Source organism: Dromaius novaehollandiae, chromosome 4, assembly GCF_036370855.1.
Source record: "Dromaius novaehollandiae isolate bDroNov1 chromosome 4, bDroNov1.hap1, whole genome shotgun sequence".
NCBI classification, from domain to species: Eukaryota; Metazoa; Chordata; class Aves; order Casuariiformes; family Dromaiidae; genus Dromaius; species Dromaius novaehollandiae.
Window position 1 is genome coordinate 67,988,721 of NC_088101.1, and position 72,089 is coordinate 68,060,809.

Here is a 72,089-nt window from a genome sequence, read left to right on the forward strand (position 1 = left end):
ACTTGTAAAAACTTTGTGCTGCTGAATTTGATAATAACAGGTACCTTAACACAAATATATGGGTAGTGTAAGAGTTCTCCCAACTTTACATTTCTCACCTAATAAATGAAAACAAGTGGTCTGACATTTTAAAATAGTGGACATTATGTGCATTTGTATTGAAGCTGGGACATAGTGAGATGGTGAAACCAGAATGAGATGTATTGCAGAAAGTCAAGTGCAGTCTTTGAAAACCAATAGACCTATTGTCACAGCAGAGGCACAATGTTGTGCACCAAACTGTACATGGTGTTAGAGTGGTCACCAAAGAAAAAAGCAAAACTATTTGAACACATGTGGCAAATCTTGCATCTAGTAAGCCACACATGTAAAACTTTTCTTACTGTGTGCGCCATAATCCATGCAAGTGACAGGATCTATTTAAAAAAGGGCAATTTCTTTAAGAGAAAGCACAAGTGAGATATTAAGCCCATGAAATGTTATCTGTGGTGGTGTGATTGCAGCCTATCATACCCATGTGTTGAAATTAGAGTTCTTGGAGCAGCTGTATTTTAGATTTTGTACACATAGGTCAAGATTAAGTGTTAGCAGTCAGTGTGACTGCAGTTTCCTATCCAAAGGGGATTCATGTTCTCAGCTTTAGTACTGAACTAATTGGAGGAGGTTTGCCAGAAATGCAATTTCACATCTGTATCTCAAAAGACAATTGCCAAAGCTGCAATATACTTCCTGACGCCAACAGTTAATAATTAGATCTTTGTTTATTGTTAGCTATTACGTCAGAAGTCCCACCAAGAATAATTAACATCAAAGCATGTAAAAGATAAGCAACACTCCACAATAAGTTGGCAATACTTAAGGCTGAAATAATAATCATTTAGTTATTATTCATCATTTACGATAAGATCTGATTTCTAGGAGGCTATCTGAAAACCTAGAGGATTATGTACAATTCCCAGAGAGGACGGTTAGCTACAGCTACATAGTTCTACTGCATCTGCAAGAAAAAAATATATATATAAGAAAGGAAGTTGCAATAGTCAAACATTATCTTTCCTAAGTTGAAAGAAGACCTTTGAAGTTTATATTATCTGCAGCACCCACTGAGTGCTTAGGATGGGAGTGTGGAAATATTAGAACAAAAGTATAGAGCTAAAATACTGCTTGTTTATATTTCATAGAAGTCCAGCCATCCAAGAAGTGCAGGCTGGAAAATAAAGCTTTTGCAAAATTCAAGCAGTGCTTAAGGCACTTCAAGTGGTGTCCATTTTCCTCTTTCCCTCCCCTGCCTTCTCCTCTTGGTTCAGCTCAGAATTATCTTTAGCAAATGAATTATAGCACAACTTCAAAGAATTTCAGAGTTATTTCCAATAATTGGAATATTATTCTAATAATATTAATAAATATAAACTCTATATTAGAATAAACTCTAATATTGAGTTTACAGCAATTAAATGAACAGATGTGTGTTACTGCTAGTGAATGAAGAGAGAAACATTACACATAATGTATCAAAGTGCTATGAAAAAGGGGAGAATTACATACCAATTACAGATCGAGAAAATAAGGTTCTGTGAAGATTAGCTTCAAAAACAAAGTCAGTGGTGAGTAGTTCTCTGAACACTCAATATCTTTGAAGATTATGCAGTAGCTGTTTCAAACTGGTTATCCAAAATTTGCAGGTATTCTGAGGAGTTTAATTAGCTTTGAACTCCACAGCAAAGCAGTGGCAGGACAGAACCGAATGCAGGCATCCTCATTCGGGCTGATACTCTGACCACAGCATGATGCCGCTTCCCAGTCCATAGTGCTGAGCATTACATACCAATGTGCAAGCATGAATGTATGCTTTAAGTTATACATCTGTGTTTATTAAAAAGTCATACTTTAAAATAGAAATCTATTCAGTGATCAAAAAGGGTCAGTTGCCAGGAATTTATGCCCATACTTTTGCAGTTACATACCACAAATACATTTCATGCTGGGAAAGCATTATAGATGCTCTTTACAAGCATACGGGAAACATGGATTATCCTTGAAGAGATTTGTTTTATAGCACATTCTCAGTCTGTGTAAGCTGTCCCCACTGACTTTAATGGACTATGACATTCAAGAGTGGCAGACTGTTGACCTTGATCCTGGATGAAGTGCCGCACAAGGCTCAGTCTGGGCCTACATCTGTCTGTTAAAAGCAGTCACATACAGATTCATGTAAGTGAGAATCAGAACCCAAAGAAATAAGGAGTAACAAGCGACTGAAATGGAAAGGAAAAGATAACTTACATAATTGCAGCAGGTCCAGCTCATGCTTAAATTACAGTAAGCGTTAGAAGAAAGTTTACTGTAGATTAGATGCTCTGAAGCATTAAGGCTCCAATCCACATAGCGCTGGCAAGATTTCAGTTAATGTGCCCATTAATTTAAGGGGGTTGGGCTGTTCGGTCAGTGCTGTCGGATGCCTGAAGGTGGTATCTTAATATCCCCTGCAAGGAAAACAGGCTTCAATAAGCTTTTATGGCTTTGTCTTCAGTGACCTTTCCTCTTGTTTAATTTATCCCTGGACCTTGCTTCCCCACTCCAATCCCCACTTTCTGGTTCCTGGGTTTTTTCCCCAATTTGTTCTTGTTGACCTCAGTCCTTGATCACCCATCAGCTTTCTAGATAGCCCCTGATACTCAGCATTGCTATTTCTTATCAATTCTACCAGGTGAACAGGAGAAAGTTCAAGTCCACTGGCAGATCCTAGCGCTGTCCAATGACAGCTTGACAGAGTAGGAACCAAGATGTATTCATTATGGCATGGCCTCAATCATTTGCCCAGCAAGTATCTTTAATTTGCCTCCAACTTGCACACTCTCACTCAGTTTGTATTAATACAACAGCATGACTGTAGTTAAACCCTTCCTCAGAACAGGGTTGCCTGCTGGGAACAGCCCCTGGTCCACACAACCCCCCCCAACCATGCCCAGACACTGTCCCAGAGGGTACTACTTGAATGGGCCAAACTTATGCCAGGAAGCACACTACCAAGCAGTATAGATGATTATGAGACAGCATCCAAGCATATCTTTTTGGCCCTGTTTAGATTAATTGTGCAGATGAACTCCAAGACTGCTGGCTTCTTAGTAGTACACTGTAGGACTCCATGGTGGGTTTTTTTTTGTTTTTGTTTTATTTTTTAAAACCTACCCACCCATTCCCCAAAATTACTGTAAAATTAGCCCCTCTGCTTTCACAGACCTATTTGCCAGCATGGGCCTTCCAGCAGTCCAGATGTTCGCGGTTGTTTTGGAGACTTGCTTAGTAGCAATGTCCTCAGCAGGCATTTGTAGACCAGAGGACAGCCTTTCCAGCACAAACCAATACTGACTGATTGCAGTGATAAATCAAAGTTTCCACTCGTGCTTTACCTTCTTCTGCAGTTGCTCCTGGTGAGAGAGGAAGAAGAAATCATTAACATGAACATTATATTCCACCCTGAGAAAGACTCTAGATACTGACAACTCACCATAACACCCCCACCGCTAACACCAGAATGAAACCACCAACCTCAGGGTCCAGAGGAGCAGGGGAAGGGTAAGCACAACACCAGGGAAAGGAGTAGAAACTCAGTGTGTGTCACAATTTTAGTTGTATTACTACTATGATTGCAACTTTTTCCTCTTTAGGTACTCTAACTTAATCTCTCACCAGCATCTACTCAAGGTCATTGTTATACTTGCTAACTTGGTTTCACACCTTTTTTTCTTCTTTGATCTGCTGCTCCAGGTTACATCCAGGTTTACTATATATGGTGCCATTCACTTGTGTTAGATACTGCATTGCCCCTAAAAGCAGGGGCAATGGGTCCCCTCTCCCTCCCCCCCCCCTTTTTTTTTTTTAAAGGGACCATGGGCAAGGTGTCTATAGCCCTGGGGTCTCCAGCACCAGCCTGTGCCTCATCTCTTATCATTAGAGGCCTGTGCTCCTCCATGCCACGTCCTGTGTCTCCACTTCCAGGCCTCCACTGTTGTACCAGCCCTGGATTTCTCTATACTGCATCATCGTGTTACATATCTCATCCTGCACAGAATAACGGCTTGTTACTGCTACCTATATAAACTTCCGGTTGTACCACACAAAGATAAACACAAGTAAAGCAGATTAGCCATAGACACCTAGTCAATTAGAAATTGCTGTCACAGCTAAGGCAAGTAAAGCAAAGCTGCAGGCAGGTCAAGAAAGTATGAAACAGAGCAAGTCTGACAAGCTTCAGTCCTGAGGCCTTGCAAACTCAGTGCAAAGCTTACAGTCTGTTTCTAGCAGCAGCAGTGCTGTATTACAGGGACACATGGTTATACCCTTTCAAGGCAACTTCTGTTGCATGTGGACAGTTCTTATGAGTCTGTTTTCAAGCCCACCACTGTGTGCTAGCCCCAGAAAACAAGTTATCCATTTCAATTCAGTTAGTAACAATACCAGCTGGGGAAACTCAGATAGATCCTCTGATGGAAATAACGCAGAATTTTCCGTATTCTCCACATTTCTCAGTTGTTTAACCAGAAACCTTTCCTCTAGATATTTTCAAACCTTTGCTTGGGATCAGATGTACTTGAGCAGTAATAAGTTTAATATTAAAAATCACTCACAGCCTCTAGAGGGACCAATAGGCCAATATTTAGGAGCTCATTTACTGAACTGAAAAGCTGCAATGGAACAGATGTGGATCCCAGTAAGCCATGGCCTAAAGTAATTATGGCCAAGTTCTTGAGGTACCTAACTCAGTCTGACAGAGTTAGAAGTGGTCACCTATGCACTCTGTTATAAGCATGTAGATGTCTCTAGAAGGACTGAAATCCCCAGCAGAAGCAATGACCCTGCAGAGGTAACAGGGGCAATCCCAGGTGCCTGGAGGTCATCTGGCACCAGCATTGCTGCCCCACCTGCTCTGCATCGTCCTCCAGGGCAAGCCTCACCACTGCCCACAGGTAAACATACCCTCTGGGCCTTTCTCATCAGCAAAAGGGAGAAAAGAACCACTGCTTTTGTATCTTAGATATCCAATGAGGAAAAAAAATACACAGGAGCACCTTGGTGCTCAGATACAATTAGCACCACACAGGTACACACAGTCTGTCATAATGCTGTTTCTCTAAGTCACATTGACGCTGATATCAGAGGTAGAAAAGACCTTGTACAGCATTTTGAGCAATTCCAAGAAAGTTTTATTATCCTGTGTGCAAATTCAGTTAGCAAGCAGCAGGGGGGAAAGACAGGCTCAGCTTATTAATAGCTAACACAACCCCCTGAACATCCACACTTGTACTTTGCGCTCCAATACCACTAACCCAGGAATACTTAGATTCTCATGCAATACACTGGATACTTATTTAGGATTTGTTCATAAAAGAAAATTCCTCTTTCAGTTGGAATGATAATTTTATGGTCACAACTGTGCTCATAAAAATTGTAACAGGTAACTTCCCCAGGTATCCCCCCAGCTGGGACTTTTGCGTGAAAGCAGAAATTTAGATATCTACCTGTTTTATGTACCTGCCTTAAGGAATTCCTCAAGGGCTGAAGGTGGGAGGCTGGATTTAAGAGAGTCCCTATGGCAAAGGTGTAAATTCATATACAAATTATCCTTTCACAGAATCCACTAAGAGCTTTTTTCAAAATATTTAAAAGACTGTGCTAATGTTAACAACTACACTCCTAGGGCATTTGAAGAAGTTTAGTTTAAGCTGGATCTTTTGAAGCAGAGGCACAGTATCAGTGCTACTTTGCTCATGAATTCACCTAAAACTTCAATATACATCTCCCCCTTCCTCTCTTCCACACCCAAAACCACATTGCCAGAATTTGATGCTTTAACTTGAGGCTGGCTGTAGGAAAAAGAGGGAAGAAAAACAAAACAAAAACCCATGACATTTCTGTTTGGCTGTAAATAAACTAACTTTCCACAGAGGAAGTCGGGGCGGGGAAATAAATCTATCCATCACTGGAGTCCTGAGTCTTCTAAAGCCTTTCACAGTCCCCCTCACTCTCCCATCCAGAAAAAGCCATTTCTCTGGTACATTACTGCAACTCACTGAAGTATAGTGACTTTCTTCATGGCAGCACAGAGGTGCTCAGGGTGTAGCACCAGTCAAGACAAAGTAGTTCAAGGACAATTTATCAAGGTAGTTGCTGGCCCACCTATCCCAGGTGCTATCATCAAGTTACCTCTGCAGCCAAGAGCTAGTAGAGGGTGACTGTCCCTGTCCCCACCAGCCCACAGGACTGAGTGAAGACTTAGGCAGCAACAGGACATGAACCCAGCTTGAGTTAGAGCACATTAGACCTTTGACATTGGGTGATAATGCCACAGGGAGCAGTGAAGATTTTGAAGACCCCTTTCTGTCCATAACTGGTCCAGGCAATGGTTGGCCTGTTATCTGGGGACTTCTATGCTGCAGATTTTCACCTACTGCTGGCCTTGCCACAGCTCTTGTTCCACTGTTCCCAACACATATCTCACCTGCTCTAGGCTAGGCTGCGCTAACACACCTTTGCTGGCACATGTAGAATTCACAAGGTGCATAATCAACATTACAAGACAATTTTATTTACCTCAAAGTTAAGCATATTGCTTCTTTTAGCAGGCAGAAGTCCTGGGAAGGGGGATGCTACAAGAACAATGCAAACACGTGAACATGTCCTCAAGATTTATGGCTTGCCAACAGAAAGTAATGAGTCAGATTGTGTACAATATCAGTTGGAAGTCAAATGTCCAAGGGAACATCCAGAAGGGTAGTTTCTGATAGAAATTGATTACTATTGCAGAAAGACTGGACTTTATACTTTATTTAAATAAAACAGAAGGTCCACGGTGACTCTCTGCACCACTGAAAAGTATCACCTGACTGTACTTGTGTTTTGTGAGAGAAATATTAAGTTCATCTGTTAGATCTGTGAACATGAGTGTTCACAGAGAGAGAAACACTTTCCTATTCAAACACCATAGGAGAAAGGGCCACAATCCTTGTCAAATATTATAGTATACAGGAGTTGGAAGGCAAATTCTGGAGCTGAATGTCCAGCTTCATTAAAAAGTTAATATTTTGGCAGATTTCCCCCCCCCCCCAGGAATGTAACACTCAGGTAGTTATTTTAACAATTCATAATTGTACAATTTTCACTCCAGCCTTTCCCTGCCTTACAAATTGGAATTTAGACATCTAACTTTTGTCAATGTCTGCAGTTCTAAGCCCCCAAACACATTTGGAGAAAGAAAAAACAACAACAAAATCTGTCCTTACTTTTGCCTCAGTTGTTTCAGCACCCTTTAAAACTCAGCTAGGAACTAGCAATAAGAACTCATTGAAACTCAAATTTGTGGTACATGCTTTTCTGATTTACTTTTATTATAGCTTTTAGCTGCTCTATATACTCAGAATTGTCTATGATTATGTGCCTAGCATGTCCACAAACCCACTACTCTACTGCTGTTTCTGGATGTGGGTGCATACAAGGAGCATACCTATTACACCAACAGATAAAAAGACAGTAGCATGTTTACCCAGCTCTTTAAGATAAAGAGTGGGACCACAGGACTTCCTCAGAATGGTGCAGCATTCAAAAGCCTCCTTAGTCTGAAGAGGTTCGTATCAACATCTCTCTCATTGCACAAAACTGCCTTAGCCTTTCAAATTGAGTCAGAAAAGGGGGAAGGTCCTGTCAATGTCTGCTACTGTACTTGTGCCACAAGAGATAAAAGGGAGCTTGACTTTATAGCATGCCTGGTCCTTAAGCATCTTCAGAACTTATTTTGCATTCCAGTGTTATGCTGGACTAGAGCCAGTGTTTTGGGCATTGCTGGTATGCACAAATATTTTCTCAGTTGCCACCTAGTCCTGTGAAAACCCCTGTAAGGCTGAAATTTCTACCAGCAGCCATGTGCTTGCTGCTGACACCAAAGGACTGTGTGAGGTGACCCAGGCACAGCATCCACCTCACTCATGGCCCCAGCAGGCTTCTTCCCCGTCTTCCTTCTAGCAGGGCCTGATCTGAGACACATGAACAAGTGCACCTAATGCTTTTTCTGAAAGAGAAGCAGGAAAAAGCATCTGTCATCTGCCTTTTATGCCAATAGCTCGTAGGTCAAAAATTCAAGTTCCTTTTCTACCTGGAGCTTTTGAGCTGGCCCTGTGGTGGAGGTAGCCAGGCTAGCCAACAGTAAGATCAAGTCCCAGTCATCAAATCACCATCATCATGGAGCTAACTACCCACGGATGCAATATTGCCACACAGCATGGGGACTATACCACTTCTGCAACTACTCATTCAGGACTAGACTGGGGACCTCAGCATTGCTCTGCATTATCTTTTGCAGGCACCCCATTATCCTCTCTGAGGGGAGGGCTTCCCAAGCCACATGACAGCTCCTCTCTCTGCTACCTAACTCTCCTTCCTTCACACAAGGGAGCTCGGGTGCCTGAAGACAGATAGTGCAATGCCAAAAATTGGGATCCTTCAGTTCCCTTTCCAGGACAGGAATTCTGTTACTTGAGACAAAGCAGAATAGGTGGAATTTCTAAAATATTGAACCCTATATTGGCTTGCAAACTTGAATTAATCACAGCAGTGTTTAAACCCATTTTATAACTCCAATCAAGTATACTGCATGTATTTTAAAGTGAGAACACTTCCAGGTAATAAATAACATGTTATGATCTTCCAGCATACCAAGACCTTTGTTACCATCTTTTCTGCACATTCATCTTTGTATGACATTTAAGACAGTAGTGTTGTTTAAGGAGTACCAGATTTTCCAGTGATTCAGCCAGGACCTAATCTATCAGCCAGAAACTTTTTTCTATTTACTCTTATCACTGTTGCCCAGCAGTTTTCCTTGTCTGTCTACAAGCTGCTGCAACTGGCTCTATCCTCAGGCAGCCCTGCCAGCAGCAAGTCCTGTGTGGCACAACCAGAGCCCAGTGCATCTTGAGCTCCACCCAAGTAGAGAAGTTATAAACTGTATTTTAAAAATTGCTTTGCAACACCCATTAAGGGCTCTCATATCCATTTGAGATCATTGGAAGATCAAGCACTCCCTGTTAATCATCAACAAAAAATAATAATTTGATGCTGAATAAGCCCATCTGTATTCCTGCAGGCTATAACTATCTTCTTATGCTTTCCTATCACTTTGTGTCACAAAAGGCTGAGAAAAATCACATCCTTTTAAGTGTTTCACCACATGATGTGACTACAAGACTCATTCAATTTCCATTGCTCTTTGTGGTCTTAGAGCTCTAAGTTACACAGGTTTGGTTCAGATCTACTCTTCTGGAATAGCACGATCTGGGCCTGTTGGAAATATGCTGGGCCTCTGCCAGTTTTAGTTGATGGTCCTGAGCAGAGACAACAAGCAGCTAAGGAATGGACACTGCTCTGCTTCCAGGCAATTGTTTGGGTAGAATTTCCTCACAGCTTTCCTCAGGGGCTTTTCCTTCCCATGCTGCCTTGTTCCACAATGGCAAGGGCTGTTGCCAGGTGGATATTGATTTAATGAGCACAAACCTGCAAGGCCAAACAGAATTTCTACTTTGAACTTGAGCTGGCTTTTCTGCAGGATGCTGGTCAGATGGACAGGAGTTGTATTCCCAGCCTGTCTCCTTAACCTGCTCCCTTTTCTTCATGGGGAAGCCTCCTAGCTCAGGGGCTGCCATGGAAAGCTGCACCCTTCACAGGCAGGTGCCCCCACCCTTGGGGGCAGGCATGATCTCCAGCAATGGGACAGCAGAGGTACCCAGGCAGCAGGACCCTCTTGAAAGTTCAGTATTCAACAGACAAGCCACCATGAGCTCACAAACCCTTAGGTAATCTCCTGCTTTACTTGTTACTGAGCTTGGACTTTGAGTGCAGCTGACACAAACTATTGTTCTTGCTATAGAAACAACCCCTCATGAGTCCTAACAACTGCAACTTTTCTCCTGGGTCTGCCATATATAACTTCTCATACTTAGATCCTAACAGGCGGAGAAGTTCAGAAAGATTAATTAAAAAATCCAAACATAAAACCACCAAAACCTTTCTGTGCAGGAAGTAATCCCTGCATTCAAACTCTGGTGTAGCACTTTCTCCTCCAGACTTTTTCCCCCCAGACAGAAGTCAGAAGCTGCTGCTGTTGAATTCCCACATAGCCAGGTCTCTGAACAAGATTTCTGCCCACAGTCTTCTACTGCCAGGTGCTTTCAGGATGAGCAGCCATACTCTGCCTGAGGATTCCCTTCCTCTGCAACAGCAGCTCTGCTCTCACTGATCGCACCCTGTTCCTTACCCTTCCTACCTCTGCTTTCTCTGGTTTCAGAGGGAAGACATAACAAGGATCTGCTCTTGTACTAACTTGTCTTCTTCCTTTCCACAATCCTTCACCTTATCCTGAAAGGAATAAGCTCCTCAGCAAACAAAATGAGCTACTCCCTCTGAGTCACAGCTCTAACTCAGCCCCAGACCTGTCTCCTTGCATCCCAGCAAGGTCTCTCCAGTTCATCTACTTGTGGCAGACCAGCTGTGAGCTCAGGCTGTTACAACCACTGCTCGCTCCTTGCCACTTCTCCTGACCATCCTGGTCTTGTCTTGCTCATCACCCAGGCACTACATTCAATTTATAACTCTTTGCCCAGGTCCTCTACACCTTCTCTAAAAGTATGGCTCTTCCATCCATTTCCAGATAAAACTCTCAGCATCTCAGTTACTGCAACATTATTTTGGTTAAGCACATACCTGCTGATGGCAATCCACATTTTGTGGATCTTTTCCACACCAAAAAAAGGTGTAAGCTTTCTTCAGAGAGACAGTCATTCTGCTCTGTGCTCAGACACACCTGAAGCACAAAGATCTAGTCTGTCACTCCCAAGCACTACAGCAATAACAAGTAATAAGTACAATGTAAGTATCTTCTGCCCTACTTTAAAAAAATGGGGAGGGAGTTCAGGGACAGAATGCAGTCTTAGCTAGTGCTTAATCATTATATCCACTACAGAACTATCTGCTGGCACTATAAGACTTGATCATATATTACTCCTTAACAGAAATTAGTTTGTGAGCTTGGGAGGAAGAGAGGGAAGACAGGGACAAATAACTCTCCTGCAGTAAAACCACAGAGAAGACACTAACAGATGATATCTTTAGAACACTGCTGATATGCCTTAGGAAAAGCACACTCCCTTCTCCCAAAACTCACCTGTCTCAAGGCATGGACATACTCACTTTAGATAGAAACCTCATTCCCTGCTGCTCTAGTACAATAGACTCAGAACAACTAACTGGTGCCAAAAGATTAACATATACACATGTGCACACACACCCCTTACCTCTCAATTAAGCATCCACAGTCCCTAAAACACATCTCTAAAAACTACCCCTACCTATCACTAACTAATCTCAAGGAGCTTAAATACACACCAGTTCCTGGCTCATACCCTTGAAACAGAAGCCTCCCCCCGCTCATTGCAAGTTTTTCTTCTTTTTCAGCTGTTTCCAATCACTCCTTTTTGCTATTAAGGCATCACTAACTGTGCCTCAGGTGTTCAATAGTTTAACCATTTGAGATTTTCTATCTTGCTAGGGCAGTGTTTTTCATCCTTTAAATCTGAAAGACTACTTAAAACTTTTGGGGAAAAAAAATTTCCTCAGCCCACCTGGAGCAGTATTCATTTGTAATCTAATAAATGTTAGGCAAAATTTTGAGTGTTAATTTATTATTTTTCATTTCCACTTCATTTGTTTACTTGCATGTGTGTAAATACACGTGGAGGTTTAAAAAAAGATTTGCAGTGGTTTATGATGTCTTACAGAGCACCAGTTACCCTACTAGTCATTTGCAGACCTAAGATGAAGACATGTCTATCATACAACATGCAAATGTAGGCACAGGCACACTTCCAAAAATGTGTCCTATAAAGCTTTGTCCAATGCCTGTTCCTGAGGTGAGCAATGCACCTGGCCCAGGTGAGGTGGTTTTAAATCCCTCTGGGTTTTGCATCTAGGAGAATTGCCATGACATCGGCAATGGTAGATGGTGCTGGAATGGGCCTTCTGACTGGTCGGATAGGAAATTCATTGGAAGCACTGCGATATTTTCCATTAACCACAGCAGGCGCCTTGTTGAAGACGTTATGTATATGCTGAAGGAATTCTGCTGTCTTGTCTTCCTTATCATTTTTGAATAGGTTTGTAATAGTGCTAAATTTGGTGTGATAATGCTAAGTGTTCAGCCTCTAGTGAGGAGCTAGGCATTCCATAAAACTGCTCTATCTGACATTTCTTGAGGCGAAACAAATCAGCTTTAATTTGTTTTGACCTCTTTCTCTTTTCCAATATGCTTACTCTGGAGAGGAAATTCTTTCCTGAAAAGCAAAATACTGTTATTGTAAAATACAGTTGCTTCCTCACATATCATGTGGTTTTCATGTCACCAGTGGAGAAACCGTTCTAAGCTATTTGTGCTTAAATCTTCTTTAAGGCATTGCTATAAATGAGAGCAGAATCTGGCCCAGTATAACAATATAAGGAGCCTGGAACCAATCTTGCAAACAGCACTTTTGCCAATAATTGCATGTTTACAATGATCAGTAAAGCATTTGGGTATAGTGCCACCTTTTAAAAACAGCAATAGTAAGTTATTTTACACTGATAATACATAGGACCAGAATGTAAACTGCTGTTTGTGTTTCGGTGTCGAAATCCGTGCTGCTGAAGGAAGCAAATCAAAGCATGACACGCGAACGGCGATCCAGACTAAACAGACTAAACCTCCCTTCTGGGACGCAGATCAGCCCTGCTCCCTGTACCCTGCAAAACCCCTTCCGCACGTGGCTCCCACATCCACAACGCTGATAGGAAGGCAAGGTCTCCTGCAAGACCAAGCATTAAAAGTGCGTGGAAGCCACAGCCATTTTAGCAGCTCAGCGAGCGAAAATCCGGGGAGACAAAAACGTGGGATACTGGGCGGCTTTTCCTCTCGAACAGGCAAAGAAGGGGAGGGCGTTGTGCCCCCGGCGCGGCGAGTGGCCCTGGCTGAGCTCGCGGCACTCATCACAGTCAGGATTTCCACTGCTCGCTGGACAGAGAGGGGCACCCCGTTTATTTCACGTACAGTAGCACGCACTGCGTTTATTTTTTGAGGGCACGAGAATTGTGTTTAACCATGCAGCCATCACTGACAGCTCGAGTTCGACCTTGGCGGGCCGTTTCTCCCCTCGATTTCCGCAGCTCCTCGCCGGGCGACGGGGCCCGCAGGCCGCTCCCGGCCCATGTGCTCTCTTGTGCCGGCCGCCCTTCCCGGAGGCCCCACCTGCCCTCTGCCAGCGTGATCAGCTGTGAACAGATATTCTGCCTCTTTGGGAAGCATTTCCCCCAAAATTTCTGGACAGTGGAAAGCCGCCCAGGCCGCTGCCCGCGGCAGGGGCTCCCGCAGCGCAGGCCCGATGCCCCCAGGGCCCGCAGGGCCGGGCTGGGCCTCGCTGCCAGGGCCCGTCCCGCCGCCCCAGCGGGGAGCAGCGCGGCCAGGGCGGCCCCAACTTTAGTGATAAAGAACCGGCTGAGTGTGGGAGAGCCCAGAAGAGGGTGTCTGGCTGACACATTCGGCTGTATCTCCCAATTCCTTGTAACTCTCAGGAATGCCCTCAGGTGTACCAGGAATTATGGTTTGCCTTTGCGGATGCTCCAGCCAGGCGTCCTTCCAGCTCTTCTCAGTCGAGCTTTTCTCCCAGACTGGCTTTTATGATGTTATCTGTAATGTCCTCACAGTATGATTTTTCGCTGACTGAACCTCTCATTAGTTACTTTTATTCGAAAGTTTACCCTGTGGTGTAGTCTCAAACATACTATTAATTAACAGTGCCACTGGCTGAATAAACATAGCTTCAAGCTTTCCTCCAGGTACAGGTTCTTCCCCTGCGAGGTGCTATCACATGATAAGCTGGTTTCTGCAAAGGTTTACATGAAACCAGTGTATGCTTACAAGTCTTTTCTGTCACCTGTTACACATGCCTGAACCATCTTAACAGCTTTAACAGTTACCTCTCAGGGCTTACACCTCTCTGACTCATATCCAGGAGAGGTAGGGGAATATGGCTCAGGAAAAAACTAGTTTTACTAACAGGAGTGTTGGTGCTGCTCTCGGACAACATCCGTATCCACCACAGGACAAATAGCTGACAGCTAGATTTATAACCTCTTCCATAGGTATATCCAGTATGTTTTTCATCCTCCAGAAGCATATTAAGATATTTTACCTGTTAAAGGGTCTTTCAATTAGAGTGCAAAGCCTGTGGGCCCCCAGGGTAGCTACCTAGCCTCAGGTGAATCTCACAGCACCGAGTTTTGCTAGCCAGGTTGAGTCAATAAAATGAATGTGACTCTACCAATGTGCACTGCTTGCAGCCAGCACCAGCAGCACCACTCTGTGTGTCTGTACCTGAGGGGAGAGGGCCCAGCTGCCACCCTGCAGAGGGAGAAGGGCCCCTCCATCACGTCCCAAGCAGTGCCCAAGGCCAAATCCCGTGCTGGGGGCGGGGGGGCCCAAACACCAGGTCGCTTCCTCTTCTCACCGATTTCAGCACATGCTTTAGGCTCAGCTGTCGAGACCATGACTGCACTGCTGGCAGTCTCCTATCTGACCAGAAGGTGTGGACTGGAAGTGCTCCATCACGCCTGTGACCATGAGGTATCTGGAGAAGGATTACCAGCTTCATATGCCAGGGCTTACAATGCCTTACTGTGCTCACTAGGTATTTGTTTTACCCCAAAAGAATTTAAGTGGATTCCCTTCCTTGCATGTCAAGCTAGTGCTGAAATTGCTGGTGAGGAATCCAAAGTGATCTCTGCCTGCTCTGAAATATGTGCAGTCATTTAAACATGAGGTCAGACCTTTAGGTCAAATCGTTGTGGGAAAAGAGGGGGAAGAGCTGTCCCATGCGGACAGGACTGAAGGCAAAGATGGTAGCCCACCTGAGCCACAATGAATGACTTGATTTTTTTTTTTTTTTTTGCTGCTCCTTTCCTCTTTCCCCTTTCTGTGAGGAAGGTGTCAGCTCCCAGGGCAGTGAGAACATGCCCAGCATGGCAGAAGAAAGCAACCAGGCTAAGCAGACTTTCACAGGACACAGACCTCTTGAGTTTCTTCCAAGTGCTAGTACAAAACCCCACAACTTGAGCCCAAGCTAGGGTCCAGGTTGCCTTGCCAGGTTGTGAAGTTTGGAGAGGGCTGAGAACATGTGTCCCTGAACAGCTCCTTTGGCTGCCAAGCCCCACACTGGTGGGTCATGGGCTGAGCCACCTAGCTGTGTCCAACACCTTAGATGGCTCAGCTGGAGATGAGCACAATGTGACTCCTCTAAAAACACTTCAGAGGGGGACCAGCAGGAGAGCATGTGATGAGATCCACCCCGTGAGATTCACACTCAGTGAGAGAGATGTGGCGGGTCTGGACTTAGTGGCTCTAAGTGGTGTTTGGGAGATTTCATTTCTGTCTGCGGCCTTTTGTGATGGGCATTCAGTTGCTGCTGTTTTCATTGGAAATACTCCTTGCACCAAACTTGTCCTCCAGAAAGACCCAAAGGATGCTCTATGCTTAGCTGGCAGGAGTCATTGTGTGCTTCATGCTCTGCTGGCAAGTGTTTGAGATCATGCTCTAGCACCAGCTCAGGATAACAGCCATCTTTGAGGAAGATAAGGAAAGAAATCACTCATGATATTGGTAGGTACATTTAAAAATATTTTTTCAGGCAATGTAACAGCTGGAAGCAACAAGCAAGAGTCGATACCGTATTTCTGTATTATATATCAACACCAAGGCTATTGGTAGTCATTTAAGATCCAGTGCCTAAGGCCATAGCATTAGTCATTTGAAATAGGGCCTAATGCTACCCTACTTTACACGTGCAGAAATTTTCCTAATGTCAATTATGGCTGCATGTTGCCTAACCAACGGCAGCATTTGGTGCATAAATTGTTTGCATGTCCTGTAATTTATGCTTTTTGCATTGTGTAAAAAAGCCAGCCACCTATGTGGTTAGTTGCAAAAGATCTTCTCCTGTAATTACCTTGATTGTTTATGCCACAGTAATGTTTACTTAGACATTAAGCAGTGTAAAAAGATTGTTACGCCCAAAAAGTGTAAATGGCAATTAGGAAATTTCATCAAGTGCTGAGTAAGATGGAATGTTTGTGACATTTTAATAATAGCCTTCGTTCTATTTCTCTGTCTTGTTGAAACACTTAGATGTCATTTGTTGTGGGAAATCTGTTTAGGGATAGCTCAGTAAAATCAGTATAATTACTGTGCAATATATAAAGTAAACAGCTCTCTCAAATGAATGATACATTTCCTTCGTAGTAAAATAAATTAAAAGGAATAAGATCTACAGATTATTCACTATAAAAATATTGTAAGTGTGTTGACACATACAGCACCATGCCTTCTCAATGATGTGGCAACAGCAAGAATAGCCATTAGCTAGAGAAAAACTGTCTGAACACAGATAGAGCACTTGCATGGAAGCACAGCCTATGGAAATTGCACAGCTGATGTGTGGCCTGGCATTCTCTGCTACTTGTATAGTGTGTTTTTTTGTTTGTTTGTTTGTTTGTTTTGAGCAGCTTTTGAAGTAGCAGGTTTTTGCTCTATTCACTACACAGTACTATTCACTATTTATTTTTAATTGATAGGATGAGATTCTTTGCCACTGTGCATTGGTAGAGCTATTACCAGTGGTACCACACCAGCCTGCACCCACAGATAATTTCATGATATATCTGCAGGATGTTGCCTATAATTTGTCCAGACAGTTGTTCCACAATTGGATCCTTTTTCTTGACAAAGTTTGTCTTAGGATCTCTGATCTACTTTACCAAAGGAGCTCTGCAGACCTAGATCCCTGGAACAGCATATATTAATCAGCTTGAAAACAGAACCAAAGCATTGAACTTGTAACAGATGTGGTATGGATGACTAAGAAAAGACCTATACATGGGGCATATCTGCTTATGGTGTCTCAAGCCAGGATTCTTTGTGTTGTTGTCATATTTAGGTGTAGGTATGGTAAGCTGTAGTACTCCCATTTGGAAAAGACAAGTACTCTGCCTGACAAAGAGGAGAGGCTTCTTAAAAAGCCAGAGAATGAAAGAAGTTCATTTATTTGGTGTCATTGACTCTCCATGTTTATCTACATCGCCATGAATAACATGGAGCTAATGGAAGGGACTGGAGAAGAGGGGAACTGTAATGTCTTGGGGACCTGACTGGGTGCTCCCTGCCGCATGTAGCTGAAGTAAGAAACAGTGAAGTATTTAACCAACATTTCTGATTAATAAGAATTCTTGATAGTGGTAGGACTACTATACCTTAAATGCAGTATTATCAAAGGAGTTTGGAACTGAGGGAAGTGAATGTGAAACTTCAGGGGAGGGACAAAAAAACCCAGAAGCTCCAAAAGGAGCTGCAAACAGCACAGTTAAGCTGCAAGCTTAGATGAAGAAGAAGTAAAAAAAGGAGCAATTAGGCAATCAGCTGAAGCATTTTTTTGAAAGTTTTAAAGGCTTCTGATCAGTACAGCACTTTGCACACACGCGTTGCTAAATGCATATAGGCATTGCTGAACTTTGCCCTAGGTAGCTCTTCGAAGGGTTTGGAAATCATGAGACATGTGGCACAATCTGTACATGTTTTCCTGGATGTGCTTTGATTCATGAGGGACAGTGAGTCACAGAGGGTGATGGCACACAGAATTGACATATTTCTGCATGAGTGTAAGGAGCTGTAAGTTTTAAATCATGGGCCTAAGGTGCTTTCTGCTTACATTTTTGGGAAGAAGACAGTTTATACTATATTGCATAAATATTTGTGTTATAAGGAATATTTCTGTTATCTTCATCTCACTAAAATAAGGTGTAGTTTGGAATGACAGTTGCATCAGGGGTTAGGTTCCTCAGCTACCGCTCATCTTAGGGTTAGGTAGTGCAACAACAGCTTTTAATAATCTTAAAGGCATTTAAGGACTACTTTTCTACTTTTTATTTCTCTCAGTCTCTTTTATTTTGAGCCACATACATCACATTCAATCAAACAAGAGCAAAATGGCTATTTTTGCCCAATTATAAGCCAGATGTGACTTACGTCATGAGATATAAGAAGCACTTTGGAAACATTCTGGCCTTTCTCTGCCATCTTTCCCACAGAAAGGAGAATCCGAGCCTGGCACGGTGATACATACCATTTGCTGTAATAGCACGCATCCAGCTGTTACAGCAACCTTTGCTTTGCTCTGCCATGCTTACCTTCCCTGAGGACAGGCTGCAGAGCCCTGCCGGAAAATGTGCTGACCCATACAATTGTACTGAGCTCTAACAGCAATTTCTTTTTTTTTTCCTTTCTACAAAAATCTCTGCTGGACACACAGGTTTCAGATGGTTTTCTTTAGTGGTTAATGCTATCCTTATTTTCTTTACACTGTGTCATCTCAGAATAGAAGTTGTCTGCACACTTATTTTTCCATAAGCTTCCATGTTACGCAAATAAATAGATATTGTGAAAAAATGTTAATTTTTTAAAACTTCTCTTTATTTTTACATTCAATGCACGAGGATGGACAAGAGGAGTATTCCTGACAAAGTATAAAGCCATATACTGTCCTCAAAATAGTTAAAAGATACACTGTTTAAGAGCTTAAAAAAGCATTTTCAGAAACCTTGTATTTCCAAAATTCCTCATTACAGAAAATCCAAATCTTGTTAGAAAAGTAGAGTTCAATGTCCTTGTGCATTAAGCCATATTATGAAAGTATGTAGGTGTTTTTCATCTTTAAGAAATCTGTTCCTGTGTTACTAACAAATCTTTATGTAACCTATCCATGGAGCCAATACCCTCTGTAATATGCAGTATACACAGTTACAAACAATTTTAAAAGTTATGTTACAAAATATACAGTATTTCCTTTTTACATTTTTATAGATAAACATTGCACAGTTTTCAAATATGTAATATATAACACAATCACATGAGCCTTTTTCTGTATAACTTACGAAAAAATCTGTACACTCAAATAATTATAAATAAAGTGTAAATATATTTAAGAGTATGGGGGAAAATACACCAGGACCTGTTGTGCTGTCGAGTGCCAAATAGAAGCCCATGTTGAAGTTTGCCTAAAACAATAGCACAATATGGCCTGAAGTTCATAAGCAGGCAGAGAGGAGAATAAGAACTGAATATAGCATGGGGAAATGTTACAATGAGGAATCACAAAGTACTGATATGTCTGAATGTAATTACTGCCCTGATTCTTTTTAAGACCTGCTTTTTCTCTGATGTTTTGCTGAAAGTTATTATCACTGTGCTTGATGACTTTACTTCAAGATGCAAAATAATGTACGTGTTTGAGAAATGATTAAAAGTGGATGAAAATGTTCTCTATTTCAACGGATGGTTAATGGAAATATGAGATAACTTTGAAAGAATTCTGGATATTTTGGGGGGGTCTGAAGAAACAGAGCATAGGAAATGCAAGCTGGCATTTAAAGAAACACAGATTGTGAAAGCATCCAGAATTGTAAGAATAAAACTAAGAACAGCTATTGAAGATAATAAAATTCCACTTAAAAAATCAGATACTGACAAAATTCTGTTCAAACTATATGAAGGAAAAGGAAATAATTTTTAAAATAACAGTTTGGCATAACTCTGCTCTCTGCTACTAAGCCCATAGAGAGCAGAACCACACCAAAACTAAGTGCTTGTGAAAATTCACTCTGGCTATAAAGCATTTTGTCACTGGCTTGCAACTATAGAAAAAGTCAGAATCTCAGTATGAATACAATTTACAAACAGATTTTAGGCAACTTAGTTTGCCAGTTTAAATGTCAGTTTAAAGAAGTAAAGGAAGCAATTTTCACTTCTAAAATGTACATACTTACCTGACAGCTGAATCCTGCTTACTGAATTCTAGAGCTTTGCAGAAAACAAACAACTATTCAGAAGTAACTATATTCTAGCAGCACTGAGTGGCTATACTAAACTAGGGGTCTTGTCAGCATTTCCATTTTGAATTTCATCTACAACTCAGCCATGCAAACTGTCTCTAAATGAAACTTGGCTTACATCCAGCCACCTGATTTTTTTCCTGGAGTGGTTGGACCCCAGATATTATCCCATACTTACTCATGTCTAAGCTATTGAAGGTCAGCAGAAGTACTAATGCTTCTTTGAAATACTCTTTTTCTGATGCTGAAATGACACATTTTGTCTTTCTGTGATTCAGAGCAGTCTAACAAGCACTTACTAAAACACCGGTAACAGTAAGATTTGAGCGCAGGTGGCTTCCCAGTAAGTTGTATATAATTACGCTACCTATGGATTTTCATTTGGGATTTGGATTGCTACATAAAATTGCTAGTAAAATTCACATTATCCCCAAAGAGGGTGGTTCAGAGCATTCAGTGAAGGTGCAGAGTGAACACTCCTTTCTCTCCAGTAAACATTATCGCGTAGGTCCCGCACTTGCTATAGTGCTGCTCTGCACGTTCCCTCTTCTGCAGCTCCAAAGCCAGTCTCCACCACTACTCTCAAAGACTGTTTTGTGGCTCAGTGAAATGGAGCCACAGCTGCCCACACATCTCTCAGCTTCAGCCCTGCTTTGGGTGGCTTTCTCCTCCCTCACACCAGCCACTGGTCCCCATTCCTGCACCATTCCTCTGTCTGTGCCACAACAGGTCCTTTGGGGTTATGCGGGTGACAAATTGGGGATGCCTATCTAGAGAAAGGAACGGCCACAGAACCACATCCCAAGTCCACCAAGCCCTTCAGCAGCCACCTGGTGTCTGCAAACCCAGTGTGTAACCTTCAGCAGGCAAAGGGAACAGCAATTACATTTAGGCCTTCAGTTTGAGACAAAAGATGACGACTCCCATTCCCAGCATTAAAGGAGACAGGGAGGGCTCAAAAAAATGGGCTTATGCATACCTTTATGCCATAGCAGGACTCCCAGACCTTCTAAAGGATATCCCACCATTTCTTTTTCCTTCACACATAGGGAACAAATTCTGTCCAAACTGGGACCACTATTTTCCTTTTTGACCACTGCAAACAGGCAAATGAAAATATTGGATTCTTTTTGTCTGTTTTTTTTTTTCTTTTCCAGAGCCTTATGGGTAAGATAAAGTGACTTTTGCTGAATAATCCAGCAGGTCAGGGAGGCTGTTTGACAAGCACATTGTTTGTTTTTTTGTTTTTTGTTTTTTGTTTTTAATTAAGTTTGAATTGCTCACCACTCCTTTCATGCCTCTGTTCATGGACTACATAGGGTTTCTTTAGTTTGCTACTGATAGCACTGGATGAATGTACCACACAGTAGCCCTCTATAAGCAGATCTATCCCTAGCTGTTCACCTGATCATAGATTTTGGGGGGACTCTGTCAAGCTTGTTTGACTCCATTCCTTGATGAGTGATATACCACTGGCTGCTGAAACGTAACAAAATGTTCACTCTGTCCTCAGTGCATTGTCCAAGCTGGTTTTCAAGAGCCTTACTGTCCTATGCTCTATCTCTGCTGTCATGCGTTGATCCACTACTATAAGGCTGTATTATTTGTGCCTGTTTTTTCAACACAAGCCACAGGTGGTGCCCTTCTTGCACCTCTTTCTTCATCAGCCATCGCAATGGTGTTTTCATAAACCTCCATAGTTTTTAGCTGCTTGTCTTTGGCACCCTCCTGTTCTGCGTTGACTTTGCAGCACTTGCAGAAGCCACAACAGTGTTTCCCGCAAAAGGAGAGCATAGACATAATCATATTGTCCCAGGGCTCGAGGGAGTGCAGCCAGATGGGTAGGAAATCCCAGTTTTGGAGCTTCTCAGGCAGTGAGTGTGGCTTCCTTGACTGCATAACGTTAATTACAATCACAGCAATACAAAGAGCAAGCAGGGGAAGGCAAACACCCAAAAGGACTGGCCAGCCTGCCAGGGACAGACCAAATATAAACAAAGGCAAAAGAAAGAAGCAGATGAGAAGATAAAATATAGCAAACCATCTGTACTTGGCTGTTACGGTTCCCAAGCTCTTGCTCATGCGGATTGGCAGCCGGGTAAAAGGCAGCGGGTAAAACAGAATAATCCCAGAGACATTGAAGAAAAAGTGGCACAGGGCAATCTGGAAGCAAAAGCATTAGAGAAGCTCAATAGCTAAAATGCCTTTAAAAACTCCTACCCACATAATAATAATTTTCAGTGGTGCTAAGACTCCATCGTTTTCCTTTCCTTGCTCCCCTCTCTGTTTGTTCCCATCCTCAATGCTATTTCACTGCAAGGCCTTTCCTAGTGTGGAGCAAAGACTCAGTAATACATCTTTCATAGTACAGATCTACTTCCTGCAAACAGGACACAGCATTTTGGAAACCTAGAGAGGACAACATACTTCCCAGGACTGGAGAAGTTTTAAAATGCAGCTTTTGACTGCAAGAGGAGTTTGTCAGAAATAAAGCCGACAAACCAAACAATTATGAGGAAACATGCCTGTTGTCAGGAAGGCATGAGAACTACATGAGAACTGTTTGTTAGTGAGTTCTGCATCCATAAGTTTTCCACCAAAAGATGGGAAGTGTCAATGAGATTGCATTCAGGCTATTGAGAAATTGCTAATGATACAAACCTGGGTTATCCAGAAATTAGCTAAAAGTTTATATGGCATTGAGCATAGTCTTGGAATGTGAGTTTTTCTGTGTCTTTTAATAAACACCTGATTAACATACTTCAAAATTCTTTATAAAAAAGTAAGTGTGAAGAGACACCTACTTCCTCAAGCTTTCAGAAGCCATTCAGGAGAAATAAGCATATGTGAACAAAACAGTAAGTTCCCTGCTCCAGTTGTCTTATTTTCCTTCTATAATTGTTATCAGACTAAAGCAAACATGGAAGTATAAAGTTTTGATTTTTAAAGTACATTATAAAAATAGCTACTTAACACAAAATCCAAGCTTGATCGAGATAGTATCTTCTCACGATTACATCTGTTTTATCTTGCCAGAGAACGATAAAATCACTACTGTAATTTTCTTTCTGCTTTTCCATGTTTGTCAATAGCTTTCATTGTGGCTAGTAAAAAAAGTGTGTGTACTATTCATAAAGAACACTAAATTATCCTCACTCTTTGATGTAGAGGGTTCATTCAAACATTGCCTTCTACCTGGAATGTCCTTTAGAGAAGGTAAATGGGCACCCAGGGCCAACCTGCCTACTTTTCTGAGCCAACAAGGAATTCAAAGAAACCTGCTCAGATTAGAAATACAGTGAGAAAGTCCCCATTCTCACTGCAGCATCTTGCCATCTTGTAGGTTTACAATCTTTGCCTAAATGACCAGAGTCCCTGTACACAGCACAAACAGAGTGAGGATACTGAGAAGGGAACTTACAGAAATTAGCAACCCAAATAGGGGATTTACTAAGAGAGTTGCCAGAGATGTGGGCACTGAATTCCAGGTTGCAAAGACCCCATGCTCAGGGGTCAAGTGGCCAACCTTGTCCGATTTCTGAATGAATTCATTCAAATTGAGCCAAATTTATGAAAGTAAGATTTCACTATATATCAACATTCTTGGAAGGTTTGATACAACCTTTTTGCTCTAGCTGTTAGAATCAATGAGCTGTCATTAATAGTACACACAAAATCAAGCACAATATCCATGTTCCAATATGGGATATTTGCACTAGAGCTAATTTTATCAGATTTTTACTCAGAAAGGTCACAATTTCTAAATGAAGTCAAAGAAGCATTGGTTTATACTGACCTGTAATGAATATTTTAATGTACTTCCTGGACTTGCTAAAGCTGCAAGTATAGCTGTTGTGGTTGTACCAATGTTAGCTCCTAAGGTAAGGGGATAAGAACGCTCAATGCTTATAACACCAATGCCTAAGAGAAAAGAAACAAGTTTGAGTAGTTCTGGAATGATGATGAGGATAAAACACAAGTATAAAGACTACAATGTTGATAGACAACTTACCAACAAGAGGTGTAATAGCAGATGTGAAAACAGAACTACTTTGGACAATGAAGGTCATACCAGCCCCTGCAAGCATGGCCAGGTATCCAGCTAGCCAAGTAAATGGAAATGGGAAATCTAAAAAAACAGAAGGAGGACACTATCTTTAGAAGGTATTTAGAAGATATAACATAGCAATGAAAACACTATTAAGCATTTAAAATGTAAATATATTGTTTGTATATTTTCTCATACACCAAGATTTTGGGTCACAGTTGGTTCTACTGCTCTAAATATACCCTGTTCTTTGTAGTCTCTTCCCAGAATTCCACCACTGGACACACTTTGACGTGAATACTAGACTTGGTACACCTTTGTCCTCACCGACTGTAGCATTTATGTTCTAATACAATTAAAAACCAGAAATGTTTCCATGGAGCTCAACACAGTGGCTTCTAAGTGTCTAGAGTGTCTTGGTTTTGGCAGTCAGGCATCCACTACATAAATCTGATTTTCAGAAAACACTGAAGACCCATCCTGCAAAAATCAGGTTATTCGTCCTAACTAGTTTCAGGTTGATCACCTCTAAAAATTCACTTGTTACTCTCGCAAAAAAAAGCTAAGCACGCTGCTTAGAGAAACTTGGTGGCCTGCAGATTTATGAGTGAGCTAAGAAGTCAGAACTTAATCAGCTGGGAAGACAAAGAGGAACACTGAGTAGATCGCAAACAAACAGTAGTGGCAACTAATTACTTTCTACTCCCTTTTTTGATTCAGTCAGTGGTCTTTGCCCAGGACAAGAGAAGACAGAATGGGGACCACTTTGCTGCCTTCCCCATTTCTGTGAGCCCTCTCTTTTACCACAATCAGATATATGCCAGGACTGCTTTTCCCTGCTACAGCTTCTAACCTTTCCCTTCATTCAAGGCAGAATGAAGAAGCAGCAGCTGAGTGAAAAAAAGTGTTTGCACAAAATGATTCCAGTATGGAAAATTACCTGAATAACACAGACACACACAGGAAGTACCACTATTCAGTCAAAAAAGGGCTCTTTTAGCTGCCCTGTCTTACTGAAGAGCATGTTAAAGAATGAAACAGAGCAAGTCAAGAAAATCGGACCATAAATCAGTAAAAACTTTTTTTTCAGCTTACTCTAGAGGAAACATGTAGGCCTTGCGCCAGAGCAGGCAATCACAATCTCAGAACTTCAGCACTATCTTTTGAAGACGTGAACATTACATTTCTAACAGCTAATGATTATACATAAAGAAACAGAGCATGGACTTTGGTCTCTGTTGCTGTTAATCTGCTCCCATTCAGAAGCAAGCTGTTAACTAATAGATTTTAAAAAGAAAGGAAATAACATGCTGAGAAGAAATGTTTGGAGGGGAGGGGTATATTTTGACTTAATACTACTTTCTTCAAACTATGCTATAATATCTGCCAGCATGATGCCAATAAATGTGTTCAGTGTTCTTGTCATTCCTGAACACAATCTTCAGGGAAAGCAGATAATTACCAGTGTTGATTGTCTTCTTGATTACGCTCGCCACCTGTCCTTTAAGCACAGAGTTTAATAGCTTAACGATCATCACCAAACAGGAGCACAGAACAAGCAGGGACAAAGCCAGAAGGATGAGACCAATGGCAAGATCAGGCAGGTTTGCTTCTGCAAAGAGATGCCGGCCTAAAAAAGAAAAGGAAGAGGAATCAGCCTAGCCACAGTCCTCCTTCTGACCGCAAGCCCAGCTACGGTTTTCACATGCTCCCCTAAGAAAATGGGTCCAAAACACACATGGTTTGAGGGGAGGATGAAAGGAGTGAAAATGCTGCCTCTCTGGTTGTATAAAAGCTATGTCTGAGAGGGGCAACACACAAGAGGGGCTCTTGTATAAATATAAAATTATAAAATATGCTTATAAAACATACAGTGGGCAAATGCGTAGGACAGGCTGGGTGACCTTGTGCAGCTTTGTGCAAGAGAGGGGAATAAAGGCTCAAGGAAATCTTGGTGCATTCCCAGCTGGGCTGGTGGATCAGCTCTTCCCCAGAGACGGCTGCGCACCTGCGAATGGCTGCTGGAAGTCCTCAGTGGCACACGTGGGATAGAGATATCCAAGAAACTGCTACAGCAAAGTAACACAAAGTCACCCGAACAGCAAGAGCAACATGATACTGAGGACCTCATTTACTGACACCAGGGAGCATAGAAAGAGATCCATGTACAGCCAGATACAGCGATGGTCTCAGTAACTCCAGCTGTATAACTGTAACAGAGCACAGGCTGCTCTGGCTGCACCCGCGGTTGTCCCACATATAAATGTACAAGCATGCATATACCTGTGAAATGGCCTGTTAACGCCATTAAAAAGTTACATAACTCAGTAAAGACACTACCAAAGGAGAAGCAGTTCTACTACTTACATTTACTAATATATTCTGTTTCAGATACATTTTTGAGGGTCCACGTCCAGTTTCCTTCAGTCCAGCAGAGTTCAGGAGATGTGCAGTTTTCTGAAGGTGGAATTGTGACATTCTGCAGGGTCTAAAGGTTGCCAGACAAAGCAGATAGTTCAATCAGCTACATCCCTTCGCTAAAAGCTCATGCAAAGTTCTCCTAGGTTTTTCCTGCAATCAAGCATTCATCAGCTGAGGACAGATTTGTAAGCAGGAGCCTAACTCGATGGTACCACTTTAATGACAAGACAAAATTTTTTGTGCTAATTACAATTATTATGATTAGCATTAGTATAACTGAGTCAAGCCTGAGTTCCCATTCATACCACAAAACACTCTTGCTAATAAGAGACCTAGCTCACAGCCCAGGCACATGATGTTATGCCGCTGGGTCCATCAGCCCTTTCGCAGATTAAGAAACTAGGGAACAGGTTGCTGGCTGAACTGCACTCCCCTACAACAACGGTTACCAGTCAAATGTACTGTGAAGCACACTGCTGAACAGGAGGTATCTTTAAGAAGAATTTCATTGATTCTCTTTTCCAGAAATGGGGTGAAAGAAATCATATTCTGTTGCTGGGCACTGCCTGTGGAGAGCCACATGCACTTTCCTCCTCTAGCTGATGCAGAATGATCCACAATGGGCAAAGCCAGGAGTGGAACCAGTGTCCCCCACATCTTCATTGAGGAGCCTAATCACTGGCCTACCCAAGCACATCAGCCTTTACAAATAAAACACAGTATTGCTTCTTGCTGTCTTGAAATTCTTCCAGATACTTTAGTTTCAAAGCAGGTCAACAGGTTTATTCCTATACTAACAAAAAAAAAGGGAGGGGGGGAGGACACAAATTTCTCCCTGTCATAAGTCTGTTTAATCACCCCACCAAGTTGAATTCAAAACTGTAGGTGTTTCATGTGTTCTTGTAATTTGACTATGTGCATGGGCAGCAGTTACATAGCCGCAATACAAACACATACAGAAAAACTGTATTGCACCTACCCTTTCTGTGCAGTTGCTTATCTTGTAAGAGTGGGGAGACTAGAGGAGGAGTGGGGAGGAAGGAGTGAGGCTCAGACCTCACTGGGAGTTAGGCTTTGCCTGCCAAAGTGCTAGCTGGGGAACTCCAAGCAGTACACGTGCATAAGCACGCTGCTTCACCCGAGATGAAATACCTCATCTGGGTAACCTGAGCAGAGCTCCATGTTAGTGCAGCTCCGCTCCTGGCACTATCTCCCAAGCTAGCGTTTCCCTGGCCATCCAGCTCGTCATTTCATAGGAGCTGGGCTCCTCTAAAAACCCAAGCACTTAATTTTAATTTCTCAGCTACGTGACCCTAAGTATCTTCTGCCTTGGGACTTTACGAATTACTTTTATTTGTCTAATAACAAGTGGAAGTCTCTTTAGAGATCCAAGGGCTATTTAATGCTCTAATTGTTAGTTAGCAGAAGAACACAAACCAAACACTTACTCCATAGTCTACCAAAATATTCATTAATGTCAATCTGAGCAACAGATGCCTTCAAGCTGCAGTGTTGCTTGGGTGAAGAGCAACAGGATTTAGCCCCACAGAGGCTTTGCCTGAGGGCAGTTTTCCAAGAAAGCTGAAATAACCAAGTGCCAGCAAATCACCCTGTCAGGCGTAAGCCCAAAGCTGGTTAGATCAGATAGATAAGTAGTGGGTGAAAAATGATTTTATTGTGGCCATATTGCAGAATTTTTCCACTTTCAGGGAGTCAGTAGGAGTATCAGGGTTTAAAGGCATTTGGATTTGAAAGGAGTGAAAGGCTTGGTTCCAAACTGCCAGCTCTGATAAGCAAGGGGCTGCATGGTACTAAAAGCAACCAGGTCATGCTCACCACTGGCATGACATGCTTGGTTTAAGTGGAGCAAAAACTACATTAAATTGTTTTCATTCTTTTTCTGCTGCAAAAAAATACTCATTTAAAAATCTAATTTCACAATCCTATAATAAGGAGTGTCAACTACAGATCAGTGATACATTTCCTGAGGAGCCTAACAACTAATTTAACGTACTACTCACCGTGTTAGTTTCCGTTACGCACCAAATCTTTACCAGGCTTTTGTTTTTTGCAGATTCATCATTTGTAGCAATTGCATTTATTACTGATTTATCAAGCTAAAGGGGTTAAAAAAAAATCATTATTCTAACTTGCATCACATATTTCTGCTCACCTCTACTCAGATAACTCCCTTCGGAAGCAAGATGCCTGCTCAAACATGCAAGGTCTACATGACCATCTCTGTTGCTGGGCCTGCTGCCCAACTGGGAGGGGATTTACTCACAGAGAAAGGTACCGCTCTGCACACACAAGCACTCATAATATGCCTCAGTCTCCTCAAATCACCTGCCCCCCCATCTTACCCACCCTGTTGAAACAACTACACTGCCACTTCTGCCTGACTCTAAGTGTTTACTGTCATTTATTTGGAGCTGTGAGCTCCTCTGGTCTCCAGCTGCCCCTCCAGAGTGGTGTGAGTTTCCAAAAATTTCTGTGTCATCTCTTCGAGGCCTGTGCAGATCTTCTTGCTATGCTAGGGTGTCTCAAATATCTGCCAATGTCTAGGCAACAGGTTGCCATCCCATGTGTCTGCCTTCAATCTGCCTTCCCAGTCCTCCTAGTTAGGTTTATTAAGGTGAAATTTGGGGGAAATAGAAACAGGAGATATGGAGCTGTGGCTTTATGAAATGTGAATAAAAGAAAGAATCCATCTGCTAATGAGCTTTAACCCCAAGGACCCAGAGAAGTTTGACTAGTTGTAACAACCAAATAAGCAGTTTCAACTGAAGTGAGAGAGAGCCTACCTCAATGATAAGCTTTGTAAAAGGGTCTGTGATAACTTTTAGTAGCTCAGGGGCATCATCGCCACTTTCAAGATGAAAAGACTCAACTATAACATTGGTGAGATGGTAAAGATAACCAGAAATAACTTCGATGGGCAGCAATGCAAACACAGCAAGCCAGTTAAAGAAATCATGGATTGTAGCTCCAGCAAAGGCCCTGCAAGAGGAAATTAAAACACAGAGCTGCTTTTAATTGAACAACATATGCACAATATTAATTAGATATGAAACCACAGGGGTGAGAAAGAAGCCCATTTCAAGATGGGAATTATTTCATATCTAGGGTCACAGAAGAAGACACTTGCTTTGTTACAGAGCACTAATTTTTCTGCACAAGGTGTCCAAGTGAAAGAACCAGCCAAGGGACTGAAACAAGACGAACTAGAAAAGACAAAACAAAGTAATCCATTACAGAAGACTGCCAAGACTACTTGACTGACGAGTGAAGTCGTTGTACAGCCTCCATCTGTTTTGCCTCTCGCCCCTTCTTCTTGCGTATGTAATGCTTAACCAGCTGTCGCCCCAGGAGCTGTTCTCCCTGCCCCGTGCAGGAAGATGCTCTTTGTAGCCCTCTCACGTGTTCCTCCAAACCCCTACTGTACTTCTCCCTCCCAGATTCCTTTCCATAGCCTGGACAGGCACAGCTGTTGCATCAGGGCAATCTTTCCTTGTTCTTAATAGCTTCTTAGAGTCCTCTTAGTTCTGTGCAATCTGCCTCTATTTGTTTTACAATGTAACTCCTCAAATCAAGTGCTGTGAAGGAAGAGGAAACATTCCTTGAAATGCTAATCCTGTAACTTTGGCTCCCAATGACAAATTGCTTGAGGGGGAACATTCAGAGCAGACCAGCAGAATTGACAGTGCTACCACAGAGAAAATATTTTAATCATTAATGGTCACCGGGTTTTTTTCCTTTTTTGCTGCCCAGATAATAATAAGCTACTTTGACACTGCCATTTAAGTGACAAAGACTAGCAAAATGAAAGATTCAGGACAGTAAAACTCAGAGAAATATGCTTTTGGCTAGGTGCATTTCATATGTCTGGTTTTGTCATGAATAACAAGGTACCAAAGTCTCATATCCCTCCCAAGTTTACTGCCTATCTCCAGTAAGCTATAAGCTCTCTCAGTATTGCTGTCAAGTGACAATCTAAAACTTGTCACGTATATATTTGATAGTGGAAATATTAATTTCCCTATGCTTATCAGATCTTCCTTACTGTGAACTTCAAAAACCTTGAAAGTTCAAGGTCTCTCTTAAGGATAGTAAACAACAGGTCAAAATTAGTGTAATATTAACTTTCTGCACAATCCTCCCATAATAGATAACGAAAGGTAGGTGGAATAGTGGGAGCAGTTTGAAAATTTATCTTTCTGTGAGAGCCTATTAAAAATGGCAGACTTACTTACAAAACACAAACCTTTTAAAGGAACCCAGTATGCTTTTCTTCAATTATATGAAGCCATATATCTATACAGCATTATACTTTGACTATAATGGCACATATGTGAGGAATGATGACAACTTAGAACTTGCTATCCTTTCAAAGCTGATGGTTTATGAAGCAGAATATTACAGAATTGCCATCATTATTTCTGATGGCAAAGCAAAATAGGACCTGTTTTTCACCTTCATTGAGATAAGTGGTAAAATGCTAAATGACTTAAATTTGCTGCATTAATAGGTCATTAAAGCTGCTTTAGAAGTCTGCTTGCAACTTTTCTAACCAGACATTCAAATTTTGGACAACAGAATGGCTGAATGGCTGTAATAGTGACAGGGAATACAGACGAAAATAAGCTTTCAGAGCCAGAGTTTAAGTACAGTACCTTCTAAATTCATTCCTGTCCCCAGCTTGCATAAGTGCCACAATTGTGTTTGTGACCGAAGTGCCAATGTTCGCCCCCATTATGATAGGAATAGCCGATTGAACAGTCAGCACTAGAAAGCAGAAAATGAAGCACTGAATGAAAGAATTAGAGCATCAGCAAACTATTTGGTCTAGTGAAAATTAACATCTATTAATGTCATAGGGACCATGATTTCCCTTGACACCAGTGGGATTAGGCACTCTGATCCAGATATGTTTGCTTTAATACAGCCCTATGGGAAGGTAGTACCAGCCTGGTGACCCTCACTGAACCTGCAGCACATGGTTATCTCCCTTCACTGCATGGTAAGGGACCAGATTAAGAGAAAGTCTCTTCTTTCCCAGGCATTATCCTACTTATTGCAGAATTTTGAAATGATGCCACAAAAACAAATGACGTTCAGTAACTGGTTAACATGAGGAACATATGCAGATACTTCAAAAGCTAATGCATTCAATGCCAAAGGATCCAATGCTTTTCATTACAGTTATGGACACCTTTTTCTGCATGGCATTCATTTTAAAAATTCTTTTATAATTTGATATCAGAGCAACAGCTGTGAAAATCTTTTCCTGCAGTCCTGATTCTCATACCCAAAGTTTCTACAATTTCAAGAAAGGTGGGGGTGCACCCTGCACCATGATTTACGGGTGATCTCTAGTAAGATACTGTAACCGGACTTACACGTGGAGGACACCATGCTGACCACAATAGATGAAGAAGTGCTGGAGCTCTGGACCATAACAGTCACCAGAACCCCAATCACCAATCCTGCAACTGGATTAGACAACACGGAGTCATCTTGAAAAATGTCCCCTGCTGCTTTACCTATGAAAACATATTCTTAGAGTCAGGGAAGTGCCAGGTAAAATTAATAGGAATTAGCAGAGCATTTGATTAAAGAACATTCAACCATTTAAAATGATATGTATGTGGCCATGCTCTCCAGCTGAAAGATGGGACAAGGTGAGGTGGCCCAGCGATCTTAAATTCAGGTCCTGAACTCTCAGCTTCTCAGATATCAGAGAATATTTTATATTCTTTCATTTCAGCAACTGAAAAAGCTCTAGTGAGCTCTGCAGAGAACTGTATATAACCACTGCCATCAAAGGAAAGACTATAGAATTCAAATACAGATTCAAATGCTATTCTATTACTGCCTTAATGTTTTTGGTTACTACCAAAAACTACTTCAATAATTCTGAGTAAGTCAGTGCCCATTTCTGTTTCTATAGTTTTTTGTGGTGCTAAAAATCCAGAATAACTACACAGAAGCCCACATATTTCTCTGATTGCCACCTCTGAATCCATGAGCAAAATTTCACTCTTGGAGATAGGTAAATATAAAAAAATACATTTCAGTAGTTTTTATTTTCAAAGGATTTTTGAGGCATTTCAGTGCTGAATGCTTTGATCAAGGATGCAATTTTCTTATTTCTTCTTGTTGAAATGATTTTCACATGAAGCAGATTTATGCACAGGTGTGTTTGTGTGAACTGTCACTAAAGTATCAGGAACTTCCTAAGAAGTCCAGGCCAATAATCCCTAATGTCAACAGCACTTTGGAATTTGAGAAACAAAGGCCCCTTTCAAGGAAGGTCAATCTTCAATCAGAAATGCTTCTTTCTGAATCTATATCTGCATGTATAAATCTATTAAGTACACTCTTGAAGATGGATGCTTCTAATCTGGTCACGCAGATGAGATTTACTGTCTTGTTCATAGTTTATTCTTGATATTTTAGAAGTATTTTCATACCTCCTACCAGTTGAAAAGCAGAACTCAGCACATCCAGGGAACACACGAATAAGTAGAGTAATCCAAGCAAGATGATAAACTTTCCTATCCCATACAATACACGGATGATTTTCCCTTTTCTATCCAGTTCTGCAAAACAAATAAATTATACATAAAAATGTGTTTGATGTATCCGGTGTTCTCTTTGGAACAGTTTAGCGCTTCAGCAGAGACCAGGGAGTCAAGGACAGTGTTGTGACCCTAGTGTGTGATTAAACACAAAAGAATGTTCTTCTTAATCAAATTTTAACTAACAAACCATCACAGTTAAAAGCTTTTGATACAACACAAAGGCTTTATGAAATCTGAGATTGACACTTGGTTTTACACATCTCTCCTAACTCAGTAAAGAAGAACTAATTGGAACCTGAAAATAAGATCATATTACTTTTGGATCATTTTCCATATATTTCCTCATGCTTTAAGTACAGTCAGCAGCATGATTTCCAGATTCTTTTTATCTGAGCAAATGTAATATTTTACCGGTGGGGAAACTGACACAGGGAATGTAAAGCCTACATCTGGAAACCTGAGCACTCAGATCTGATATTCAGTTCTCCAGAATCTATCACTTCAGAAAAACAATTAGACAAACAGAGTGGAAGTGATGAAAAAAGAAGGTAACTTGTACACTGAGAAATGGCTACCTGACCACTTGACCCCAGTGTCCTGCAGCTCTGGCAGAGCCCATGGGTCGTCTTCTTCTGGCCTTGTCTCATCTATCAAGGCTATTGTGGAAAATGCAGGTTGAATTTCCCCTTTATTTCCAAGTGAAGCTACATTGCCTGATGAAATAGAACATAAAAAAAAGAATTAATTATCTTCAATCTTCCCCAAGAAGCCCCGAACTTGCATATTCCTGTAACTCACAGGTGAGCACACATTACCTTTATGATTTTCTCCTTCTTTTCCAGGCATGTTCTGGTTTTGTTTGGAAGAATCTCCTATATAATTATTGGTTTCAGGCTTTTCCACCTCAGGCCAAGGAGCCATGATCTGTGACTAACAAAGTAGCGCTCATTAAAGTAAGTGTGTGTGCAGCCAAAATATTCAACTCGCAACAAGGTATGCAAGAAACATGATTGTTTCTAAGAGAAAAAGAGATGGAAATGGAGTGGAAACAATTTGTCTTTGAACACAGTTTTTTTTATTACTCTTTACGAATTATTCCTTTATTTGTGAAATTGCTATCTCTATTATTTACAGAATCACACAATTGATTTATTTGTGCAATTTACACAATTTTTAGAAATTATTTCCATCTCATGCTTGTATTTTTGTTTAATTTTAACTGTCATGAAAGCAAAGATTCCACTGCTTTCCAAACCGTATTTTATTAATTAATTTTATCTCCTTTCAGCAAAAACTCAGATGACTCTTCTACTTTTTCCATCCTCTGGTTTTAACTGACCTCTTGTACCAAAGTAGGATTTCAATATACAGACCCTAGCAAAGAAAGTTAGAAAATTCTTCCCTAAAGTCTTGCCTGATCTGGGCTATGCATGCTAAAAATAATCTTCTTGTTGCTTTTACTGGTTCATTTTCATGGTAACATAAAGGGGAATGTGGCCCTAGATAAGTTGAAGGAAGTCCCCAGAATTTCAAGTACCTCTTGCCAGGATCCGTGCTGAACAGCTGGATAAGGGTGTGATTAAAAGAGCAATGGCCCTTTGCGAGTCTGCCGAAAACGCCCATGGTTGATGCTGTAAATGAAGCTGAAATAGCAGTAGCACCAGTGGGAAACTTCTGGCTCACCCATTCATTGCGGGTTCTGTGCCTGAACCTCTTCCTTCCTGAGGTTCTTTGAGCACATTTGGCAGGTTGGGCATTACATGCATCATAATATTATTCAATAACATAAAAATTATAAATCATGTGGCCAAATCTTGCTGACCTAACAAAAGCACAGGTAAAAGTAAACGTAACAAATCTAGCCCAGGCACAAGCAGAGGAGATAGCTATTTCTTGAACCAAAACCTGGAAAAGCCATAATATTTACTTGGCCAATGTTGGGAGCTAGAGGGAGGGACGTGAAAGGGGAGCAAGGAGACCATGGGGAGCCGTGGCAATGTCATATTTCCATCCTGGACTGTTAACCTTTAGGGCAGGCTTGTAAGGTGGTTCGCTCAGCCAACAAGACTGAAAATTCAGGGGAAGGGATTGGAGAAGGGAACCCTACCCAGAAGAGCCTCACCCTCAGGTCTGCCTGGCAACACACAAATTAGTCTGTGCTGCTGGCAGAGCTTTGGCCTCTCCTGCAGCCAACACGTCTAGCACTGGTGGGGCTGAACCAGTGAGAGAATTTGTGTCCAGCCTCCAAGAGCCAGGATTAGAGTGGGTATCATGCTCCTGTAAACAAGGTTCAACTATGTTTAGCAGCCATTGTAAGGAAGTGTAATTAATCATTCATCTAATCATGATCCTTTATGTGGCTGATGTTGAAAACGTTTTGTCCCTGCCCACATCAATAGCCACACATCCTACTCCTGCGTTCAACTTTAGCTGGGAGACATGTCGCAGACAAACACTCATGTCTTACTGTAACGAAGCATGCTATTGATTTATGGTCCTCCACGGAGAAAAGGATTTCTCCCTTTCCACACTAGTAGGAAAAATTATTCTGGAATCCCATTAATAAAAACTGTGCTTTTATACACCCATTGTCGGTGGCATAAGATCCATAGCAACTCCTAAGATATGCAGAGGAAGATCTCAAAACAGATGGAAGAAAATCACTCTTACTTGTTTCAACAAGATTTTGCATTTGCTTTGAGCAAATTCTTATATTTTCATCTGTGCCAGAACAACCTCCAAGCCCCACCCATACCAGAACACCACAGTCTTGTTAAACAAGTTGCATTTACGTATGTTCAGCATTTAAAGAGCTCCATATAAAAATAACTGCTCAGCATAGGTGCTTAACCGAAAGGCAACCATGAACATTCATTGGAAATTCAGATGTGAAGCTGCATTGGCAACATATTCCCACCATGGAGAGATGCAGAATATACTGAACAATACCAGCCTGAGAGATGCCAAAAGCTACTTTAACAGCTCTTCTGTTACATTTATATTCAGCGTGGAAATGAAGGATTCAGCCTCCATCATTACAGAATGGAAACTGAACTGATGCATTTGCTAGAAAAAACAAAACTTGAAAACTTCAGTGGAGGATCTACCTCTGTTTCTCCAAAATAAACTCTCTTCATTGAAGAATTTAGCAATACATATTTTCACAGTAAGTGTCTCTGAGATTCCTGAGGTACTCAGGATCCCACAGGTACGTCATGTATTATTATTACTTCTGTTTTATGTGCTAAATACACTAGAATGAGAATTGAGCACCTCTATGAAGGAAGCAGATGTTCTTTGTAAGTACATATATAAAACTATTCATGTGAGTCCTAATCAACCTCTGTTTTGGCAAGGTAGACTTGAACACCAGAGGTCCTAATCATATTTGCCTTGCGTATATGGGCTTGCAGTGGTATTACAATTCTGTGTGATTGGCATCAAGGACTGATGAAAATAGGATCACATAGATCCCTGAAGCATTACAAAGGCTGTCAACTTTCTTCAGATCCCAACTCTTGTTAAATGAAACAGCTGAGGAGATAATTTACAGCCACCTGATACTCTGGTTGTTAAGAGTCCTAGCCTCAGCTACTTGCTGTTAATTAATCTCCATGCTACACGGATAATCTACATTCTGAAATTTTCCCTCAGAGAATTTTTTCTTTCCCCAAAGACAGACATCAATGTCTTGAAAAAAATATTCAGAAGAAAACTGGGATGCTGCAGCAGAGCAGAACAGTGGGATGACAAAGCTTACTGCATCAATTCCTGGCCCCTCGTATGAGCTGCAGCTTTGGAAAGGCTAATGTCAGATGCAGTAGGAAAGACCAACATCACTCTGTGCAAGATGTAAGTGACTATGCAAAAGGCAACAGAAAAGGGAACCAAGACCACGGTCCTAGCAGTGGTTTACTTCTGAGCACTGTGGACATAACTACGCTGTGAAGGAACATGTTAGAGAACGGGCACAGGATGGGCCTGTGACTGCCCGCACCGCAACGAGGAGCTGGCTTCAGCGGGACCCACCAGTCTGGGTCCAAACAGCGCATGGCCACAACTGCTGGGTGAGATGCCCCAGGCGATGAGCCCTGCCTGTTCCCGTGCCAGCTTGGTGTCTCTGCACCGCACTTCCCGCGCTCACTGGTGGGGAGCCATGCGGGATGCCTGCACCAGGGCGTAGTCGGGTAGCTCAAGTCACCGGCACTTTGAGTATCCACCTGTTCAGACATGTGCTGAAATGGGAGCCACTTCCTTCTGACGGTGGCAGGTCAAAATATTCTATGCATATTGCAAAGGACTGAAAGCTAACGCCTGTGCAAACTGTAATCCAGCCTGTTTCAGCAACTGTCACAGCAAGGTCCCTCACGCCATCCCGCACCGCGTGCTCCTTTTGTTGTCAGTATTGTCTTTCCTCTCCTTCAGAAAATGCTAACTACCTGTGACATCCTTTCTAACTAGAAAAGAAACTGAAGCGTCCTGCTCCTAAGAGGGAGATAAACAGAAATCAATGTAATTCAAGCTATGGAATAAAATGTGAGATATAAAGTCGAAGCCAAAGTGGGCTCCCATGATTTTCATAGCCATATTCACTCCCTCACTGCACCATTCTTCAGAGTTGAACACTCTGGTGAATTATCTGAGCAACACTAGGTGTCATCCAGTTATCCTGTACCGCGTTGCCGAGTGACTCACTGAACTGCTACAACGTTTTCTCTGTTGTAGGGCTAGACTTACAGTGCTTTTCAATTTTGTATCGGAAACAACTGTAAATCTACCAATTTTGCTGGACAACACAGAATATAAGCCACCATTTGCATGTGTCTGCATGGTATTGTTTGTACCCCTCCACCCGTGACAGCTGGCTGAAAGGGCAAGTTGTGCCTGAAATATGCAGTATGAAGCAGTAAGCCTTAAAGAAATCTAACTTCTAGGGAAACAGACAAAGTGAAATCAGGATGAGGTGAAATTTCTGGAGAAAATAGCAGTATTTTCAAATATAACTGGCAATAACTGCAGCAAACACCAGCGTGACCATACATGCAGCTGGAATTTTTTTCCAGGTTGCTCAAGCAGTCCTGAATCAAGTTTCGGTTTCAGCCAGACTTCTCTCTCTTCCTCTCTCTCTTTCTTTCTCTCTCACTCTCTCTCTCTTTCCTCTCTCGCAGAGTTTCTACACATACACATCTCTTTCTTGTCATTCACCACTGTGCTACAGGCTTTATGTGAAAAAGGGATTTATCAACTAATCTGATATCCAGCTGTACAAATTGGTAAATATGAATATTTATCATGCATACTTTATAGGAATAAATATATAGCTACATAGCATTCCTTCTTATATGCACTTTGAAGAAATACTGATTTTTTTCCTCAAAATGTGTCATTTCAAACACAGAAGCAAACTATGCAGAGATGAGAGGGAAGAGACTCTTAGCCAGCACAAGTTGATTTAGTTCCTTTACATCAGCTGATAATTTTGCCCAAGAACCTGTTCCTTTGCAGCCACAAAGCCCCAAGAGCAACCGAACAGGTAACAAGTTAAATAAATGCCAGCAATGATTCAGCCTTGCTAGGAGCAAGTCTTGTCTTTGCTCTGGAACCATCCACTTCCTTGGGGCTCTTTCTCTGAATTAGTCAGCATGCTTAACCAGGACATAAATTTCCAACTAATGCTGCAGTAAAGGAAAAAACAGCTGCGTGAAAGCTAAAAAAATAAGTATTGTACTCACTGTTTATTCCTTCTGATCCCTGAGACTTCTTTCTCACAGCCCTGAATCTAACACATGGCAAAACTAAAAACATAGATAAAACAAATAAAAAAACACATTTCTAAGCTAGTGTAGATAGAAAACAAATCCCAAACATTAATTCTTGCATTCACAAATAAGTAAAGCACCAGACACTGCCTCTTAAGAGCCAAAACCAAAACTATGTCAATAAACTACTTCAAATGTCTAGTAGCTATCTAAATAAAACAAGAATTACAATTTTTAGAAGAAAACAGAAAAGTTCCCACCAACAAAGAAATAAAATAAATCAGACATCTTCCCCACCCCTCACATGAGACACATAGTAAAGAATCTAAAGAGGAAAAAATAATGACATTAAAAAGACTTACTGATCAAATGGAAGAGCTGCTAATAAAAGTTACTGAGATACCAGTTGATTCCTGTCTACTGTCACATTAGTTGAGCTAACCACATTAGACTAATGTATTCCTTTTACCGCAGTGTATCAAACTGAATTAGCATAAGAAAATGTTTCCATCAAGAATAGCCTGACACTGCCATAGTGCTGCACATAGACATTACATATTATATATGCTAACACATGAACTGGCAGTATTTCCTTCCAATAATGTTTCATTAATCATATCCTAGACATTTTCCAGTATCCAATACCACTGAATACCATGACTTAAAATCTCACTGCTTTCTAATCCAAACAATAGTTAAAAGAATACTTCCTTACGTTATAGGCAGTTATTTTATCTCTGGCTACTAATGTGTTTATTTCCTCTGTAGTTAGCTTTAAAAATAAATCTAGTTATTGTAATCTAGTTTTTGTACACCTAGTCTTTGTAAAAAAGAAAAAGAAAAAAGAAACTAGTGCAGTATGTTTTTTATAAAATCCTTAAAAGGTAGATGCAGTTGAAAGAGCACAAGCCAAAAATGCTGACAGCTGGCTGATATTTCACGTGCCACTCCAGCTCCCTACATCAGCTCTCTCTGCTGCCATTTCTAGAGCTGCAAAAGCCGAGCTCATGATTTATAACCTAATCAAGATTAAAAAAAAAACAAGCAGACAAACAAACTTTGTCTTAGTTGCTTTTACTTACCGCTTCTTTCTTCCCAGGCAAGAGAGCGAACGGATCAGCTGGGCAGCCACTGAAACCTGCAATATATATAGACAGGTGTTGAGCAAAGTTTGCTTTCATCACTACATACTAACATTCCTGTTTTACAGTCCAGAGGCACTGCCTACCTGCAGCTTAATGATCACAATCAACCTTTTTTTAGCAGGAGTGGGCAGCAACCAAGAGTGATAAAACTATGGGCTGTTTCACACTTCTCACATTCTAGGAAATGTCCCATCAGCATTAAATGAGAGTTACTAACGTGTTCATGGGAATGCTATGGAACGGCTTGTTCCAGCCTAAAAAAAAAATGCAGTCCGCCTGATCATTCAATAATCTCTTTTTCCCAATAATAAGTTTCAAAAAATATTTTGCAATCTCAAAAGCCTGTCAAAAGGCTGTGATGAAGATGTAATACTGTTATTTGTCTGTTCAAGTGTCTATTAATCTGCCTAAGAAGAGAAGTGAAGGAGAATCAGATAAAAAGTGGTGTAAGTAGGAAACACGTAAGAACTTCTTTCAGAACAGAGGATGGAGTTTCATTCTTATCAGTGCTCAGTGTTTACAATTAAGGAGAGCTCATTAGCATTTTGGCTGTGGATCTCCTCCTAAATGAGATTTAAAGAGCACCCTTGGTAATTGTATTCAGAATGCTAACAGGGAAGAGGGCTAGCCAATAAATAGATGTGTTATTCAATAAATCCATATGATATTACAGATTAGACCCCCCCAAAAGTCACTGGCACTACTGACTGTTCTCCTGCCGAGCCCAATGGGGCTTTGGGGGACTGTGGTAGGCACCGTGACTTTATTCTCTTTGAACTTTTACTGTTTCAATGTGCAGGTTATACCTAGAAAATGAGCTGTAAAACAGCAGCTTAATCAGCAGCTCTGCTTCACCTGTGTGCATGCAGACATATCTGCCAGTGACTTAGTAACTTGGTGAGAAAGAGAATATCGCAGCTTTTTGCGCCTTTCCGCCAGCAGAGACTCCCGGCCCCGGGAGCTGACTCAGAAGTTGCTCTGCACATGCAGCAGCGGCGGCAGGGCTTGCTAACCACTTGCTGTGAAGCCGCTGCGAGCCCGTCCGCAGGCGCGCGGCGTGGTGACAGAGCCGGCTGCGGTGGAGCTACTGGTGTATGACCAAACACCGGTACGAGCTGTATTATGGGCGATGCTGAACCCAAGGACAAAAGCGCCAGACGCGACTCACTGCTCCCAGCCGCAGTGTGCGGAGGGCTGGCTATGAGAGGGAAGCAAATCTTTTCCTGTGAGAAGCTGAGAAGGGTCTGAACTGGAAAGTAGTGGCAGAAAATGGACCCTAAGCCCACCATGGTGATTTACAGGGTCAGTTTTCTTAACGAAAGTGTACTTTTACATTACATACAAAAATAGTAGTTTTAATCGATGCCCTACCTGTAGCAAATCAGGTGAAGCGTTTACCTGAGGATCCTCGTGTTTCTCTGAGCTGTGCTTATCCCCTTCTGAGGCACGGCTTGCGAAGTCGGCCCCGGCGGTGAGCGGGTTATGGGATGTGCATGTTCCGAGCACACAGTTACGGTTCAGCCAGTGCGCCGTGACGTCTTGCACAGCACTTCTGTTCCAACACACTTCATTCCAGTTGCTGAGCACAATCCTGTGCACTGACCATATTAATATTTTAGGAAGGGAACAATCCCCAATCAGAACCATCCTGTTCCCCCCCCAAAAAACCTGTAGGAAGGAGAAACCAGTCACTTACACGGAGGCAGGCAGTGTCGGGTCTGTGTCCGGCCGGCTAGGGCAGTCCCTCTGCGGAGTCATTCGGGAGAGCCTCCACAAGCAGCCCGCAACGCTCATTCCCGGCCACGAGGGATGGAGGCAGCCCTTGCTCAGGACCGGGGCAGACGAGGCTGAAGGTCTCCCCAAGGCAGCCAGCAAGCAGAGCTATAGTCCAGAGTGCTGGCTTTTCATTCTTCATGAATAGGAAAGACTCAAAAGATGGTGCTATTAAGGAAGAATAACCCAGTGTTGCCCCCGCCCCCTTCCCTGGAGAGGGAACATTTAATAAGACAAAACAAGCAAGCAAATTTCAAGGGTCATGATTTCCTATCACAAAGTTGCTGGATTACTCTGCAGCTACTTTAAGTCAATCTATATCAGTCTAAAACCCATCTGAGATAGTCTGGGATTTAGCAGGAGATGTGGTCACAGAAAATGTCTCAACCAGAGTGAGAAAAAATTCCTGGCATTTGTAAATGCTGTGAGAGGTGAACTCTGTCCAGCCGCTCTTACGTGCGGCAAGAAGTGATAGCACAAACAAGAAACATCTCTCCTTAAAGACCTCCAAGCTCCCTTACAGCTTGCCATCACTGTTGGGAGACTTGCTGTGAAAGTGTCAACCCTATTCATCTCCAAGAACCAGACCCTGTTACAGTAAATCAAAGGTAACTCATACACAATTAAAATACTCAAAGGCAAATAAAAGAAATAGCCATCTATCCTACAAAGGTACAAGATCAGCCCAAGATATATATTCATTAACAGTAATATTCACATGATCAAATTTGGTTTTTTAGTAGATACAGCTTCAAAAGACAGCAAGACGCTCAGCTCAGATCAGGGGGGGAATTATTTCTCTTCCAGTTTAATTTAATTTTCAATGTCCCACAAATCCAAGCAATGCACAGCTAATCACTTACTGTGTTCTCAGGGTGTTGAAACTAAAAAACAACCACAGGGCTCTTACTAAGGAGCCTGTGTTTGGAAATGACATTGCCCATTTTAACTTGTTTATAAACCTTGACCAAAATCTAGTTGTCTGCATCTGTGAACTGTATGTACATGGTTTAAATTAGCCTTTTTTCTTCTGAATATGTAATGCCACAAAGCCCTGATGGCAAAAGAAAGAGATGGTGCTGATTTCAGTATGATTTACAGCTAGAACCGTAATTTGGTTAAAGACTTACCTCTAATCAGCTGAGAACATCTTCCGTTGTTCAATTACCTGGAAGAATTTAGGCCCTAGTTTTCGCTACCATCTGAAAAGTACACTACATTGAAACATTTTAACAATACAGTTTACTAATGAAAAAGCCCAGTCAGATATATTTGGTGAATATTAAATTCCACATTGATATACATCTGGGTATGCAGTAAGGATCAATATTTGTAGCAGATTCTGTGCCTGGCACTATATAGGACACTCTGATTTCAGAACAGAATGTAAATGACACAACTTTGTAGCTGATTAATCCATTTATTTTCCATTAAGAAGTGTAAGTTTGTCTTTGAAGCTTCAATGCCTACAAATAAAATGTCTGAGTACTCCTCTGCTTCCGGTGGCTGTGACTGCAACGCATCCCGGGAACACTTTATTTTTTGACCAGTGTTTCTACTGTACTCAGAAACAGTAACTCCTAGGACTACTTTAACAGCAATAGGAAAACACAAAATTAATGGATAAAGAACTGAATCCCATTGCAAAGTATATATTGCATTGTATTAGAATCCTATTCATTTCATTGTCTCTCACGTAAAGATACGCAAAATAATTAGTGGAATTATTGTAGTTAACATGCTTCCAGAGGTGAGTAACAAAAAAAGTCGTAAAGAGGCCGTGTTCAACACGGTCTGTGCCAGGGAGAGAAAGGGGAAATACAACATGAAGTGAAGGAATCAAGAAGAGAAAAACTACAGGAAGGGCCTTCACAGGTAAGAAGGAAAAGTATTTCAAAACAAGAAAAACAGTTTTTATGAAGGAATAATACGGTCAATAATATTAGACTGTTTTGTTTTCTAATAATTGAGGAGTTCCTTCGCTACAGAACCAGTTTATTTTCATTACAAACACAACCTCAGATGTTTCTGTCAGTAATGACATTATTGCGGCTCTTCTTATAAAGAACCCCCACAAATACGATGCAACAGTTGGTGGGGTTTTGGTCACATCCTCCCAGATAGCTACTTTTCCCATCCGGTGGCAAGAAACTGGCCCAGGCCTGTGGGGAGACACCAGTCATTCCCATCCCGCTCTCAGGGAAGCAGCCAACAACAGACACAGACTGAAACGTGGCAGGTGTAAAATAGCACCAAGTCAGAATTTGCTTTCCTTCAGAATGCCAAAAAATACGAATTATATCACCCACTTTGAAAACTAAAGTCCAGATTCAATTCTAAATTTTTCTTCTCATGACAGCTCTAAACTTTTATTGTTTGTCTTCAGTATTTAAAAGATTTAAGAAATGCCCATTAAAAAAACAACCACCGTAAAACAAAGATATTGCCAATTCTTTAGGACAAGAAATACTTAATCACCAAAGAAACCCAATATTCTTCCCCTCTTGCTAACCTTCTCTTACTTTTTTAATAGTCTCTCCCCTTACCGCACCCCCCTTGCTCCTGTCCACTCTCAGCCAATCTTCTAGTCCACATCCGCCAGCAGCCTCCCACTTTGGACACGTCTTAATGAATGCAAATGGCCTCGTCCCAATAAACAAGTAATGGGGAGGAGGAAGGAGGGAAGAAGTGAAGGGAAATGTGAGAGGTCTTAAATAAGTAATAATATTTACACTCTTATATAAACCTCAATTTACAGTTCCCAAAGTGCTTCAGGAAAGTAGATATTGTTAGCTTCTTTATTATTCAAAGACTATTCAAAGACTATTTTTTTTTAAATACATTGTTTTCCTCCTACACAATTTGTCAGCCCTCGGCTGATGCTGGACACCGTGCTGCCAGGAGCTGGATGAGCAAGCATAATTATCAGCCAGCCAGCTGAGCATGTTTACACTGAAGATGAGACTCAGCTCACGTTTCCAAAGTGCCCACTCCTGCACAGGAGCTGCACGGCCGGCTACCTTCCCCACGCTGCTTACAGAGCTCCTCGTCCCTTACAGTAGCTACACTTAAAAATGCCACCTAGTTGGAAAGTGACTTAAATGAGGAATTTTGCCAAAATAAATGATCTCTCACAAAACACACTGCTCTTCCAAAGAGCAAGTACGCACTAATTCCGTATAGAATTGCACATTTCAGATAAAGCATTAAACACCTGAAATTCTAGTTTAAACATTCCAAACTATTCCATCAATGACAATGTTCATTACTTATTGTAGCAAAATCCTTGGCTATCTCTTTACTCTGAGTTTTCACCCCTGAAATAGCTTTTAGATAACTTTAAGTGAGTTATCTAAGGGTGACTTATAGCTATAAAGTGAGAGGATAAATTTCTTCTCTTTAAACTTATATTCCATACAACCAATTATCGAACATGCTAATCCAGCAAATATCTTTAAATTAAATTGGTAAAATAAACTGCAAAACTGAACTATTTAGTAATCTCAAATATAGAAATTTTCCTTAAAATATACTTCAAGAGCAATTACTTATGATTATCATCGAATATTCTGTTAGAATCATCACTAAAGTATCTCAGCTCAAGTCATTCAAAGAATATAAGAGCAGTTTGATCCTTACAGTACTTTAAAGATTTTTTAATATATAGTGACCAGATGGCTTTAAATCTTTGTCTCTTTAACTCAAAAGAGAAACATGCTGCCAAAACCCTAAATCAGTACTTGACTACTACATTAGGACTGTGGCTGAGCAAGTTATCTTGAGGGACGTACTGTTCTGCACATGTATAAAAGATGTATGTTGCTCTATCAAGTGTACATCAGTTTCCATTTTAAAATGAAATGGTGTATATATTTCTTTTCTGTAAGGTTATCTTCTTGAAACAGATGCTTTTGATAGTAATGGAAAGACTGCACAAGTGCAAGGACAGACCTTTCCAGAGCAAGCACTACAGTAATTTTCTTACTGCATTAGACAAACTAGTTTTGCTGCATACTTGTGAAACCTTGCAATTAGAAGACCTCCCTGTGCCACACATTGAAGAAATTTTCTCCTTCTGTCCTAGGAGCTTCTCCCAGTCATAGCTATTCCATACAGATTATTTTGTCTAAATCTTATTATCGGCTATGAAAACCGGGCATAGTTCTGGAGGATTGTATTCTAGTAAAGACAGCACTGGAAACGGTGCAGGAACCAAACCCCAGTCTCCTTGCAGTTTAAATTGGGTGTTGGTCTTCAGCCCTCATAACAGACTACACAGCGAGAACTTCAATGCTTTTTGCTTTTTTAATAGAATTCCGTTCCAGCAAACTTTCTGGAGACGCCAGTCTTAAATGTGTATGGAATAAGTGACTTCACTGGAATAAGAAAACCGCCTCCATCCGTTAATGGCGTTGCTTCTTGTTTGAAAACAAAAATCTTCCACAGCCACACACTTACAATTCCCATTGACTTAGAAGAACTTTTATATACTTATATATGGAGATAAAGATATAGATAAATGTGTATATATATATATGTATCTAAGTTAGCATATGGACCAAGGCACATATGCAGTAGCTGCCCTTTAATTGCTTACAGTTTATTCTTTTAAACAAATGCTTTTGTTTTAAGGGGTAATTAAAGCCGTAGTGGGACCAATATTTGCTTTTCCAAAAGTTAGCCGTAAGATGAATACAAACCAAACCTTAACAGCAGTACAACACCTAATATTTCCTCACTGCCCTTAAGCTTAGCCAATATACGGGCTTTTCCCTGCCTATTTCCATTAAAAAAAGAGAAACTCGTGTCAGTCAAGTATTTTTACTGCAGTCATGTTTCCTTACAAGGAGAACACGTAACACCCTGTTTTCTTTAATGGGGGGGACACATGAGGCAGAAATTAAAGGAGACCCTTAGGGCTCAGTGCTGGCAGAAAGAAGCTTTGAGCTGCGAGGCAGGGAAAAATAACCAAGCGATTTAAAAACCAAATCGGAAGAAGATATTCTCTGTCCTGTTCTTACAGCTGAATTCGCAGACCAGGAATCTGAGCATTCTTTGCAAATACATAGGGTTATTTCAAGGATATCTGACTCCATGCTTAACGGTTTTCCCTCAAGAGAACAGTTCCAAACTTGAGCTTACAGAGACAACCTTCTTCCTTTAAAAGGTGCATGTTGTTAACTACCAAAATGATTATAAACAATTTCCCTGCACAGGAAAATACGATTTTATGGCTCTAAAACAGATCGATTGGCAAACCTCCAGACATACAGTTTGGTTGCTCTCTAATCTCTAAAGCCTCTTCAAAAGCCAAAGTTAGGCCCCAGTCTTATGCTTATTTATGAGCATAACTTTCCTGGCGTAACATGACCTAATTAGACGGCTGCTATGAGTCTTGCTCAGGCTCTTGATAACTCTGTAGGAGCACAGTCTTAAGAATCCACTATTTGGTTGCTTCACTTTCATTAAAATTGTTGCAGTATCAAAAAAATGACAAATCACAAAAATGAGACTTTCATTGCATTTAAATTGTATTTCTTTGTTTAAGTAATAAGCATAAATTAGTGCGGGTGAGAAGACAAGAATTGCTTCTTAATTGTAGTGGAAGAACTGTATTTTTTTTTCCTGAAGGTAACAAGTGACATTTTGCATATATTAAGATTTAAACAGGTGTCTCTGTTACAGATGATGTGTAACTCAACACTTACAGAGTTGTAAAGCTGTAACTTTATGCTAATATCAATAAATTATGTAAAGCCCATTTACAAATATGTTGCGTGCTGTCCTTGATCCCAAAACCTTGATCGGATTGGCTCTTTTTTTTTAATCACCTTTTGCTCAGAATCTCTCCCAAATTGTTTCTAAATAAAGGAAATATGACTTATCCACCTTTTCTTCCGTTAGTCGCATCAAGGTTTTTCATACGGTATGTAAAAGGTTAACATTTTATTTCATCATTATGCGAGTTAAACAATCCTTTACAGCTTACTTATTTTGAAAACATTATTGAATAAAACAAGAGGATGAAATATAGCTTATTGCATTCAGGGATATTTCAGAACAGCTATTTCAGAGTAACTGTTCTAGATGATTTTCCATACACTGAAAGTCTCGAACAGATTTAACTGGTCTGTGTTTTCAGTGACACATAGTGTCAGGAATAACAACTAAGACTTTTTTCAGTCCAAATGCACTACAGTCGATAGGACACTGGAACGAGTAAGGGACTAAAGCCTGCCCGAGGCACTTCCCGACCGCTGCAGGCTGGAGAGACGAGCAGCGCTACGGGGGCCAAGAAGGCGCATTCGTGCCCTTGGTGGCGGGCTGCGGCCCCGACGTGCCAGAGCGAGGGCGAAATTCCTGCTCCTGCAAAGGAGTTTAACAAACGCGCTAACAGCTACACCGAGGACCGGGGACAGGAAGCATCAGGTTCTGGGTGAAGGCTGTGGGGAAAGCGACACCTTGAGAAACACATGGATGTTTCTCAGGGATGAATAAATAATATAACGAAGTAGAAGAGCACGGAGGAATGCTGAGGAAAACTGTAAAACAGTGAGCTGGTATTTACGGTATGATAGCAAACACCAAACAAGCATAAAAGTTTAGATCCAGCACCTTTCCTTCCCCTTCTACTTCCCCTTATAAGTGGCCCATGCAAATTTTATCGGTTGCAGTTTTTCTTTCATGTGTGTGATATATGTTAGGCACTCGACTGCTGAGATGAAGCACTCACACTTAGTAGGACACTAGAGAGACAGAGACAGCAATCTGTCCCAGCAAAGTTTAGCATGAGGGTGCACACACAGCACGTACAACACATTTATTTGTAATGAAGAACGTTATCATGTCTCTTTTAGTGACTTACTGATATTTGCTCTAGAAATTCACTACTTCTTGCTTTATTAGTCCCACTGTTTCCTGATAGGCATAGTGGTTACTATCCAGGCAGATTCAGTTAGTGTTTAGCACTTCAAAGATTAAAGCAATCTGTAAATGGTATTAATGCAAAGACAGCATGATTTATTTTGGAGGAATATAAAACAGTTTCCAGTATCTTTGATGTATTTTGTAAAGAAAATACACAAGGCTTATTATATAATAAATATTATCTGTTTTTATATAGTGCCCTTCACATTAAAGGGAATTAACCTGTTACAGCATGTTGAACATAGCATTAGGAGATACAGAAATGGTTAAAAGCAGTCCCTAGTGAAGGGCAAGTTAATGTTACCTGGGCTATTGTACCATAGATGAAATATCAGAATTTCTCTATTTTGCAATCTTTATTTCAAAATTCCTAGATTTCAGATGGGCCTGAGTTTAAAATTGTTCTTTAAAGGGGATTTCATTTCTGAGTACTTTCTGTTTTTGAAAATGCTCTCTTAAAAGAAGCAGTTAATGACTGTTTTATCTGTGCCATTAAGCACAAGGACACTCAGATGGCCAGTCTGAGAAAGCTGAGAAAGTCTCGACTGAGCTGTTCAACACGAGCCACCTCTCAGTCAGGCAGAAATAGCTGGTCATACCCACGCAGGGAATTGCTCCCCCTAACTCCTTCTGCGGACACTTGCTAACTCAGTGATGCTGCCTTGGTTTGAAACAACATTTGGGTTTATACAAGCTCTAAGGAACCAACAGAAACCTTTCTTCCCCAGCTACAGCCTTCACCTCGACGCTCTGCTTTGAGCTGGATCTTTCACACCACCATCGGGGCAAAATGTCCCTCCACTAAACTCCTTCCTTCTCCCACAGCCAGGTGGGCAGCGGTGCCTCACCATGCTGGAAAGCAACCTCATCACAGCAATCTGCTACCAGAACAGCTTAATTCATCACAGTTAGGAACAAAAGATGGATCTGGAACAGTGTGCGGAGATCACTGCCACCGTGATACACTGCTTGTTCATGACACTGCGACCAAACAGCACAGGCACCGCCACCAACGCTGCTCCTCTCCTGACGCCTGCACACGTCAGCTGGACCCCGACCCTTGCAGCAGGATGGCGGGGCAGGCTCGCTGCTTTGCAGACTGCGGCATGGGAAGAGCCTCGGGAAGGGACCTGCAGACAGGATGTCCCAGCGGGTAGTGGTGAGAGCTGCTCAGCCCTAGGGACATGGCCGGGTGGTGAGATCATCCCTGGTGACCTCTGCAGCAGCACCTAGGTGAGACCGCGGGAGATGGGAGGGAGCCTCCAGAGCCTGCGAGCAAGGCGGCAGGGAGAGCGAGGCCTGAGTGTGCATGAGGCACGCTGCTAACGGCACTTCTCCGCTGCGTTTTTGTGGCTGGCTCTGAACAGGGAGCAGACCATGAGGCTCATGCCGCTGCAGGTGCCACCGCAGAAGAGGCCAGCGGCTTGAACTGACCATACATGGTGGGCACCTGCTGCTCCGTGGGATCCAGGAGCAATCCCGCATATTGAGGCTGCTCATCTTATTTTAAGGTGTCCCATTGTAATGCGCAATAGAGAAGGGCCCGCTGCAGAAGTGTGCGCCTCCCCTCCTCGGCTGAGAGGCTCGCAGGTGGCCTGCCAGGGGGTCTTGGGGGGTGCAGTGCATGGGGAGAGGGGCCCCGCAGCAAAGAGGAAACTCACACCTTAGCAACGGCGAGGAGGAAAGAAAGGCCAAACAGCTACAGCTACTTCCCCTCCGAGATGCCAATAAACCCCGTAAACTGCAAGTCTGACAGTTTTGTTGCTGTTTCCAAGGCCGCGCATGCAAGGAGGGAGGGAAGGGGGACAAGGAGCGATGTATTCGCAGCACATGCATGCAGCGGTTAGTGGCTTGCCATGATCGGTTCCTTGCTCCTGGCCACCACTTGGGCCAGCTCTGCTGTCACTGAAATGCAGAAATGTTCCCAGCTGGGGCCAACTTGCTAATGAACAGGGTGAGACTTACAGATCTCTGCCCTGAAGAGTTTACAACTTGCCAAAAGGAAAGAAATTTCATAGATTTCGAGGTTCATAACATAACATGTTGATGCTTTGTCTAATCCGCAGATCCTAGTGAGATAATAAAAACTTCCACAGCTAAAAACATCATATTCTGGGGGGGGCTTTGGGTTCCAGGTGTTGCTAGAAACATTTGCAAAATACAGTTCCACCTCTTTTTCTTTTTCCCTCCTGTTCTGCATTAGGATAATCTGGATGCTAAGGCCACTTTTGCCACAGTATTAGCTGTGGAAGATGGAACAGTGCTAAAACAGGAATTTTAGCCTTGGCTTGAAATTCAGCAGTTAAAATGTAGCTTTAGAGCTACAAATGGGTTGAAGGAAAGAAGAGAAGGTGGCAGGTATTAGCTAAGTCAGATACTCTATCTGGTCTTATTTCTCCAGCCATTGCAAACAACAGCTTCCTGCTAAAATTCTTGCCTTCCCTTCCTTTTGTATTTTATATTGTGCTTACACTCATTTTTGCTATCACGGTCCTCCATTTTTTTGGTACGATATTCTGATCCAGGTCAATACTGTTTGACTGACATGTTTCCTTTGAACAGCTCTTCGCCAGCCTCACGGTTCTCACGCTAATACTTCTTCTCTAGATTTAAATATTGTTTCCTTTCTGGGAATATACTCAAAGTTTCACTGGAACTGAAATTCCCGATAAGGAATTCAGCAGGCCTCAAAAACCAGTTTCATGCAAAAAGTTGTGGGTTACCACAGCTTAACTGCATTTGACCTTATTGTAATTATTCTTGCCTTAAAAATTGTTCTGAAGCCTTCCAGACTACCAGATACCAGTATATGTTTGATTACTGTTTTCCCCCTCCTTACATGCTTAACAGGCTACATTTACTATTTCCACTCACGTTGTACCCCACTTGGACTGGCAGATTTTTAAAACATTTGACACACAATTACCTATGCCCATTTTTTAAAGAATTTCAGCTCAGAAATAATTCAGTCTTTCCAACGCACCTCAGGTTTTGGTTCCATTTCAACCGTAGTCAATATATTTCCACACCTCTGACCCTAACTGCTCTCCTGCATCCCCCGCCGAACCGTATTGTCTTTTTCTTTCCCGCTGCCAAAGAGGAGCTGTTGACCTCGTGAGCAACAGAAGGCAGATACAAACTCAAGTAGTGAAACTTTAACTCTCTGGGCCTTTTAAAGAAAGGAAGAAACCATCTGAGCAATATTTAACAGATGTTTACCTAAAACCCGTCACAGAGTGGATCCTCTCTGTGCCATGTGTATAAACAAACGTATTATCCGCTATTTAAAGACAAAACATACACTTATTTCCACAGCCAGAAGAGAGCTGGACTGAGGATCCATTCTGTTTTACACTTGTGAAATAGAGCCCAGAAGCTCTTATATAAAAACAAAACAAATTAGGCTTCTAAACTTTTTTTAGTTCCTTGCTTAAATTTTCTTTCTTTAGGTAGATCCTGGAGGCAAGAAGTGCCTTACACAGCCTGCCATCGCCAAGCTGCTGTTACAGCTAGCAACAACATACAAGAGATCACTGTGTCTAGGATCAGCATTTCCCGCACCGCAAACGCACGCAGTGGAAACTCTTATTCACCAAAAAGCAGTTGCATACAAAGCAGTGTGCCCAAGATGCCCCCCAAAAAACACAATGGAGGATGCTGTCAGTAAGTACAGTAAATTATACTTTCCTACCTGACAGCAGAGAAATATTATTTGCGGTGTGTCGTGTACTGCAGCTGGCGTAGCCTTCTTCCGGTGCCAAGTCACGTAGCTCGTGCGTCTGAAAAGCACCTGCTCGTTCAACACTGCTCGTCTCAGCCGAAGACACAAACAAAGAGGGCCAGAGCAGGAGAGCTGCTAAACTGGCAGCGGCACTTCTCCTGTCCCCACCCCGAGATAAAAAGGACAGGACACAGGCAGCTCCGAGGAGCAGGAAATCCCTCCTCACTCCCTGCACACAAAGCGGGAGCTGGGGAGACTCATAGGAAATTCCTCGCACCCTTATGGGGAGCTTGGTCCGTTTTGCTGGTGCAGTTTGAGCCTTTCCCAACAGGGAAACCATGGGGTAGGAGACCCAGCACTGCAGATCTCAGGGACGCTGGAGAAGCAGGCCGCCTCCTGTACTGAAGCTGTGCCACCCTCCACCTTCAGGCACTTTCCATTAATTTCTGTTTTCTCACATTTGATTCACAACAGTCTGCCTCATTTATCATCTACATTTTGGAGAAGGCTCAACATAGTAAACACTGACTTATGTTCAACCGTAACATACGTATGGATAATCAGGAACTTGGAACGGAAATCAGACAAGTCAAGCCACTAGGTGCAGCTTGACGAAGCAACAAAATACTCCAGTGCGTCATTGACCACATATTTGGGTTTTTGTTAGTTGAGTACCTGAGGAAAAATAGCAGCAGACTGCCCAAGTTTCCTTTCTGAAGCACTGCCTAAAACCCCAAGCAGTTAGGAAAGGAGGTCAGAGCTGGAGGTGTTTGAGACCTTCCCATTCTTGGGCAAGGCTGATTTGTCAAAACCCTTTGTGGGGTTTATAAATATTTTTAATAATAACACTTCTGAAGGAAAGATTTCTTGGGCTAGGAGTGGGACTGCTGTCCAAACAAGAGGAAGGGTTGTGGAACGCGAGCCTAGAAAGTTTAGTTCACGAGCAACTATCAGTAAGGCCTGACTGTATAGCCTCTTCCACCCACAGCCATGCCATGCAGACATGTGTGGACAGTATCTTTTGAAGAGCAAGTGCTGTGGTCAAGAGGTACTTCAGCTCATTTTCACTAAAAAAGATCAGGATCTGATCACCTGAACAGTTCAGTCGGCTGAGCTGGCTCTCTGGCAAGAGCCTGACACTGAACCTCCTTCAGATAGCGCAGTTGCCTTCATGCAGAGAGAAATGACCAAAATTTTCAATGGCAATCAGCATATCAAGTTTTGCCTGTTTAGTACCAAGTATTAGCACCAATTGTCTTGCTGAGTAGGGCTACTAAGCAAACACAATAAGATTAGAAATGTGTATCTTACATTCCCCCAGTGGCCAGAAAACAGAAAAAACAATAGCCTTTTTGTTCTTGACCACATTAGATGCATATCACTCTTACATACAAAAAGAATTGAGGGCCTGGGTGTGAAAGCAGTTTTATATCCTAGTAACACCAAGACCCAGAGGAAGTTCAGCAAATCAAAAAAACATTTATAGGCAAACAAAACAAAGGCCATAAAAGTGAAAAGTCTGTAAAGTTAGAAGTTCAAAAAGGGGAAGAAAGACAAAATAAGGTAATGGATAGAGAATAATATTTTTATTTTTTTTTAATCATAGAGAATGATTAAAAGGAGAATGTAGAAAGTACATGGGGAAAGTAGTTAAATATAAAGCTAAACCAGAACTATATATACAGTGTGTTAAAAAAGAAGGATATACAAAACATGGTTTCCAATTTTGATCGTTTCCCTAAACACATCTCTTGTATTGACTCATAGGAGCAATTTGAGGATAACACTTTTAGAAGATACTCCCTTAAAAACACCTTCCCCACCCTGCTGATTGCCACATCTTCCAGATACATAAGACTATAAGATAATTCCACCTTTCTTTGATCTTTCATTCACTCATGTTAAAATTCCCTCTTCTCAGCCTACATAGGAGTGTATAGGCAACACCACCGCTTTACATTCATTTGATGCAGATGTTTAAATCTGATTAGATCTAACAGTGACCGTTTACATGAATACCAAGGGATTGCCAAGAAGGGGTGAAAGGTACTCATGGATGTGATGAATATCATCAAAGAACTCAAAGAGAGAGCTGTAGAGTGAGACGACATTATCACAAGCTGGCATTCCTGGTGATCTTAACCGACAAGAAAGTACATGACCTTGATAGCACTAACACTGACTTTTTCTGTTAGAAAAATACAGCTTCTCTGTAAATCCTTCCTTCCTACTGGAGAAGAAGGAAAGGAAGATCTTTCTAAATCTAACATTTATCCAAATGCCAGGCAATGAGACAAAGCAAAATCAACTCTTGAAAATTTGAAAAAAGTTGAGACAGAAAGATGGCAGGCTTTCAGCCAGTCTTTTCAAGACCTTTAGCAGTTTACACTCCTTAGAATAGAAATAAAGGACACGGTTCTTTTTTTACATGGGAACACATGCTGAATATCCACTTTAAAATTAGGATTTTAATTGTAGGCTATAGCTACTGGGCTGTAATTACTTTCCATAACGAAATGGATACAACATGATAGTCCTTATTGCACCATAGGGTTTGGGGTTTTTTTTTTCTTTTTTTTAAGTGTAAAATGAGGAGATTCTTGACATTACATACAACTTTCTGTCAGAAAGGAGTAGGAGATCTAGTTCTATTGCCACATCTGCCAGGGCCTTGCATAATTCTTACAAATTCCTGACCTTTGTGTTTCACTTGCCCCCACAAGAGACCTCCCTTCCTTTCAACCTGTGAATAAAGAAGGCTATAAAAGCATTAAGTATTATCACTATCATTCTCTTACTACAAGATGTGCCATGCTTATGCCTTTCATCCAACAACTCAGAGCTGAGATATATCTACATGCACACCAGGCAGCCCTAGGATTGTTGACCTACTGCCAAACCTGCTCCAGAACTGAAACAGCATAACCTAAGCAGTGCTGCAGGGAGGACGCTATAATCGGTCTAGGTGCAGGGCCCTTCCAAAGCAGCAATACCCCTTGGGTGGCCTGTGCTGCAGCCGTGTTAGGGTGTTGTAGCACACTCACCCAACTTGGAGAGTTCAACCACGATGCTGCATAATGCTTTGTAAACACGAGCACTTGTGACAGGGGTGGAGAAAGACTGAGTGTTGACTTTTGAGTTAAAGAGGTTAGAAAAGAAATATCATGGGATATATAAACATAATAAACACTCAGTAACTCAAATTTGTGTCTAGTCCACAAGAAGGAGACATAAATAACAGTGCTCCAAATCTAATGGTATGCAAAGCATGACAAAGGAGAGATTCCCATTGCTCAACTGTTGATTGTACATGCTATACCAACCTCAGCTTTGCCTCTGGTGACAAACAGCTTGCAAGATTGGAGGAGATTACAAGCCACCACTGTGGTTGCAAGCCAAAAAAAAGAAAGGCTAAACTAAATGCTTCCTATTGGCAAAGAGATGCCATGCAGAAAAAAATGGCTAAGCCCATAAAGTATAAGAAATATAGCACAGCAGAAGTAGTTAAGAAACTCTTCTTTCCCTTTTAAGTATCAGGGGTGTTACCTCTCTGTACAGCTAAAATCCAAAAGAAAGCCAAACCTAAGCAACATAGCTTGACTTTAATCAAGAAAGAAAAAGACCTGGTTTAAAATAATTCCCCCCTAGAATATGTGTTTCTAACTCCAGTGTTTTCATCTTTCCTCAGTAGGGAAGTGGGACTTTTTAAATTAATATGTGTATATACATATATATGTATGTATGTAGGTAATAGTCTCATGCAGTGGCAGCCTTCAGTTCAATATAAAGAGGGGTCCATCCTTACCAGTTCCATTAGTTCAAGCCTGTAGCTTATATTTCTGTGGTGTATTTCTTGTGTTACCAAAAGAAGCCAAGGGACGCTGCGCCAGCCTTGTGCTCTCAGGGAGTTAGGCCTATTGCTCTGGATTTGTGTGTATGTACATTGCAAAATTCTTTTATAACTACTGTTAAAATTTAACACATACCTTAGAGCAATTTCAGTTATTCCAGAAGTAACATTAAGACTTTAAATAGATGCTTTTACCAACAAATAGATGCTTTTACAGCATAGTGCTGGTTCAGAAATACTAATCTATGTAGACCTAGATACAACAATTTGTTGCTCTACCCATGAACCTATAAAACAGCACCATTGTGCAATATTTGACCTCAATCCCCAAAATATTCTTTAGTCTATTTACTCACATCCAAAAATCTGATCATTGATTTCTATTAGACTTGCGTTACTTTTCATAACTACACTGAACTATACCCAGGTCCCAAAATCAGAAATAAACTATACAACTCTTCCCACTGATTTGGGTGGCAGGGGAGTCTTGACAGCTTCTGGATGAGCAAGTGCTAGTCAATGTTTGATGGAAACTTCAGAGAATTCAACATAACCACAAGACTCATTTGCATCCACAAATGCAGGAAGGAAATGGGCAGGTGTCATGTATCTGTGGTGTTCTGTGTCAGTAATAATTGACGCCAGACCCCTGTGTTTCATCCAAGTTCATTACATTAAGAGCTTCGTCCTGCTCATAATTTTCATGCAGACTCAATCCCTGACTTCCACAGAATTAGTCTTACATCTAAAGCAAGCAGAACTCTAAAAAAATTGCTTCATGAGATCATAGTAAAAGAGCCCAGGAGCACATCCCAAGCAAGCAACATTCAGAAACACTAAGTGACACAGCCACATCAGTGCTAAGCACTGTCTGAACTACCAGGTCTTATGTGATAGCGTGCAGCATTTCTCCAAAGCGACTACCATAGTTGGGGATCGAAGCACGCAGTCCTGCGCAAAGCCACTATTTATGGATAGACAAGCTGAGACTGGCACTTCTTCAAGTCTTTCCGTACCATCTTCCAGTGCCTGGCAATGATCTGTCCTCTATGAATTTGAAGCCCGGATCCCACTGACATGTAACGAGACTGTTTTCTATGTTCCCAAATAACATGTTGAAGTGTTCTACAAACCTTTATGCATAGCCTGGTTTGCAACAAGCTCTCCTCTTCTGGCCAGAACAGTCAAGTCACAGGCACGCATAAGGAGCCACAGCATCCCTGGTTTCAGGGTACTTCTTAGTTGTCTCTTATTCTCATAACTATTAGTATGATTGATCACCAAAAGCCTTCATTTCTCTGAGTACAATAAGAAAAAAACCAAAAAAACAATATAACAGTAATACATATATAATATAATATAGCATAATAAAAATACTTGCATTTCAAGAAAAGCTGACATGATAAGGAGAGAGGCATGCAGAGGACTGCAAGCTGTGAGGTACAGCTCCCCATGCCGTGGTCCCGTGCCTTTGCTGAAGCAGCAGCGGGACTCCAAAATCACACCGTGCAGCTATGCAGTTTCCAGAGCAACATACAGGATGCTTACAGCTAGCTGGCTTTCCCCAAAAAGCGGCTCACCCTCTGGGGCAAGGGTGATGTTTAAAACCTAGGCTGCGCCGTGCTGGCTGCACGTTCCTCTCGCTCATCACTCCCGGCAGCCTGCAGGAAGAATCTGCTGCTCTCACAGGATCACATGTTTTGCACCAGCCAGAGATGTGAAAAAATGTCCTGCTAATATTCATGACCTTTGTTAACTCCAGGTGACGCGCTGGCCTACACGCCTGCACGAGCACCCCGCAGAACATCCCTCCCTGCTTCCACAGCCCTGCAGCCCTGATCCTCCCTTGGTCAGCTTTTTGCCAAACGTGGGTAATACCTTCCCTCAGAACGCTAGTGTAGTAAAAGACAGAGAGAAATGTAAGATTTTTGCTTTATTAGTCTGGGGGTTTTACGAAGAGCTATTTACTTTGCTCTTACTTACGTTTTATCCCCTGGGATGAAAGCCTAGTAGCCAGCAGTGGAGCTGAAATAAGACACAAATAAATTAGTGGAAGTGATGCTAATGGTATCTCGTATTTCACAGAGTGGAGGGAAAGTCTAAAAGAGGTCTGCCAGGAATTTTTAACATCAATTGTATTTTTCTTGTATTTTGCACTGAGTGACCAAATGCCTCCAGCTGGGGAGGCAGTGAACTGCAGAATAGACAGACAAGCTGAGAAGTCTAGATTTTTTCTGGCCTTTGAAAATGTCAAGTTCTGCTGACTAAGCCACTTGAACATTCAGCATTGCTTCATTCCTGCCAGGTATCAGAGAAGACAGCCTTATAACCCAGTAAAAAAAAAAAAAAGTCAAGCAGATTGCTTGAAAAGCTCTTTTGCATTTCAGACAAAGGTAGCTCAGCTGCAAACCTATCTTTCAAAGTTTCATTTGATTACAAATAACAAATGCAAACAAACACCAACCAAGCCTGAAGAGTCAAATGCTCAACATTCCCAGCTTCTCTCTTAGTTTCCTTCAGCATTGTAGTCATGATTATTCTTCATTATTTTTAGCACAAACAATGTGCTTTTCTTCTGCACCCTGTGCATTCGCAACCAAAAAGAAGACAACAATAACTAGAGATGGCTGTGAATAAAATAGCCTTTGCAAGAGCCTGCTCACAGAAGAACAGCCGAAAGGCCATGTTTTAAAGCAGCATAATTTTCAGAACTGCAGCTATCCGCAACATTCATTAATTTGTCGTTTGCTCAGGATGTCTAAAGAACAGGCCTTATTTTGCAGAGCCTGCCTCCAGCTTACATCAGTCAATACTGGTTTGTACAACACAGTGACACATTGCAGGTAAGAGGGGCCAGTAAAGGGCTGGATTTTTATGTCCTCACTAGCAGTAAGTAGCACCTTTCTCACAGCATTAGTCCTATTTAAACTGGCCTATACAAGGCTGCCTACACTGGCCTATACAACAGCTGGCCTATAGAAAAGTTTACTCAACATAAATGTCAGCACTTAACCCAAAAATTACTTAAGAGCCATAATGCATTTTCCATTTATACATCTGGAATAGTTTCAGAAAGACAAAAGCAGAGATTCTGCTAATAACACAGAAAGGAAAATGAGGCAAAGCATGTTTAGGTGATTTGCCCCAGGCTCGAGAGAAAAGCAATGGCACGTGCAGCAGTTTCCTACTAGGTTAGAGACTATCGCCCACTTGGCCTTCTCTTCTGCACCAGATTTCAGGTACTATACCTTGTTGTTTGCATTGTGATGCTTCATTTTATTTGTTTTAACACCTGAGAACAAGTACTCTGTCCTTAAAATACACTCCAGAAAATTAATAAAATTTAAAAACAACTGAGAAAAATCTTTGCATAGATATAATGAGGGAATATTATTTATTATCTCCTCTGATATGCATAATTGCAGTTTCAAAATTTGACTAAATGATTCTCTATCAAACTCATGACTTTAGATTAAGTTGAAGCATCTAGTTTAGAAAAAATATTCAGTCTTGGCTTAAAGAGACCAGATGATGGGAAAGCCAACACATCCCTGAACTGTTTCCAAGGTAAATGATCCTCACAGTTAAAAAATGCAAACTGTATTCCAAATCTATATCCCTCCTTAGGATTCTGAATATTTTTCTTGGTGCAATGAAATTAAATAATATGTGTACTTTTCAAGTCCCAGTTTGAGCATACTTAAAGTCACATCTGCCAAACTGAGCAATTCCCATAGGAATTAAAAAAAAGGGGGGGGGGATTTTAAGGACAGAGCAAGTAATTTTTCCAAGATTTTTTTTAGTTCAGGACTCGCTGTTGTAAGAAAATCCATGCAAAAAACATTTTTCATTTTCTCTGGCATGTTTATAAATAGAAGTTAAAATTAAATGAATTTAAAATTATAGATGGATATTTAGTGGTTATGGTTATGGATATCCAATAAGCACTAAATGAGTTTAAAATTGTAAATGGATATTCACAAATGAGAAATAAAGATTATGCTATGCTATAATGTGGAAGAAAAAACTTTGCAAAAATTAAACAATAATTTCTAGGTCTATTTGTATGTTCTGTGGTTTCTCTTCTATTATTTGCTTCATACATTCCTACTACCAGACTTTTTCCATGTCAAGCAAAATTTTAATTAATCTTGGTCATGTATTTACATTAACAACTATGACAGCAATGACTGAAAATCGGTCCATAGCTGATAACATTTTAGTTCATCTCCACTAGATATTTACATTTGAAGCTGCGCCATCAGCAACTGCAAAGCAGGACCAGCTGTGCCTAGCTATGCTGCCTGTCGGTCGATGGACTTGGTACTTTGCCAGACGAACAAGCAGCCAAATCACCCCAGTCTTATTCACATTCGGGTCTATTCACCAAGCCCCAAGTACAGCGTCACCAGAGGTGGGCTGGAGGTGCGTTACGCATCGCCTCCCAGCACCGGTCCTCCCGGAGAGCGGAGCAATACTGCGGCCGCGCAGAGAGCGCGGGTGCTGATGGACTCTCTGCCTAATGAGAGATGCCTCTAAATCCACAGATGACAATCAAGCATCTTTCTTAATTACTACATTTGCTTTTCTAATATCTGCATTCTTCTTTATATAAAGAAAGTATCTATGGAAATAAAGAGAGATGTGAGAGGAATGCTAAGGAGAGCCAGATTACGCTCAGAGGCCCCGGAGGAGCTGCCTCCCCGGCGCCCGCGCGGGAGGGTGCCGCGTGCCAGAGGCCCGTGGGTGCTGCAGCTCCGCACCGCGGGCGCAGCCCGGGCGGGTAGCCGGCCGCCCCGCACCCCGCCTGCCAGGGCCTGGGCACCGCCGGCTGCTGCCGTGGGGCAGACCGACGGATCGCCACCACCGGCGCTGGACCGCTTCCGATCCCTGCGGCAGGAGGGCAGGTGAAGGAGCTGTAAAGCGGGTCCCGATATTGCAAGTGCTACAGTACCGAGAAGGGTGCAGCACGCCCGCCGAGTTTTGTGAAAGGTTGGCTACTCGAGAAGCAGGATTTCTCAAACTCTTTACTATGATATCTGTACTTACTAAACCGAAGGATATTGGGCCACACCCTTTTTCATCCTACGTAACATCCAGATGTAACGCAACCTTTAATTTCATGAAACCTGACTTGCCGAAATTTGTAATAACCTTGGTCTAGCATTCTCACCTTCCTTCCTCTGACACAGACACTTGCACCCTTCTGCTTCAGATGTTGCCTTCCCTTTGCTTCACTCTCTGCTTTCTGTTTTTTCATTTAATTCTCTTACAGTTCCTGTGAGAGGTAATTGCCCTCCCAAGTGCTCTTCGGCTCTCCTCCACTTTCTATCAGTGTCCTACTGGTCTTCAATCTTGGTTTCTTTCTCTTCAGCCTCCAGAATTCCTCCCAAGAATCTCAACTGCAGACACAAATTATAGGTCCCATTCCCATGACACTGAGCTGCTAAGGGCAGAGAAGGTCTTATTAATAAGAAAAAGCTAGACACATTAACAAAATAAAAACTTTGCCTTGTCTTATATAGCTTCTCAAATGTTTTCATAGAGTGATGTATTCTGTATATGTGTTTCCCAAAACTTTATTTACAGTATAAAAAAATGGATAAAGCCAGTTACTACAGAGCTGGGCTCATTCATGATCAGTCTTACAAGATGCACTTCAATTTGAGGAAAATCTCACTTGATACTGTTATGTAGTAAAGACTCATGCAAGTCAACAGTGAGCAGCATACATTCTACATATGCAAGCTTATCATTGCCATATTCTGACTTCTGAGTAATTACCACAGGCTTTTAACTTTCTCAGCTAGTTCTTCAAGAAACACATACACAGGTTACCTACAGAGACTATTAGTGCGTTATGCTTCGAGTGTTATGAGCATGGGAATAGACAATTATGACTGCTGTGCTACAGATCCTGGCCCTATTGAAATAGGTGTCAAAATCTCTACTGACAGCTCCAGCTTGTCTTTCATTTTCATGTATAAAATCAACGCAGCCTATTTCTGAAGGAAAAGTTGGATAGAATGGGCACGCTTTGCACCAGATGAGAGTACTGCTCTGCTTCCAGCAACCATAAACATTCCCAAAGAGAGCAGAACAATACTGAAGTCCTTAAGAATGCCAAAAGTAAAAAGAAATAGTAGGTTTTATACACAATATTAGTGGACCTTGCTCCATCTCAGTACAGCTCTAGACTGCATGCTCCAGAGTTATAAAGCACATGCCAGCCCAAGCGGCAGGAGCAACGCCAGCCCTGCTGCTCCCGTGCAGGTGGAGCTGGCACTGGAGCCAGGAACAAGGAAACCTGGGTGTCCTACGCCTCTGGCAGCCTCGGTGCCCAGCACCCTTGGAGGACCTTCGACCTGAGAACAGGCGTGCAGAAACAACAGATTGGGAGAGGGAACAGATTAGAGTCTAGCAAAAATAGATCATCTAATAGTGGTCACCAGAGCTGGCTAGATAAGGAGATTTGGGTCTAGAAATTAATGAGTGGTCTAGGATGAGTCAGAAGGGAGACAGATCTGAGGAGGCGTACAGGTAACTCCACAAAGAGCATGGGGCAGAGCCAGGGAACAAGGATGCTTTGAGTGGAGGAGGAGACTGGGAAGGAAATTTCGCCTGAGACGGAGGGAAGGACTAGAAGCAGGGCAGGTAGAAGGGAATAGGAACCAGCCAGGCAAACAAAATGTAAAAAGCTGTTGGGGTGCTGATAGAGATGGAACAAGGGATGTCCCAGAAAGGACAGTGGCTGGGGAGATGGAGAGGGTTGCGGGGAAGAAGCTGATAAGAGCATTCCTAGTGATATACACAGTGAGCTCAGAGGGACATCTGGGACTGGCTGGAGAAGGAGACTAGTAGAAGATACCCAAAGAGAGAAAGTAGTCACGGTGCACAAGTAACTGGGCTTGGTCAGGCTCAGACTGGAAAGGAGGGGACAGAAGTGGCCAGCTTGGGGAGAGACAGGAGACGAAGGAGCAGTAACATCTGTGCCACCAAGAGCACACCTTCCTCCAACCCCTGGGCTGCAAACCGATGCTCAGGAGCCTCTTCAGCCTTTTTCTGTGTCTGAGCTACTGTGCCGCTTTCCATTTTAAACAGCAGCATGCTGCTGCATTGAATGGGAGTGCCTGCAGGAATCAGGAGTTCAAATCATGTTATTAACCACCACATAGCCCAGAAGCAGCTACAGGTCTGTTAGAAGAAACTTGGGGTTATAACACTTTCTGATCCCTGAGTTTGTGGTGGTTTTCACACTAAGTAATGGTGTTTACTATACTAATATTTATTATAGCAAATGAGAGCACAGAACTTGAGAAATAGATCGTAAACAAGAACAGTCAACAATATCTAATAATTAATCTATCCTGGCTAAGGAAGCTGTATTACATGCATTTCAGGAGATGGTTTGTTATGAGAGAGAATGTCAGACAGTTGACTTCTACAAAGAAATTTTTTTCTCATTATTTTAATCTTAGAAAAATATTACAATTACAGAAAAATGTAATTAATCAAATCTGTTTATTATGCTTGTTAATGCAGTAAAGAATTACAGTACAGTTATGAGAGTGTGAAAGCACTTCCAAATTACTATTTATTGACTAAGATGAGGTCAAGCTCAGCACAGAGCATCTGAAACTGGACAATTAAACATCATTCTGGTGACTTTGCTGATGGTCCTTCTGACCTGGCCACCATCAGCTATCAACAGTTAGCTAAAGGCTAAGAACATAGAGCTAGTAGAGGGGAAAGAGGATTGGTCTATGCAACCTGGTGACAGCCTTGGATCAGTTTACATCAGCAGTGAAGACTGACCCCTTAGTCAGATTATATCAGCTCAATGTATACCTGTATTCCAATAACTCTTATTTGTGTTTGAGAGAGCAGCTATCATATAAAATTGTTTCATTCAGAAAAAAGTAGTCTTTTTAAGATCATACAATGATAACTTGAGGGCCCGGTTTTGTTGTTATTCTTGTGATATATAACTTATATCTAGCAGGTAATTAGGAACACTGTTCACGACAAGGTGATTTATTTTTTTGAATGTGAATCAAGGTTCTGCTTTCTATGCCTACTTACACATATATGTGTAAAGTGAAAAGACGTGTGTCTTGTGTCTTGTGAAAGACAACTTGACAGCAGCACTTCCAGATTGTTTTCTTCCAGGAAGGACAACTACAAACTGAACCTGCAACAGTCATAAAAAGCACTTACTCACTAACCTACAATTACATGCTTGAGCCAAAACCAAATGAGAATCATGCATTCCCCTGAAACAAGGCATTCATTATTTCAGAATACCTTGATCTGTCCCCCGTAAAATTGCAAGTGTATTTCCTACAGCATCTTCATGGACTTTTCATGTCTCCTTTACTAACATAATATTTAGTATGCCTTTCCGCAAGTAAAGGACCTCAGGTGGTGGTTTAAGGTTTTCCCCACAGTAGTGGGAAGTCCTTCTCCAGCCTGTCCTTTGCAGAAGAGGTATTGGTTTTTCTCTACCCAGAACAGCCCACCCTCTATGTTGTCTTTTGCAGTGTAAGTGAGAATCTCCTCAGGTCTGGTGTTCTCCAGGCTCACCTGACCATAATGCTATCACAGGGGCATCTGACTACATCATTTTATTCAGACCTGCAACCTCTAAAGTTTGTTGGTATCCTGAGAGTCCTTGTTCCCAACAGCACCAAACAACTGTAATGACAAAACAAAAAAAGCTTGTTTAGTATGATTTTGAGTCAGAAGACCTGAAAACAAAAGGTAAGAAGTGTCACAAAAGTAGAACACAACCCCAGTTGTTATTTAACCAAATACTTTCTGAGATGCTTTTGCTTCTCTCACTTCAGAGTTCTCAGACATAATCCATTAGCTGGAGCCGGACTGCAGGTTTTTCAGCATCACCGTTGTCTTCCAGGCATGGGCCGAGTTCTGAAATCTTCTAAGGCAAGCTAGAGTTGGAGGGAAGGATGCGCCCCATCTTCTCCTCCCTCTGTCAATTCTACAATTAATGTTAAAAAAGTATTTTTCAGTTAGTCCCTTCTTCCCAGTATAAATAGCTTTAATATTGATAAAGTTTCTTGGCTATTAAATTGTATGTCAACTGTCACTGTTCCTTTACTGTCTTTAGCCGTAAAAATAAGGCAATCAAGTTTGTATTGTTGCTTTCTTAGCAGGAAGAAACTCCCCAGATGATACCATATGTCTACTTCATGACTGTTAACTTCTGTCTGTGTCTTATCGTCACACTGGATTATCTAAAGAGTGAACCTAGGCCTCATCTAGAAGATACTTCTATGTTCTAAGGGCTTGATCTTCTCATTTAATCCAAAAATCCCATCATCCTAGATGCACGGCTTCATCCTATGCTGTTGTTTATCTCATGGCAGTTACAGGTTCAAAACATCAATAAAATTACTTGGAAGGTTCTATGTTTAACTCCATGTCTTTCACTGACTAAATTTTTAATCCCCTTCTTTTCTTTCTCTCTGCAATATTGTGGAAGTTTTCATAACAAACCACTAAAAAATCACTTTCTTTCCAAGGGAACTAGCTGGCTTAGGATCTGTGAATTGGAACACAATTTTGTGCTTGCGCCATCAGTTTGACACATACCAGAATGCTGCTAACACGTCCTGAGAAAGGCTGGACACTTCTTGATGCTGTTACAGAGTCTAAGAAACCAAAGACACTGAGTCTGCTTTATAATTACCAGCAACTGTTTTCCAGCCTGCACTTACATCCACATGTAGGTATTTACGAGCAACTCAAAATCAGAGATAAACACTTAGTTTCGGTCATGAATTCAATTGGATCAATAATGCTTTGCAATTCTGGAAAATCATCCCAAAAAGAAATAACTCATACAGATTGTGGTATTTGGAGCTCCACATGCAAAAGATGCATTTATTACTTTCATCAAGTACAGGAGGAACTAAGAAGGCTATGTACGCACTTGGCTACTCTGAAAAACACAGAGTAAACTAAACAAAACAGGTGAAAGGGATGTAAGCATTGCATCAACTGGAATGTTCTTGTTACAACAACAAAAAAAAATATATAACCTTCATTCAAGATAAAATACCCTGGGTCAGAAGTCCCCTTCACTTTTGTTATCTGATATTTTGAAGTTCCATTTACCCAGGCGGACACCGATCCTCACTAGTGCTTCTAAAGGTTTACAGTGATGTGAGGAAGAGAGCAGGAGAACAACAACACATCTCTAAACTGTATCTTTGCAGTCTTGTGTCTCCCATATGAGGCCCATTGCTACAGACAGAGCTGAACACGATGGTAGTTTCTTTTAGCTGTAGGTTATATTCTTGTTCATGCAGTGCAGAGCCAGCTTTTTACTACCACTGAATTGTCTGCAAGTTAGCAGGCTTAGCATATCCTGCTCTGTGCAGTAGGTATTGCTTCTTGCACTAAAACCGAAAAACTCTGCAGATATTACTTCTGCATCTGTAGACTGGTTCAAAGTCATAGCTAAACTCCAATGTGAAAATGAAACCTCTCCTGGTCAAAAGTGGCCCAAATGTCTCTTTACTTTGTTGGCTCAGTCTGTGCAGTTCTAGGTTCTGTCCTGCTTGCGCCTGGCCTGCCTTATAGCATCCTCACAAGGCTAAGATGAATGGGCCTTTAAAAGGAACTACTCTTCTACTGGATATAGTTGGCAGAGAAAATGACTACCAAGCATTTTACTGCTTCATCAATAGTTAGAGCAGGGGTCCTGAACATTTTATTTTCACCTCTATAAAATGAGTTATTTTGGACTACTTACCCAGCAGGTATACACTGCTTGGGTGCATGTGCAACGTTTCTGCTTGCTTTGCTAACTTCTGCTTTAGCGACACTTGCTTCCTCCATCTCTGCACTTCAGAGAAGTTGCAGAGCTCGAGAACTTAAATATTAGCAAAACTATGTATTCTATGGAAGCATCAGAGGATTTGAAGATATTCACTGCAGAAACATTACATGTCTTCCTGTCTGCAACTTCCTCTAGGGAATAGACTTCCTCCACCTTCTCCTCTGGGACCACTTAAGGAGATGAATCAACCAATAACTTGTCTAACATCTCTAATTATTACATAATGTTATCATTCAAGGATGCTGCTAGATATAGAAGAGGGTGTAGTCTCCACATGAGCATGCCTTCCTGCTCTCAAATCAAAGACCTTCCTTTAATTAGAGTCATCTAATTGATTTAGGTCCAAATGAAGCTTCACAGGCAAGGGCAAATCCAGATGAGACATCATAAGTAAGCAATACAGATTGCTCATTCATCCCACAATTATTAGATGTTTTCAAAACAAGCCTTGCAAGGAGGCTGAGGTTCCCTATTGTTTTTATAAGGAAGGGAAGAAAAAGCTTCTTTAACCACCTTATTTTGAAATACGTTTATAAAGAAGGTGATTAAATGAATAAATGCAATAATCTAAAGGGTTTATAAAGCAATTAAGACAAATTTACAAATCATTTAGAACAGCTACAGCGATCAGAATGACGGGCAACTGAATCTTTCCCCTTGAAACCCTCCTGGCAATATCTGCATTAGCTCTAGCGCACAGTACACTATTTTTCTGCAAGTCTTTTCAGACATCTTCTGAGAAGATTCTTGAGACAGCAACCAAACAACAGAATCGGACATGAATTTAGGGAATTAGGAATTAATGCAACTTCCAGGAGCAGCTCTGCCCTTTCAGCTGAACCTATCGGTAGAGAGGTAGAGAGGTAGAATCATTGCCCCCTCTAGCTTTGATGATTTCAGACAACGAGGCGCTTTTGTTACTTAAAGTGAGTCTGTTTTTTCCAGCTATATTAGCTGGCCTGATAAAATATATTAATTTCTCCCTATAAATATTTCCTTACAGAATATCATGGACTATATGAAAATTACTACTAAAACAACTGACAATAGACTTGTACACTAAAGAGTCATTCTAGAACAAACTGCGAAGGAGGATTAAACCTGTATTTCTGAAGTGCCAATAACATGGCCACAGCATTTGAGACCACACAAATGAAGACAGCAAGGATTTACAGACAAATGAAGTTGTTAGTAAGTGATGTACTTTTCCCCAAAGCACTCTTGGTATGAACTCCTGTTGCAGGTCAATGCATGGGGCAAGACTACTGACTCAGGCCGACCCATACACTTCTGTATCAGAGGGTTTCAATCCATAACGGCTAGGTCAATAAAGGAAGTTTAACAAGTTCGCCGGCAGATCATTAAACAGCAGACATCGGTGTTTGAAGTGTGCCCCGATATAAAGAAAAAATTGCTTATAGACTCCCAGAAATAAGTGTTTATTTAAGATGAAGACAAACAGGAGTTCAATTGCAGTTCTTTCACACTTAGAGAACAATGAAACCCATAAATATTTTCCACTCATTTAATTTAAAAATAAATCCACCTAATCTGTGTTCTCATAATTTTCTGTATTTGCTCTCAGTCATTACTATTGCAAGCAATTCAACTACATGGAGTACTCAGAAACTGACTTTTAAGCAATTACTACAGAGAGACCACTTTGAAGTTACAGCAGTAAATATACACACCGAGGGCAGATTGGACAAGTGTAATTTAAACAAGCAGAGAGAAAAAGGGAAAAACTATTCTATGTAGTCCCACTATATATGTAATAAAAGATGCAGAGCTGGCTTAAGGCCCATATTATCCACTCCAGTCACACTTCCCCCCAGCTCTAAGTCTCCTCAGTAGCACACTGTTCTACCTCCCTTCCCCAAAGAGGATTTCTGAAATCAAACTTTGCAGAATATTTCTTTTTTTACCTCCTCATTTCATAAAAAACAGTAGATCTCATGGTTTCTTCATCTTGAATGGCTTTTTCTACTCAAAGAGAAAAATGCTTGTTGTCTTCTGTGGTTGGACTGTCTCAATTTTAATCATCCCAGATCTAGTCCTAACTTGGTCAAATAACTGAACAGAGCCACTATTCGTCAATACAGACCAGCCGAGAAGGCATGGCCCTACTCCTTTAGCACAGTATCATAAATGCTCAGAAATGGGAAAGCCAAGGTTTAATCAGAAATGTTAAGTTACAGATAAGGTCTCCAGTTGAAACAGGAACAAGGTGAAGGAAAAAGATATCAAAACTCTTGCAAAGTTTCTGTCCTGGGGTAGAATGTTAAAGTTTGACCTACAGAAAGTAATGGATGAGCCACCCAGAACACTGCTTCATGTAATAAAACATATGAATTATCTAATAATCAGGAAGCAGTACTACCAAACTTCTGGGCGTTTCTTCCCACACACATTTTCTTCTTTCCCTCTTGAATTTTTTCTGGCCATTTTTCTGCATTTTCTGGATGTTAGGTAACTCCTGCTCCAACTGGGCCACCAAATACCTAGAAATTCTTGATAAATGGCCACTCTGCATATACAAACCAGCTCTACAATTCCTGTGCAGTGGCTGCTGTAGCCAAGCTGAGTCAGACCTACTAGACATCTGCTGCACACAAGTTGTGCACCTGCAGCAAGCCCATCATGAGCAGGATGCAGCAGGGCAGTGAAAAATGAAGGATTTATTTACTCAGAACATGCAGTAAGCAGGTTGGAGTCTGACAATTTTTTTATCCTGAGGTGGTAAAAATAATCATGCTTTTCACAATATCTGCACCGATCTGCTGGGAGCACACATCAGGCCACATATATTCCAGATGCACCCATGACAGTAGGAGCATGTGCCCACATGCTTTCATCCCATTTGAGGAAGAAATTCCTGACTGGGGCCCAGATTTTCAGAGGTACCTACCTGCTGCACAGAACCTCCAACAGTCACACAAAACATCTAGGTAGTCCTGGTGAACCCTGAAATAACTGCAATCAATCTAGGTTTACTTAATCCAACAAAACTTCAGTATCATTTTTTCACATACTCTTTATGTGCTCATTAGAATTATATTAAAAAGAAGGTTCAGGTTGTTCTTGCACCATTACCTGATATAAAGTTATCAAGACACAGATACCTAAACAAGGTACTGTAAGGTCAGTCAGGGTGTGGATTTATGGCACGTCAGGCATTCCACAAAAATTGCCCCTGAGCATGCCCTTATCACAGTGTCAGCGAGCTGACTCCACTCTCACGGCAGGGTAGCTACCTCGCAGGTGCTATCACACGAGAGCCTGTGTGCAGGCAGTCACCAGCCAGCACTATAAGCCAGATTCTTGTAAATTCAAACCCTTCCACTGCTATGTAGTAGCTTGTTTGTGGACCTATATGCAGTGGTCCTGGCTGGTAAAGGAATTTAGGCATTTAACTTTCAGATTGGCACAAAGCAGAACTATGTTAAAAAAGAAATCCTAGACAAAGACACAGCACGAGCTTCCTTAAAGCACAGCCCCATGTGCCCATGTGAACTTGAGCTACCCCGTGCTAAGTTAACAGACAGCCTTATTAGCGTGCAGAAACAGTAGAGGTATTAGGAGACACCAAAAAGCTAAACCCCGTTTTAGTTTACATTTTTCCGGATAGTTAAGAAGCTTCACCTAGGAGGAAAAAAAATAAAGGAGGTATTACATACTTGGTACTGCATTGGTATTATCAGCATTTGACTACAACACTTTGAAAATAAAGCTTTCATTATGTCCAGACATGATTTACAGATATACTCCCTCAAATAGAAATACTGTACTGTTAGTTCTAAGACAAATCCTTCATGTCCAGATTTGATTTACAGTGCATTTCCTTCAAATAAAAATGACACATACTTCCATTTGCTTTCTGCCAGTCTTTTATTTTTAGATACAGAACAAATTTATACTCCTTTAATACTCCTACCACTCCTATATAGCAAACAGTGCACCTTAGCAAGCACTGACACATTCCATTACATAAATAAATCCTGCAAAATTGCTGACAAAATTATATCACCCTTGACAAGAGCAGAAATGTGTTTGGGAGTGTGCTAAAGAAAATGGCTTAACTTTTTGTCATTTTCATATGCAGAAATAAACCAAAAAAAAGCTCTCCAGGCACACACTATACTCAGACCAACTTGCTCTGATGCAGAACATCCTTCAGCAGCCATCGAGTTGGGGTTACTTCAGAGCTCTTTCCTAGCTCCCATTTTCTAGGCACGAGGTCTCGTGTCACCAGCTTTGCCCGATACTGTCTCCACCTATGTCTCTCCCATTTCCTCCTGCACTCGCCTCCCACTCTTCATGCTCTGCCCAAAATTGCAGATGACTGTCCCTTTCGGATTCCTTATCCGTTCCCAGCTCTGGACCTTCCTTTATCCCACCCATATTAGTAAAAGCAACCCCTCAGCCGGTGTCTACCAAATATTTTCCCTCCATCATCAGAAAACTCCTGTTCTGAAAAACATTCCACAGTTGAGGATTACACATCATTTCATGTTTTCTCCATATCCTGGTACAGGGCCTTGCGTCTGACCTTTGTCTGGCATATGTTTGGCAGCATATTTACAATACAGATAAATATTTTGTTAGTTAAAGTGCTAAAACGGTTTTCTTGGTTTGCATTTCTTTCACTCCAAGTGACAGAGCTGTTTTTAATTTTTTCAACAGATGTGAGAAAGTTTGACACACCCATACGCGTTGTGTTCTTCCCCTTTCTCTCTCCCTATCTCAGTATCAACTGTAAGAGAATTTCTCCTAATTAAAAAAAGCTTTCCTATCTCATCTCTATAATGGCCTGTGTTTTATTATTTTATGAAGTGGTGATATGGGGGAGGGAGGGGAACAAATGTATTTGAATACATACTGTGAGGGGAACACATTTTCAGCTCTTCCTGAAACTGAATAGCCTGTTACCTGAAGTGTGGAAATCAGCTGAAAAGAATTTAATTTACTGATATCACTCTCCAAAAGGTCC

General features: G+C 41.6%; 1 protein-coding gene and 1 long non-coding RNA gene across 4 annotated transcripts; one reads left to right on the forward strand and one right to left on the reverse strand.

The window, feature by feature from the left end:
* Nucleotides 1-18,567: 18,567 nt before the first annotated feature.
* SLC34A2 (solute carrier family 34 member 2) lies at nt 18,568-39,920 on the reverse strand. Of its 3 annotated transcripts, XM_026120511.2 has the most exons (14): nt 39,902-39,920; nt 38,793-38,855; nt 33,876-33,990; nt 33,636-33,773; nt 32,950-33,078; nt 31,876-32,019; nt 31,150-31,261; nt 29,281-29,476; nt 28,498-28,593; nt 26,423-26,543; nt 25,518-25,685; nt 24,020-24,136; nt 23,804-23,928; nt 18,568-22,170 (listed from the first exon to the last, which is right to left on the reverse strand). In XM_026120511.2, exons 3-14 carry the CDS (start codon nt 33,979-33,981, stop codon nt 21,595-21,597), a joined length of 2,028 nt encoding a protein of 675 aa, XP_025976296.1. In that variant the 5' UTR covers nt 33,982-33,990; nt 38,793-38,855; nt 39,902-39,920; the 3' UTR covers nt 18,568-21,594. The 3 variants fall into 3 exon arrangements, with proteins under 3 accessions (XP_025976296.1, XP_025976297.1, XP_064367412.1); XM_026120512.2 differs by lacking the exon at nt 39,902-39,920 and having other exon boundaries at nt 38,793-38,893; XM_064511342.1 differs by lacking the exons at nt 38,793-38,855; nt 39,902-39,920 and having other exon boundaries at nt 33,876-34,009.
* LOC135328292 (uncharacterized) lies at nt 35,393-38,401 on the forward strand. Its single transcript, XR_010389110.1, has 2 exons — nt 35,393-36,268; nt 36,737-38,401. It is a non-coding gene; the product is annotated as an uncharacterized LOC135328292 (long non-coding RNA).
* Nucleotides 39,921-72,089: the final 32,169 nt, after the last annotated feature.

What these genes read in the sequence shown, in the direction of transcription:
- SLC34A2 (XM_026120511.2), bottom strand. Translation starts at nt 33,981, where the DNA reads ATGGCTCCTTGGCCTGAGGTGGAAAAGCCTGAAACCAATAATTATATA. An exon ending in GACAGGAATGAATTTAGAAG is followed by an intron (nt 29,477 to 31,149) that starts GTACTGTACTTA and finishes TTCCTCTTGCAG; the next exon opens with GGCCTTTGCTGGAGCTACAA. An exon ending in CAAGAAGACAATCAACACTG is followed by an intron (nt 24,137 to 25,517) that starts GTAATTATCTGC and finishes CTGTTTTTTTAG; the next exon opens with ATTTCCCATTTCCATTTACT.